General features: G+C 36.3%; 3 protein-coding genes and 1 pseudogene across 4 annotated transcripts; all 4 read right to left on the reverse strand.

Annotated features, from left to right (window-relative positions):
• Nucleotides 1-1,765: 1,765 nt before the first annotated feature.
• Nucleotides 1,766-4,814, reverse strand: LOC113318421 (beta-fructofuranosidase, insoluble isoenzyme CWINV1-like). The gene is made up of 6 exons (XM_026566590.1): nucleotides 4,569-4,814; nucleotides 4,127-4,135; nucleotides 3,137-4,002; nucleotides 2,615-3,012; nucleotides 2,435-2,528; nucleotides 1,766-2,250 (listed from the first exon to the last, which is right to left on the reverse strand). The coding sequence occupies exons 1-6, from the start codon at nucleotides 4,747-4,749 to the stop codon at nucleotides 2,041-2,043; spliced, it is 1,758 nt and encodes a 585-aa protein (XP_026422375.1). The 5' UTR covers nucleotides 4,750-4,814; the 3' UTR covers nucleotides 1,766-2,040.
• Nucleotides 4,815-29,474: 24,660 nt separating this feature from the next.
• Nucleotides 29,475-32,553, reverse strand: LOC113319391 (annotated as a pseudogene).
• Nucleotides 32,554-45,649: 13,096 nt separating this feature from the next.
• LOC113316687 (fructan 6-exohydrolase-like) lies at nucleotides 45,650-56,288 on the reverse strand. Its single transcript, XM_026564836.1, has 8 exons — nucleotides 56,159-56,288; nucleotides 55,682-55,690; nucleotides 54,938-55,571; nucleotides 48,725-48,953; nucleotides 48,358-48,617; nucleotides 46,363-46,503; nucleotides 46,173-46,263; nucleotides 45,650-45,949 (listed from the first exon to the last, which is right to left on the reverse strand). The coding sequence occupies exons 1-8, from the start codon at nucleotides 56,286-56,288 to the stop codon at nucleotides 45,650-45,652; spliced, it is 1,794 nt and encodes a 597-aa protein (XP_026420621.1).
• Nucleotides 56,289-56,900: 612 nt separating this feature from the next.
• On the reverse strand, nucleotides 56,901-59,844 carry LOC113319295 (beta-fructofuranosidase, insoluble isoenzyme CWINV1-like). 2 transcript variants are annotated; one of them, XM_026567564.1, is made up of 6 exons: nucleotides 59,683-59,844; nucleotides 59,217-59,225; nucleotides 58,246-59,111; nucleotides 57,726-58,126; nucleotides 57,551-57,641; nucleotides 56,901-57,404 (listed from the first exon to the last, which is right to left on the reverse strand). In XM_026567564.1, the coding sequence occupies exons 1-6, from the start codon at nucleotides 59,837-59,839 to the stop codon at nucleotides 57,195-57,197; spliced, it is 1,734 nt and encodes a 577-aa protein (XP_026423349.1). In that variant the 5' UTR covers nucleotides 59,840-59,844; the 3' UTR covers nucleotides 56,901-57,194. The 2 variants fall into 2 exon arrangements, with proteins under 2 accessions (XP_026423349.1, XP_026423350.1); XM_026567565.1 differs by having other exon boundaries at nucleotides 57,280-57,404; nucleotides 57,779-58,126.
• Between the last annotated feature and the right edge of the window lie 12,245 nt (nucleotides 59,845-72,089).

Genomic DNA, 72,089 nt, shown 5'->3' on the forward strand with positions numbered 1-72,089 from the left:
TCACCGTACCAATGTGGGGTTTGAGAGATCGAATAAAGCAACTGATCAAGTAATTCTCCGGAAAGTCTACAAAATTTAATAACTTCTCAAAAGCAGGTATGTGTTCTCTTACCATGCCTACCTGATTAATGGTATTAATAGCCAGACGAGCATCAACAAATTTTTCAGGCGCAAAACTTGCACGAATATGAGCACAGAATTCTAACCAGGTCACAATTGTGGTTTTAGTTTGCTTCCATTTATACCACACATTAGCATCACCTTTCAAACTAGAAGCAACAATAGTAATTTTCAGGGCATCATTAGCTTGATGTACACTGAAGTATTGATCAGCATTAAAAATCCATCCATCAGGATCCTCTCCATCAAAAGTAGGAAATTTAATATTTATTGCATTGGCTATGGCATTAGGTGGAGGTGGAGGTGGTGGTGGGGGTGGAGGAGGAGGTGGTGTCTGATGACCATTGCCACTGCCATTATTAGCGTTCAACTGAGGCAGATATTCAGCAAAAACAACACGAAGTGAAGCTGTTAGTTGGGTGTTGATAGCTGTTGTAGTTCGTGTGAGCTGAGCATTGAGAGCTGCCGTTAAAGCCGTAGTCATGCTAGTGGTTATAGCATCTGTTAAAGTTGTGTTGTTCGCAGTTATTTATTGCTGACGAGCAACCGTTCTTCTTCTCGTTGCTGACGTTTTTCAACAGGTTTGGTCTTGTTCTTCTCTTCTTCCTCAAGGTGTTGTTTTTCCAAAGCAGTAACTAGTGTATCAATGCTTTTAGACATATTAGTAAGGCCATCGTTTACTAGTTTCAGATTCTCTGTATGATTCTGACCCATTAGATTTATTTTTTTTGATAAATTTAGGGTTTGATCTAAACCTGCTCTGATCCAGGTGTTAGGGTCTTAAACCTTTACACTGGATTTAAACTGCAAAAGAACTCAAAAACAAGGATAAAGCCCTTTGATCTGGGGCGAGCATCCTCTGCCTTTGAGAATTAACGAAACAACTTCTTAATTGATGATAACTGTCCCGTACAAGCTTAAACTAGAGATATTTATAGCTTATTAGACTTGATAAGCAAGCAACTAACTAAGAAAACCTGAAAACTAGGAAACTAAACACTAATTACGTAAAGAACCCAAATACTAGGAGTTGGCACCGCAACAAAGAATATCAATTTGCTCTGCAATATATCAGAGGAGCTCTGTAGAAGTTAGTATGTGGGGATAAAAGAAAAACGAAAAACAAAATTTCAACAACTATGGGTCTCTGAATAATTTTTATTGAAAATATGGGGCGCGCCTTAAGTTTTACGGCCGTGGGTTTTATAGTCGAAAAGAAATTGAAAAATGGGTCTGGCAGTAGTTTCCACACCTTCTCTTCCACAAAACATATCCAAGAAACCCATTTGCCAAGTCTGGTTTTTTCCAAGCGGCCCAAGCCCCATACAAATTTCCTTTAGTGGGTCTTGCTTAAATGATTGAGTGATGTGAAGAAGCAAGGTTTATCGGCAAATCTATTCCAGAAGTTGAGAATATAGCCAAAGAAGTGTTGATGGTATTTGTACTTACTTCATGGAAGATCATATTGCTTGAATAAGCGTCTATGTAGGAACTCATCCCTTTAAACTGCTCCACTAATATTGAGGTTAATCAAGAAACTGACCAAAAAAAAAAACTGCTCTGGGCACGTGTTTGCTTACTATAAATCATGCAATTGCTATGGCCGGTTTGGGGAACCCAAATATGCAGGATCGGCCTTGGTCTATTTGTTAGACAAACCCGAGACAGGGTAGTTTTATCTATAAATGAAAATCAAAAACAGAAAGGAGGGAGACATAAAACCAAACCTCCAGGCTGTTAACAAAACAATAAGTCGGAAAAATATCATTTTCTCACTCATTACAGCATGAATAATAGAAGCTGGAGAACACCGCCAATGAGTCTCGGTAATAATATCCCCATATATACTTAACCAACACATCTTCAAATACATTCCTCGCTCTGTAAATGTGCGAAAATCTGCTCCAATATCTTCAGAAATTAGCTGTCTGAATGTTTCAAATCTTTTAGATACTTGATTTCAGCTTTCTTCATACTCCATGCCTTGAGACTAGACATCTTTACATTTTCAGTTCCGTTGTTGAATACGTAAAGGTGAGCTTCTTTGTCAGTAGCTAGTGTTGGATATACTCTAGCTAATATAACAGCTTTGCCGTCAACACCATAACTCTCCACTACTGAATGATCAATCTGCCAAAATACAAATAAATCAAATATTGAACATATACACAAAATTGTTAGCCTGTTGCTAAAATCATGTGTAAATTACGGGGACAAATTTATTAACATCCCACTTCTTAGTTCTTACATTACATGGTCACATACATAACAAAATTGGGGTTTGGGAAAAGAGGGCTAATAAGATTGAACATACCAAGCTCCTTAGAGATAGCGTCTGATCATGATGAGGATCAACATGAATAAAAGCTCCATATGTGGTTTTGTCGTTACTTTCTTCCAAAGATGACCTGTTATATATACGAAAGGTTTAGATCATGAAGCAATATTTTAAAGTTGATCTGAAATGCACATTGAAATGTGAAACGAAACTGACCTGCTCTGATCACTACACATGAGCACAACATATTTGTTTTGATGGTTAAATACTCTGAAGAAAATAGCTGTCTGTTCTTCTAAGTTCTTAGAAGCCAAAGCCAGCAAGCCAAATGGTCCTGATTTCCCTTGCACTGATGCTGGCTTTGAACTACAAAGCAGTTGTGGGTTAACCCAACTAGGGTCCATGATTTCTGCATCTTTCAGCTTCGGCAGTTTAAATTTAACATCTACATCTGCCTGTGAAGCTGTTAGACCAAGAACTTCTAATACTGAACCCCCTTTAAGAACTTGACTTCGTAAAGAAACTCGTTTGGTGCGGAGTTGCTCTATTTCTTCAACAGGCCATTGTTTCAATTGCTTACCATTTTCCTCAAGCCATACTGTTCGAGGAACTGCCTGCAAAAGAAAACAAATTGAATTGCATAGTTCAGTGCACAGATAATATTTTGATTGGGTAAAAGATTTTAATGTTTCCTGCAAGGTGATTCGGTAAAAGATTGAATTGCATAATTTACTGTACCTGCAATCCCGCCCAACCTTTCTTGACATCATCAGCTACACTACTAGATTCGTTTGCCCAACCCCACAGTACTCTCCTTTTCTTTTCATGATCAAAGAATGTTTTCGAAGCGTAAAACTTTCCGTAATCAAACCTCAAACCAGAATCATTATCGATGGATCCTTCGTCAGGAGTATACCTATCCGTTTTGGGGTTGTAAGTTCCAATAGTATAGTAGTCATGCTTGGTATCATCCAAGCTCACCTTAAAGACATGTTTAACACTATGACCGAGAACTGAAGTATCCAGACCCTCTTTTCCATCGACAGCTACTGGAAAGAAATCTGGGCATTCCCACATTCCTGTATCCTTCGCCCAATGAAGAGGTTCTTTTGCTTTGTTCCAATGAATAAAATCATTACTTCGAAATAAAAATGATACTCCATTGTTGCCTACTTTGCTTCCTATTGTCGTTCTCCAGATTCCGTCAGGACCCTTCCAACCAGTTGTCGGATCTCTGAATGCACTAGCATTGATACCGTCAGTGGGTTTAATTACTGGATTGTATTCAATTGGTTTATTCCACTCTACGAGGTAAGGATCAGATAAGTCCTTCGGCACTGCCATGTCCTGAACTTGGTAGTTCCATTGATTCGACTTAATAATTCCGGTGTATTGAATAATCGGCTTTCCTTGTATAAATGTTGCCGATCCTGACCAAACACCTTCGATATCAAATGGTTCCGATGGGACCATCGCGATTTTATGGTGATTCCAGTTAACGAGATCGGTAGATGTTGCATGAGCCCACACTATGTCACCCCAAACTGCTCCAGAAGTGCTCCATTGGTAGAATAGATGGTATATTCCATTGTAAATCATAGGCGCTGCATCAAAAATTAATTATATAGTTATATACTATTTTTTTATGCAAGTTGACTTCAGACATTAACACCAAACTTCAACCATGAAATCAAACCAGGAATATCAGATTGAAAAGAGAATACTAACCATTAGGATCTGTGATTTCAACCAGAGCCATATTTGTCAATTCATAGTTGCGACATGGAAACCAAACACAAAGAAGTTAGAAATGAACAAATAAAATTTTTAAAAATGAAAAAGAAATAGCCTAAATTTTGTTAGATGTTGCATTGTATTATTGAAACATTATTAAAGATTCAGCAGTTCAACAATCGGCTCTCTAGGAATTATGAACATCATCGAACCAATCTGTTGAACTTTAGTAATTTTCTCAACAATATTGCACGTATTATGACACATAATCGAATAGTATAATTCCAAAAAAGGAAAAAATGCTTTGTCATAAAAGACATGTCATTTATCCTATAATTCAAAAAAACCAGTTTATCCCCATATGAATTCGGCGACAAGACCACGAAAACATAGAAGCATAGTTATCAGAGATAAGTAGAAAGGTTAAGACAATTACCGTTCATCCAATTTTTAGCAGGTTGGAAATGATAACCAGTTCTGTAAGGCTGATATATGGGGGTACCATTAGATTGAAGAGATTGAAAGTTTCTGTATAAACGATGAGAAGCTTGAACTCCATTACTAAGGATAACTGAACAACACAATCCGATCAACCACGGGACAGTATTCATGGCCATTTGTGGATCTTGAAATTTTTGTGGTGAAACGAGAAACCAAGACGTGGGTATTTATCCATTTATTTTGGAAGCAAGCACATGATAAATAAATTATTGGCAGCTAAGAAAGGGTCCATTTGTAATGGGGGTGCAGTAATAGACAAACTAGAAGCTATCAATCTTCAAGTCGCTGTGATTGGTGTACTGAATGCCAACTACTCTAGATAAAATGTCCCAACTGCTCTGTATGAAATGAGGTAAATAGTAATACATTATCCAACTCATTTTACACACATTTACATTTTGATACCAAAGAGGAAATCATATGATGGTACAAGAAAAAGATTTTCATTAACTAGAGATAAACTTCCAGACATCATTTATAAGAGGGTGATACAGATATGCTTTAAAAAAAGGTTTTCCCTATTTCCTATCCATACTTTTCCTATTTCCCATCCACATACATTCCCATCCCCAATTCTCCTATGTACCATCCATTTAAAATATCATTTATCCTAAATACCATACCTTTGACTTTTTATTTTTACCCACCAATAAAATCACCCAACAATCAAACGATGAAAACCTAATTTATGGACAACTTGTTCTCCGTCTCCACCATCGACCAATACATCTTCCTCCCCACCTCCGCAATCCACCACCGCCTTGGGACTTGTCATTCCCTTTCTAAATTTCCAGAGCATGCATTCACATCGGAGTACACCATGTGTTATCGCAATATACACTGTAATTCAGACAATGAATTTTATTTATCATCTCCTTGCAACCTTCGTATTTATACCCAAACGATGATAAATAATCAACAACAGTGGAAGAGATCAGTGGTATACATGATAGAGTTCTTTGGGAACGAATGATAATCTCGCTAATATTACACTTTTTGCAACTGGTGCGGAAAACATAGAAATGTCCAACTGTCCAGGAAGAAGATTTCCAGTTCGTCGTCTACGGCATAATATTCATGTCTGATTCACATCATGGTGTCTAAAAACATCAAATAATGTTAATCTCAATTTTACACGTGAGAACAGCAAAAAAAAAAATTGAACTAGTACAAATGGTTTCCAAAATACATATCGAACTTGTGTATATGTATGGTTGATAGATCAGAGCCTACAAAAAGAGGTGTGGTGTAAAGAGTGTTGTTTGTATTTGAGTGTAGATTGGTTGAATTTAACTGCACATGTTAGATCATTTGGATTTAACCTCTATAACATACACAGTATTGTTTCTGATTAAACAAAATGAGTTACTTCAATGTTGACTACGGAAGCTGAATTTGTGTCCGACTACTGGAAAATCAAAATCAAAATGTTGTCAAGAGATTAAGAACAAAAATGAGAAAACGAAAAGGAAGAGATATATACTAAATTGATTAGGAATCCAATATAGTCTTGGGTTTTTAACTTGATGAATTTTTAGTTGTTTTGTTTAATGAAAATGGGACACCCACGAAGAAGAAGCAAAGAAAAAAGAAAATGAAAGCGTAAATAGTCATGGTCATGCATAATTGACTTTTATAGGTGGTAAATAGAAGAAATCCAAATTGAAAAGTAGAATTGTTATAAAAATTGTGAGAGGATGGGAAATAGGAAAATTGGATGTGGGAAATGGGAAAAACCTTAAAAGAAAGAAAAAAAAAAGAAATAATTAACGGTAATGCAAGAAACAGTTATCCTTTAACAGCTGTCACCGGATAGAGACACTCAGTGATGGACCAACTAGAATCAGACACGAGTACATAGAACTAGCTAATCTTTTTTTTGATGGAATAGAACTAGCTAATCGGAAATGATAGATTGACTCGTACGTTGGGTCGCACGATCAGTCCCATCGGCCACATGAAAGAGAGCCACCGGCCACGTTCCAAAAACCAAGAGGATAAATTATGAAGTCCAAACCACGATCAATCAGCGTTGCAAAACTAGTGAAACAGAAGTATAACCAAAAACTACATCTACCGCTCTTCTTCAATTAGTAAGTGTGTTACAGCGACACGGGCTTGGTAACTTGAAAAACAAAATATGGGCACACCGATAGGCGATAGCCTATATGTTTATGTAATTTAGAACTTTCAATGGCTTAGGTTTGCTATAGCTTTTTACTTGTTTGGCTAATACAATAAACCTTGTTTTAGGGCATATCAAAATTATTTAGGCTAATATAATGACAAAACCGAGTCATTAAATAGTGAATTGAAAAACCTTAACCAAATATTTTCTGTAACGATAAATCTACCATTTTACTATTAGTGTTAATAATAATGATTATTTTTTAATGATTTTGATTAGTAATTTATATTGATGAATAGTGATTAGGATAATTAAGTTATAAATATTTGTGTTGATAAAATTGGAAGAAGAGAAAAAAGTAAAGTTTTTTTTTTTGGAGAAGGAGAAGGGGAAGTGAGGAAAAAAAAAAGTATTTTGATTCATCTAGTCTCAGTGGGTGAGGAGGGGAAATCTTCATCTAGAAAAGCTCAGAAAATACACATCAAATATAACATTGATCCGAAAATGGCTGATTTTTTAGATTATAAGAATGATTTTACCAAACTCAAACTCAAACTCACATTGATGATTTTTACGAGCGAAATCCAGATGATGAATATATCGATGAGGAACCAAATGCTAGTAATACACATGTATATTTCTAGATTATGTTTAATTTAAATTTTGTAGGTCGAAATCATCAAAAAATTGATTTCATCCAAGTTGGGCGAACTAGAGATATGTTCGGCTGATAATTATGCTACATAAGATGAACAAGCTCACTCGAATGTTGAAAGTTATCGGCCGAACTTTCATTTTATAACTTTCCGCCTAATTGCTAGTTAAATATTTGGCTTATTCCTGAGAATTATAGGAAAAAGTGAAGTTAATATGGTTCAGATTATATGTTGAATATCTAATCAGCCGAACCATATATTTTTATGAATTCGACATATATACTGAATATTCTATCAGCGGAACACCTATTAGACTTTCCATAAAAAAGTTAATTAAGTTAATACATAATTTGGGGTTCGCCTTATACATTAAATATCGAATAAGCCGAGCCTTCATAGAATACCATGTTCGGCTTATATGTTATTTAGTGTGTAAGTCGAACCTTATTATTAATTTTCCCTTTTAGTTATTTAATTTTGGGATATTCTTGTAGATCCTTCTTGGTGAACCTGTACCAATGGATGATCAATCTGATTTTATAGGCGTAATTCACGACGATACGAAGGATCAGTTTCAAAATGATTCGGTATATATTCGAATTTGGTGTTTTCTCCTTTATGTTGTCACATAATATTTGTTTTTGAATGAACGTAGACATAGGAAAGTAAACCTAAGGCAAAGGCTTGGACTGAGGAAGACGCAATGAAAACAAATTGTGTACTAGTTTGTGGAAAACAAAGCTGATAAGATCAGTTTGATATGGTTTGTGAGAGAAGTGGAACCGGCAATAGCAAGGCTAAAAAAGGTTCTGTGTATATTGGCATACAGGGATAAAGAATAGGACAAATACGAGGAAAATAAATTTCCCTCTCAAGATCGTTTTCAACCTCAAGAAGTTCCTCAACAAAGATGAAGAACATTGAGTTATGAATAAAACTATGGATTGTCGTCATAACCAACCACGTCCACTTGACCTCCACGGACATGCAGAAGTCGCAAGGCTCAAACCCAATGAAATCCAAAAAGTACATAAAATGTCACGAGCACGTATGGCACCGTCTAAAATTCTTACTGAATTAAAGATGTTACCTCTATCTTCTTCCCCTTTTTAGATGTGTTGTTCCTAGAACAAGTATGAAACTTAATTAATACTTTGAACAACAAAGGAAAATGATGAATTAACTCGAGTCTAAAACTATAAGAGGTATGGATTGAAATGTAATAGCGTTAGTTAAGTGTCGTGCATTTTTTTCATGTTTTTCGTGCGATTTTAGTTTGGACTTTATCGACCTACAAAGATGAATAAAATGAACAATACTAAAGAAAAGTTATTATATGTCAAGCTCTAAAACCATTAGCCTAATTCTATAACTACAATTGCAAAAAAAATTTAAAGTAAATAAAAAGGTTCGGCTAAACCGAAATACTAGATATAAGCCGAACTCAATAACTATCATTTGATTGATAACAAAAAGAGTTGTTTGACTTCTAATTGAAAAATTGTTATCAGTCGAACTTCTACACTTAAACGATTTATGAATTGTAAACAATATATATTCGACTCAAATAGTATCGAATCAGTCGAACCTAATGCGCCCCCTACATGTAATTATGTTCGGCTGAAAATTGACATTAACTGTAAGACGAACTCTTCATACATATTCTCGGGGTGAAATTTCAAGAACAGTTCGGTTGAAAACTCAACTCAATTATCAGCATTACATGCTATTGTAACTATCAAAAAACCTAATTTTTCACGAATTAAACCTATTATACCAATCAAAAACAACAAATACGAGATGGGTTCGTAAAACTTACTTTCTTATCCTCATTTCAGGAGTGGTGCTTCACTCGGTTGAATTTCTAGTTCAATTTCGGGTTCAATTTCAGTTTCTACTCCTTCATCTTCAATGGGTTCTTCAAGTGATGGATTAGAAGAGGATTTAAAACACATACCCTTCTGCTTTTTTCTTTGTACGACCCATTATTTAGTTTTGTTTAGTCGACGATCAAATTTACACTAATCGATGATTAACTACGGCGATGAAAAAAATTTCGTTTGAGAGAGATTCGGCTGAAATATGAAAAAACGTTCAGATGGAAACTGATTTAGATTTTAGATTTTTAGTTCTTATATTAAGGGTAATGCTAAGTTGGTAATTTTCACGGTTTATGGGTATATAGGTAATTGAACTAACCAATAGGTACCCATTATAAGGTCACCTTGGACGGAAAAAATATTTTTTATGCCTTGAAAATTTTTAGTGTGCCATAAAATGGGATTCAATCAAATGACTAGTTTTAAAGATTCGCTGGGCTTAATATAGGTTAGGACATGCCCAATTATGAAGTATGAGTCTTTTATTTTATCAAAAAGAAAAAAAAAAAAAAAAAAAAAAAAAAACTCTTAATGTTTTATACTTACTCCGCTTCATGTAAGGTGAGATGTTACTTCTTTTTTTTCCCATGAGATTTGAGTTATTTTGTTTACGCATGCTGTTTTTTCCAAAACAATTCTTACCAAATAATTAGGTTTGTTAAAATTTCCTCTAAACAATATAAATAATTTGGTAGTCAATTGGATTGGTCTTTTATTAATATCAACATTTTAGCTAGTAAGATTGTAGATTCAAAATTTTAACACAAAAAGATAACTGAGAAAACAAATACTCTTAACATTGTTTATCTCATGTTTTCCGTAAAAATTGTGTACACTTAAAATATGTTAACTTTTATAAAATAGAGAAATTATCTTCGGCCTCCTTCTCTCAGCCATCTTTAACCTTCTAACCTTCCGATCTCAATGTGGTCATCTTCTTCTTCTTTCATTGCACCATCTTCTTCTTTCTCTTTACTTTTATCGTTTCTCCATTTTCTTTTTCTTTTTTCCTTCTTCCCTTATTTATTCTTCCATGTCTGTCTTTTCTTGTTTAAAATTAAACGCCAACAAAATAACATTGCCATGTCATATCGACATAACCAAATTCTTTCTTCTTATTTTTTTTTTGCCGTGTCATTGTAACGCATCTTTTTGATAGGACATCAAGTACAATGTTTCTCAAATATTGATTCTAGGTCGAATGTGGTTGGCCACAGTGACTTGTAGCGGGAGAGACAACCTTATGGGACCAGGGATATCCGCATTGAGCCCACTGGAGATGGTCTTGAAATTAGTTGACAACAATCGAAGGATAAGCAATTACCCAAGGAAAAAAAACATTTACAACAAGGAATCTAGTATTCCGTGCTCTCTTGCCATGCGACTCACATTACCAAAATCTTGACCTATAAATCCACCGGGGGAAAGAGGACCCACAGAGACGTCTCACACGGTACAAGCCATTAAGGCCAACCCATAGCGGGATTTAGCAGTTATGATTCGATAATTCTACGTCTACCGCGGGATTAAATCCCATGAGATCACCGCACCTCACAAAAATTGCGGGACCCACGGTGGGTCCCAGAAACCCACTCCTATTAGCTCCTGCGGGTCCCAAGGGCTGTGAGAGGCGGTCATTTTCGCGGTGAGGTGGGGCTGTAGCTGTAGAATCCCTCGTTTTGATTATTATGAATAAACTTGGCTGTAATTTTGTATTGTACTGTCGGTGCAGTAATCCATTTCTTTTTCCTTCTTAAGTAAAACACGTGAAGCACGCACATATAGCCAAAATACTATATGTATGTCGAGTCAGCGGCCCACGGATCATCTCTCTAATCATTTTGAAGTGTTTGTCTTATTCAACCAAAAACCGCGTTGTCACTGACTGTATATAGAGTAGATCTGATAATACAAAATCTAATTATATATTCAAATTTGGCATTGAATTGCTGTTACAATAAACTCTTGTCTAGCTATTTATCTTAGTTATCTACTAGCTAGGTTGGACTTTTGGCAGTTTGGAGAAATACAGCTAACCAAAGAACGTGCAAGTGGCAACACAAAAATCATACGACTTTTGGACTGATCATTTTGGCAAAGTCCATGAGCCAAAAAGTTGGGTTTTCTAGGATTTACTTGTAGATCAGTATTTGCGTTTCAAGTAGAATTGTTACATCTGCATGCAACGTGAGTTTTACTTTATCGTTACATGTGGTAATAGGTGCGTTGATCCTTAACAAATCTGAAAACAAATAGATAGCTGCTACTTAGAGGCTAATTGTCTGAATAAGATTTTGTTGTGTTTGCAATATAAGACACTTAAATTTTTGTGGATTACGTTGACCCACGCCAATTCCGCGCCAGTTCAGTAAAACATTGGTACTAATGGCCGGAGTACCAATTTGCTTGGAGGTGTGTACGTTACTGATCTAGCTGTTACACAAGCAATGGCCTCTCCACCGTACTTGATGACAACCCGTTTGAAAATTTAAATCCCTTTATTATTGAACTGGATTGTCAGTCACTTTCCATCCACTATTCTCACTTCCAGAAAATAACATGGTGGTTCTATCAACAGCTAGATCAGTTAATATGCGTATTCAAAGCGCTCTCGATCTTTTTTATTTTCTGACAAAATGAGTATATACAGTATAAATGAATCTGTTTTCAATTATTTTGTTAATACATTGAGAGAAAAAACAAAGCAAAAAATCCCAAGGATGAGGGAAAGCTTCAGAGATGTCGACGTAATTGGGTACAAAGAAATAATTAACGTTTAAATAATGCAAGATTTTTAACATAAGAAATCTAAAGGGTAATGGATCTAAAGCTAATATTTAAGAATGTGTACTTGATACAAAAATGATGGTGTTACAGGTCTTGAAATGTGCTCATTTCCGGTAAGAACATAGATCTCCTAAAATATTAGCCTCAAATCATTACCATTTTATTTTTATAGTATAAAATTGCCTTCGAAGTGTGAGTTGATCCTCTCTATAACTTGATGGACTATTAATGACATGAATCAGTGGTTTTAATGAAGCAATAATAACATATCCCCCACAAGAATTCCGGCGGTTGTTCCTGTAGGAATGAAATATCGCACATATCAATAATTATGCGAAGTAAGGATTATCTGATGTAAGCAAGGGTCATCGCACATAGCAAAGTTAAAATGACGTATTGGATGATGTCAGCAAAGTCACGAGTAAAGTGTGATGATCTATGCGAAGTATAAGCTGTGCGAGAATGAGTGAGTATACATGAGCGAATGTAACGCACAGTGATTCCGAAAATAATGGGTCTCTTAGATGTCATCCACTATGAGGAATCCTATAAAAAGGAAAGAAGTCATCACACAGAGAGGGAGATCTTTTAGTGAGAGTTAGACAAGAAACTAGGAGAGAGAAAGTTTGTTTGGAGAGCAAGTAAAGTCATTGTAATCCTTTGTATCGAATTGTAAACCTTGATGATTAATAAAAGAATTCATTATGATTACTTAGGTTATTATTTAGATACATTGGGGTGTGGTTGTAGGTTTTCCTGCAACTACATTTTTGGCTCCAGAAACAGCTTTGGGTGATAAATCTTGGTAGTAAATTCATAGAATCTTGGAAAAAGTAAGATCTGGAAATTGAAGATGGTGAGACTTGGATCTATCATTGAACAGGGAACAACAGCCAGAAGGAGCAATTGAATTGCTGAAAGAAGAAGAATTACAAATCTTGACCAACAAGAAGAAAGAGTAAGAGAAAATTAAGGAAACGAAAATCAAATTGAACCTCAGCATGAACAAGAACAGAATAATGATATTGATTATGATAGAGTGAGCGTTCATACTTCGCAAACAAGTTCAACTGAAGAGGGAACACAAAGAGCTGGGAATGCAGGAAGGATTGAAGGGAATGATGAGAATATGACAATTGCAGAACTTAGACAAATATTGATTGCAGAACGACAAAGAGAAGATGAAGAGCGTGCGAATTTGATACTTCAGAATGATGACTGAAGAGAAGAGAATCTTAGATTGCAAGAATAGAGATCAAGAAGCGCTACACGGTCAAGGTCGAGATCAAGCAGGAGTTCATCAAGACAAAGTCGATCTAATCAAGCAGATACTAGGCGAAGACAACGCATGGAAGCCATTGAAGAAAACATGCAAGTAGATGATAATCAACAAGACCAACAAAGGAGAAGGGATGTAGCTCAAGATTTTGGAACTAATCGATATGAGCATCCGCGGGAATTTCTACGTCGCACACATAATAATTTTGAAAGATAAGAAGAGGATCCGAGGCAAGGACAAATGATATTGCATGGAAGAGAAATGTTGAGAGAAGAGAACGAGCGCGAAAGGGAAGTTACACGCTCGAGGAATGAAAGAGACAGACAAAGAAGAAGGGCAGAAATTGAAGAGAGAGAATTGCAAGAAGCATTACGTCAAAATAATCATGATAATCGAGTAAGGAGGCGCGAACGTCATCGCATGGATGATATAGAACAAGGACGGGTTGCGCCCCAAGAAACATAAATGTCAAGACATCGACATGATCCCACAGGTGAAGAGTAACGACATGATAGAGCACAGATCGAGACGAACATTGAAAGGCGTAGGAGAAGAATGTAAGATCATAATCTCGCAACAGTTATGTCTCAGCGAAGTTAACAATGGTATTGCACAAAAGCGTCGCAGAACAATTTCAGAAACGACATCAGCAAGGATCATGAGAAAGATGTGATAATCTCGCGAAGATTAAAAAGCTTGCAAAGTCAACATTTGTAAGGTTGCGAGAATGTTGCAAACCATATCCGAAAATAAAGGACAGATTAGCTGTCATCCACTAGGTATTTCCCTTATAAATAGTCATTCGAGTTGTAAAGGAGAGAGAGAGATCTTTTTTGAGTGAGAGACAAGTAAATAGGAGAGAGAAAGTTGAGAGCAGAGATCATTCTTTATTTCTTCATTTTCCTTGTAAGAATATTCAGAAATTAATCAATAATGGCGCTAGAAACAAGGAGATTGAAGATCGAAAGTTGAAGATTGTTGATTGAGAAAATTTAAATCAAGAAAGTGATTAAACAAATCAGTGAATCAGTTAGAGGAAAGATGAATATAATTAATGAAAATGGCAAAAAATTGGAGTGTAATATGATAACAAAAAGCTTGGTTAATGAATTCCATGAAAACATCAAAGGAAGAATACATAAACGAAATTTTGAAGGAAAGAAAATTATGGCGGTAGAAAAAATTTCACCTTTGAAAGATTGGGAAAAGCAAAGAATTGTGTTCATGGCAGAAGAAATACCAAAAGAAAATTTGAATCATACATCTCCATTGGTCGTCACAGTGCCTATTACACGAAAAGAGAAGGATACAACAATAAAATCCACAGGAGAATGGATGTTGAACAGAACTTTAATTGATGCAGGAGTTCAGTTGATATAATATTTTATCATGCATTTCGGGGAATGGGATTTAAAGATGAAGAAATGTCCAATTCAACATATTTGGATCACGGCTTTGGGAAATCCACAACAAAACCTAAAGGAGAAATAGTGGTACGAATTCCACTTGGAGAAATCGAAACACATTTGACATTGTGCGTGGTGGGTATGGAATCGCCATATAATATGTTATTAGGAAGATCATGGATACATGCGATAAAAGTTGTGGTATCAACGTTGCACCAATTCATTAAATTCCCACTCCAAGTGGAATAGGTGAAATCAGAGGAGATGTTGATAATGAGAAATTATGTCATCAAATTGAAGTAAGGCGTTATGAAGAACAAGAAAAAAGGAAATAATTTCGCAGAAAATTAGTAAAGGAAGCAAAGAAGGAAGAAGAATTTAGAGTATATATGATAAGGGCGAAAGAAGGCAAAGGAATACCCAGCGAAATTTCGGAAGAAGGAGAAGGATCCATAAAAGCAATTAAAGAACCCACACCAATGGAGAACCTAAACCCAGTTACACTGCCGCAGAACCAACAAAAGAAATAAATGTTGGGACTGAAGAGGAGCCTATAGTGTTGAGAATTGGAACCAAAATGGATATATAAGAAGAAGAAAGAACTGTCAATTTACTGCGAGAATATAAAGATATTTTCGCAGGAAACATGGATGAGATACCAGGAATAGATCCAAAAATTGCTTGCCACAGACTGGAGATTAACAAAAATGTGAGACCATTTAAACAGAGAATAAGAAAAATCACAACAACTTACCATTCCCAAATAGAAGAAGAATTACAGAAAATGATGGAGGCATGAATTATAAGAGAAGCTAAATACCCAGAATGGATAGCGAATATGGTCATTGTCCCAAAGAAAAACAAGGGAATCAGGATTTGCATAAATTTCACTGATTTGAACAAAGCTTTCCCTAAAGATAGTTTTCCATTACCCGATATTCCTCAAATGGTGGAATCTGCAGCAGGAAATGATAGGGTATCATCTTTAGATGGGTACAAAGGGTATAACCAAATTCCTCTCGCTGAAGAAGATCAAGAACATACTGCTTTCTTTGCCCTAGAGGTTTATATTGTTATACGAAAATGCCGTTTGGTTTGCGAAATGCGGGGGAAACATATCAAAGAATGGTAGAGAAGGTGTTCGCAAAATGGATACACAAAACATTAGAAGTATACGTGGATGACATGTTGGTAAAGAGTAAGGAAGCTAAGACCATGTACAAGACTTGAGGGAGATTTTTGAACAAATGCGGCAGTATAACATTAAATTGAATCCCGAGAAGTGTACTATTGGAGTTGCATCGGGAAATTTTTAGGCTACATTGTATCAAAGGAAGGAATACAGGTTGATCCAGAAAAAGTGCAAGCAGTTCGTGACATGCCAACACCAGCAACAATAAAAGATGTACAGAAGTTGAATGGGCTTCTAGCTTCGCTGGGGAGATTCATTTCGCGATCATCAGACAAATGCAAATATTTTTTCGATATACTCAAGAAGGGTGCGAAATTTAAATGGAGTGATGAATGTGAAAAGGCTTTTCAAGGAATCAAAGAACATCTTATGAATACAACTATTACAAAAGGCAGAACCAGGAGAAGAATTATTGATTTACCTTGCGACAACGTCGCATGCATTAAGTGTTGTATTATTGCGAGTAGACGCAGGAGTGGAGAAACCCATTTATTACATTAGCAAAACTTTTAATACCGCAGAGAAGAATTACTCAAAATTGAAAAGTTGATCTTAGCATTAGTTTATGCATCATTTAAGCTCCGCATACTTTCAAGCACACAAGATAAGGTATTAACAAAAGTACCAATTGAATCAGTGATGAAGAATTCTAAAAGATCAGGAAGGGTAGAGAGATGGAATGCACAAGTAGGCCATTTTGATATTAAATATGAAGTTTTATCTTCACCAAAATCACAAGTTGTTGCGGATTTCTTGGCAGAATTTCCTTTAGAAGAAGATGAAGCAGTAGAAGAAATGATGGATGTAGAAGAGAACATGGAGATCCAAAAGATTTATTAACAGAACCAAATAGATGGGAAATACTGGTAGATGGATCATCAAATGGAGAAGGAAATGGAGTTGGAATTGTTTTAATTTCGCCAGAAGGAATAAAGATGGCTTTTTCATTCAGTTGGAATTTGAATCCACTAATAATGAAACAGAATATGAAGCTGTGATACATGCATTAAAATTCGCAATAGAAATGAAACTAGAAAATGCCAGGATCACTAGTGATTCGCAGCTAGTTATTCGCCAAATAAAAGGAGAGTATACTACAAATGAACCATCCCTGAAGAAATACAAGAATGGTTGAGAATTGTCAGCGAAAATCCCAAAATAAAATGGAGGCACATTTCAAGAAAGGATAATAGACTCGCAGACGCTTTTGCTTTCATCTCAAGTATGATGACAGATCCAACTGCGAGATGCATAAAAATACAAACACTTCTGTCACCATCATCAATAAAGAAGAGGAAGATGTGGATGTGATGGTCATAGATAATGAAAAAGAAGAACAAATAAATAATGTCGCAGACTGGAGAATGGACTTCACGCATATTTGGCGAAAGGAGAAACACCAAGAAATAGATTGGAAACACACAAGTTAAAAAGCCGAGCAACGAATTATGAATTAAGAGATGGGTTGTTATACCGAAAATCTTTAGTGGACCATCACTCAGATGTTTGACACGAGAGGAAGGAGAAAAGGTGCTGAAAATGTTACATAGTGGAGACGCTGGCAATCATAGTGGAGGAAGATCTTTGGCACATAGCAAAAATGCAAGGTTATTACTGGCCATACATGCATGAAGATGCAAAACAAATATCAAGACGTTGCGAAGATTGTCAGCGGCATGGAAAGAAGATACATGCACCAGGAGCACCATTGTCATCTTCAACCAGTGTGTGGCCCTTTGGAAAATGGGGCTTAGACATTGTGGGGCCATTTTTACCAGGAACTGGACAAAGAAGATACTTAATAGTCGCAACAGATTATTTCACAAAATGGACAGAAGTGAAGGCAGTACAACATATTCGCGACAAAGATATCTTTACATTCATATTCGAAAATATCATTTGCAGATTGGAATTCCTGCACAGTTGGTATCTGATAATGGGAAACAGTTTGAGGGGCAGAACATAGAAATGTTACTAATGCATTCAAGATAAAATGTGGAAAGTCCACTCCTTTATATCCACAAGCTAATGGGCAAGTAGAAGCAACAAATAAAACAATTGCAGATATATTAAAGAAGAAATTAGAAGGACATCACAGATCATGGTGCGAACAAGTACATAATGCAGTATGGGCTTATAATACAACTAGAAGAGAAGCTACTGGAATGTCACCTTTTTGTTTAACATATGGAGTTGAAGCGGTGTTACCAACAGAAGTTGTTATTCCGACAACAAAAAGAGAAGCTTGGGAGAAAAATCTTAGTGCGGGTTTAATTTAAACAAACTTGATGAATTAGAAGAAAAAAGAGAAAAAGCTTTACAACATATGGAGAATTATCAGCGAAGATTAGCTCGAGAATATAATAAACGTGTCAAAATACGTGAATTTCAACCAGGAGATTTAGTTCTGCGAGAAACACCAATATATCAGCGAGAAAATGGTGGAAAATTAGCGAAAAAATGGGATGGACCTTACATCATAAGGAGATAGTTGGAACAGGAGCTTATAGATTAATGGACCCAGAAGGAAGAGATGTTGGTCATAGATTAGATAGACCATGGAACAATTGTACTTGAAAAGATATTATCCGTAAGAAGCTTTGAGAAGTTATGAATTCTGAAAGAATAATTGCAGGATTATTCATGACAAAACAAGATCATGATGTGCGAAATTTTCGCAGAGAACAATGACATAAAAGAAAGGGGCGAACCTTTATGGCGTACACCCTAGTTCGCGAATAAAATTTCGCAAGAGGCAAATGTAAGACCTAAAGTACGTCATATTAGGGGGTACCTGTTACATGGCTCAGGGAAAGGCTACCGCCACCGGAACCTGAGTCATGGAGATTTGGGGTCAATAAACCCATCCGGGAGAGGCACCTTGGATTCTCAACTTAAGCATATGACTTAGGTTGGGCGACTAAGGTAATAAGGACTCTCCCAAGGAGTGCAGATCTGATCAAGGCGCCGAGGTACACGGTTGAGTCAAGAGTGCCGAGGGCGTTTGAAGCGTCCTTGCCATTCTTGACAAGTCTTGGCTTATACTGCACTCGGCCTGAAGAAAACCCCACTTAGGGTGCAGTCTCGTAACCATAAGCCCTATAGGTAAAAGGGATAAGAGGCTGCGAAAACAACTGGTTGTTGTTAAGACTGGATGGGAGGAGCTAACCTTGTATGGTAGAAGTACGCCTCCTTGAAGGGGCAACCAGGGGGAAGATAAGGGCGGCACCCTCCATTAGGGATGATAAGTGTCTTAAGACGCAAATGTCATGAGGCTTATTATTCGCAAGGATAATTAAGGCTTGTCATATTTGTGCAACATCCTGAAGAGGCAATAATACAAAAGAAAAAGATAAGATGAGATCAATGGGTTTTCGCATGAAAGTGCGAAGACGTCCTGCGATTTCATCGCAAGACGGCAATGTCATGGGGCTTTATTTTCGCAAGAATATTTAGGCCTGTCATATTGTCGCAACATTCCTGAAGAGGCCATAATACAAAAGAAAAAGTTAAGACAAGATCAATGGGTTTTTGTATGAAAGTGCAAGGACGTCCTGCGATTTTGTCGCAATGACAAGAGATGGCATAATAAGACCTTTAATTAGGAAGGCAAAATAAGACCATATAATAAAACAAACTAATTATAAGCATTATAACAGATTATTTTTGCAAGAAAGATAATGAGAGGCAAGTATGGGAATCGATATACAAGAAGCATTATCTTTCTTATCAACAAAATATTAAAAAAAGTTGACTCAAAGTCGATTGAAAAATGTAGCTCTCAAAAGTAATAAAAATAAGACAGCTCAAGAAAACAAAGCTAGAAAAGAAGCTCAAGCTTCAATATCAATATCAGTAGCAGGAGATGACAGAAGTTCTTCGCCAACATTCTCGCAAGCTTCTCCTTCATTTCGGCTTTGATCTTCGTCATGACTAGCATTTTGATTATCGCCCAATTACTTGATTAGCATCTTGATCCAGCAACTACTTCTTCAGGAGAAATTTCTTTCTCATTCTGATTAACACCAGCAGATACTTCTTTAGAAGGAACTTCTTCTTCATCTTCCAGGAAATTATCCTCTGCACCGCTTTCATAATCGTAATCACTATCAGCAGGACGAGGAACTTCATCATCATCTACTTCTAAAGGATCAATTGATGTAGGAGGAAGAGAGTTGGACAAAAAATGTCATTTACAAGGACTTCAGCCCGGAGATGAACTTGGCGAAGAAGTGCTCTTTGATGATTCCTATCTTGAATATCCTTAAAATAAGCAAGATAATCAAGTCTTCTTTCTGCCGGTCGCGAGAACCAGTAAGGGTAGAGACAAGTAATGCATTCTCTTTGCGAATTTTAGCATATTTAGCCTCCAATCAGAAATAGAAGAATGAAGATTCTTCTCAGACTCTGCGAAAAATAGAATACAAAATTTTATTAAGATAAGGAATTCAGAGAGATATGACAAAGGAAAGATAATTAAGGCAGTCAAACTATTATGACTACCTTCCTTTTGCGAAATAAGTGTTGAACCAAGGATAGACAACTATTCTCCCAATGATCCATTGCGTCATCAAATTTATCTCCAACTAAACCTTTAAGTCGAGACTGAAGATTTTTCTCTTTAGAAACAAGGAAGGCATTTTTCTTCGCAAGAGAAGAATAAGATTCTTCTAATTTGGAATATTGTTCTTTAAGCTGATTTGCCTTCACACTTAAAGCTATTCTACCTTGAATGAGTGAATCTCTTTCAGTGATAGATGATTCTGTTACTTCTTTAAGTTCATTTCTTAAAGAGCGAAGAGATTTTCTTGGTCAGCACATACTTTTTGGAGAATATTAAGTTGTTGCGAAGATATCGCCATCTTGTTTAAATAAACTCGCTTCTCTTGAGACAAGGTTTTATTCTCATCTGATAAAGTTTCCATCCCTAAATTAGCTTTGGTTAAAGAATAAGAAAGACGAGATACTTCATTACTTAATAGATCTTGTTTTCAACTAATTGGGTATTTTCATTGGTAAGTTATTTATTTGATCAAGAGAATATGAATAGAGTTATCTAATTGGTTATATTGATCCATTAAGACTTCTTTATCAACACGGGCTTCTTCAACAGCAGATTCAAATTGATATCTCTCCATTACTCGTTTCTGATTTAATGCTTAACATGCGAAAGAGGGATTTAAAGGATAATTAAACAGGGAAGGATAAAACCATCGAAAAGGCAAATTAAAGACATAGATGAGGAAATCATACCTCTTAATTCATCATTCTTCTTGCGAAGATTATCACGATCCAGCAAAACATTCTGAAGTTTCTGATTTTCAAGACGAAGAGCATTACATTCTTTTTCTAAAGTTGTCTGCGAAGCAGCTTTGTCAGAACCCAAATGCTTGCTCAGAATTTCGCAAACATTAGACTTGATGGGATCAGTAGAAGACTTCTTGCCATCATCAGAATCTCAGATAAAACCTTGAAAGCAATTTATCCCTTCCACGGTCTCTTTCGACAAAGGAGAGACTTAGGTAGAGAACTGGTAGAGATAGAAGGTTGAGAAACATTCTCAATGGGAAGAGAAGAGGTTTCATTCGCAGAAGGAACCACAAGGGGAATTTCATCATAGAAGATCAACTGGAGAAATGAAATCAGAAGCATTTCGCGAGTTGGAGATAAAGGTTTATCTTGCGAATATATCGCAGGAGATTTGGAAGAAATGAAGTCAGAGGCAGCGTCTTCATGAATTGGAGATAAAGGTTTATCTTGCGAAGATGTCGCAGGAGATTTGGAAGAAATGAGTAGTGGAAGGGAACAGTAGTTGGAACACCTTGAGGTGGCGAGATTTCTTGTGAGGTTATGAAGATCTTTATCACCCTGCGAATTACAATCTAGATAAGAAACAGAGGCAACAATATTGTTATTAGAAAAAGATAGTGTTTCTTACTACCTTCTCATTCGCAGACTTCTTTTATGAACGACAACTTTATGCTGTGATTTGGGATTGTTAGGTTCTGAACTGAAAATTTAGTGTTGGAGCCGCTTTTGCTGAAATAACAAGAGTATGGGAATCACATAAACAACATCACATAAGGCAATAAACAAGATTCAATTTCAAATATATCAATTTCAGCAAAACTTAAAAGGAAAAAAAGAAGACTAACCTTGATGAATCCATGAAAATGATAGCAGGGAAATTATCTTGAAGAAGATCACGAACTATGAAGATCTAATTTGAAGATGAAGAAGAATTTAAAAAGATTGAACAAGAAAGAAGAAAAGTTGCAATAATGGAGTTTGTAGAAGAACGATGAAGTTGCAGAGAGAATAAAAAGAAAGAAGAAGAGGATGAAAAGAAATATATATAGAGGGAATTTTTCCTCGAGAAAATAAACATGGTTAATACGGAAAGATTTAAGCGGTTTAAAAGTAACGGTTACAAAAGACGTGTCGAGAAATAAATGGAAAAAAGAATACGTGTGATAAATGCAGAATATGAGAAAATAAGCGGTTGCGGCATTTATCACATCATTCTCTACTTTGCAGATAAGATATGATAAGAGGCAATATGTAAGATCAGAATCTCGCAACAGTTATGTCTCAGCGAAGTTAACAATGGTATTGCACAAAAGCGTCGCAGAACAATTTCAGAAACGACATCAATAAATTAATCAGTAAAATTAAGAGTGTAAACCTAAAAATGAGCTGATCAATGATAAAATCATACGAGGGGTGTATTGTAGGATTTCCTGCAACTACAAAGAAGAGAAGAAGCTGAAGAATATGAGATACAAGAAGAAGTACGTCAGAATAATCATGAGAATAGACTGAGGCAAGCAAGGTTAAAAATACATATGCGAGAATATATAGATCAAAGATTCACTGAATAAATTCTTAAAGAAATGGCAGAATTAAGAGAAATGATGATTGCGAAAAGAAATGGTGGAAGGAGACAAATAGAAGAAGCAGTGGAGGAAGCTGGGAAAACTCCCTTTACAAGGAAGATTTAAAGGGCAGTGATACCGTCCAAGTGCAATTTACCAGTGTTCACTAGCATATTTGATGGAAGCGCCTGTGCAGTACAACACGTGAAAGCTTACACCTGGTCTTTATTGCAATGGGAAAATAATGATGCAGTAATGTGTAAATATTTTGCTGCGAGCCTGGCAGGGGAATCTCTGAAATGGTTTGAAGGACTACCATTAGAATATATTGGATCATTTAAACATTTACAGAACGTCTTTTTAGGACAATATATCAGCAATAATATGTCAAGACCAGGGATTGGGACGGCATTCAGACTTCGCAGAAGAACAAATGAGAATTTGCGTCATCTAACAACACGCTGGAGAACCATTTGTAATGAAATGGGAATACGAGTGGATGAGCAACACTTTATTCTTGCATTTATCAATGCTCTTTTCGCTACAGATTTATTATATACACAAATCTTCAAGATAAAGGATACAATAACAATGTCAGAGTTGTGCGAATTTCAAGAGGAGTACATAGCACTTGAGGAAAAGAAAAGAGATATGGAGTCATACCCAGTTGCAGTACCTGATGCGAAAGGTGGAAATGCAAGTTTACTCCCAAGAGTGACAAATGCTGTTGCGAGTACGTCGCATGGAAATCAAGGAAGGAACATTGCAGAAATGGAACAAAAGCTAATAGCCATAGGTAGTGCAGATCAAGCTGAATTTGACAAAGAGTATAGAGACAAATAATTTCAAAATCATGGAGGTAGTAATAAGATTCAAAGAATGGATAATCCACCAGAAAGTTCAGGAGGTCAACAACCATATTGTAATAAAAGACAAGGAACTAGAAGGATAGTATGGGAACAGATAAACCTACCGAAGATGGATACAACAATAGATAAAGTATGGGAAGCTGTCATTTTAATGGGAGAAATCCCAGAACCACATAATGTAGGAGATGAACCACCCCCAGGGAAGAGGAACAGAGAATTTTGTGTATATCATCGCTTTAACGGTCACACGACAAGTAATTGCAGAAATGTGAGGAAAATCATATTGTGAATGATTGAACAAGGAAAATTGGATCATTTCTTAGCACAACCACCAAAGAATTTACCACCACCACCGGAGGAAATGTATATGCAAAGGAGAAAGGAAAAAATACATTTGTAATTGAAGTAGGCGCGAAAGCGAAGAATCTATATTGTAATTCAATTGTACATTCATTCAGAAACATGGAAGACTTCCATGACAATGTCATAAGTAGGGTGTATGCGAGAGATACTGATGGAAGAGAAATTCTCAATCTTGCGAAAGTATCACTATTGGGGGATTTGCAAAAACAGACTATCTCATTTAGTGCGGAAGAAACACCAGGAGGAGGGGAATCGCGTGAATGTCCATTAGTAGTGAGATTAGGAATTAATTCGAAAACAAAGGTAGAAGATGATGAGGAAGATGAAGCAAACACTTGGGGAATAAATAGAATACTTATAGATCCCGGAAGCTCTGTCGACATTCTCTTTTATCCTACATACAAAACCATGGGTGGAAGGGACGACAAATTGATTCCTTCAACGTATAAAATTTATGGCTTCAATGGAACTGCGAACAAACCAAAAGGAGAGGTTACAATGAGGATTCTTCTTCAGAATATGGCAACAAAAATTGTATTCTGTGTTGTGGATGTCGAATCACCCTATAACGCTCTGATTGGAAGACCATGGCTGCATAGTATCTTGGGTGTGGCTTCGACATTTCACCAGTGCATAAAATTTCATTTACCCCAGGGTGTTGGTATTATAAGAGGGGATACAATTGAAAGTAGAAATTTTCAAGAAATTGACATTGATAAATGCGAAGAAAGAGAGAGTAAACAAAGGAAATGGAAAAAGCATGATGCAGATAGTCAAAGAGATGAGAGATTAATGGTGGACGCAGTATATCAAGTTGGACAAACAAATAAGCATAATACTGAAGTAGGATTTTATGTGAATAACGATATTAAGCGAACCAGAAATATTACTTCTACAGAAGGAGGAAGAATGCAGAGGCAGAAGTTGTGTTCTCAAGACAAAAATGAAGGGTGTGATGGTGATCTCACAGAGGATATTGAAAGGGTTATGCGAAATAATATTCTGAAAAGCATCTGCGATCTTAAAGAGATACAAAAATTGAAGGGGATAAGTGAGTAATATGGGGAATGCACATGTCTTTCTTTATGAGAAACAAGTTGATAATAAATCTATATACTAGAGTTGTATAAACTCAGAAATTGAAAATTGAATGATAAATTCTAATTTCTTGAAGTGATACCGTGTCAAGAAAAGAAAAATTAAAATTTTTATAATAAAACCTTAATAAAAGGCACCAGATATGATAATTTTTATCAAGATAGACTAGGAATCCGAATGTGGCGTGCAACCTTGTTCGCATACATGCAAGAGGCAAAAAGTAAGACCTATCGCACATCATAGTCGGAAAAACCTAGAAATCATGACTCAAGGGAAAGCTATACCGACCCTGGAACTTGAGTCATGGAGATTTGGGGTGAGAATAAACGAAAATGCCCATCCGGGAGAGGTACCTTAAATTTTTAGTCTAAGATAATGATCTTAGATTAAGAGACTAAGGTGAGAAAGTCTCTCCTAAGGAGTGCAGAAACTCGATCAGTGCGCCGAGGTACACGGTTGAGTCAAGAGTGCCCGGGGCGTATGGATCATACCTTGCCACTCTTGACAAGTCCTGACTATGATGCACTCGGTCCGAAGATACCCCACTTAGGGTGCGGTCTCGCAACCATAAACCTTATCGGTAGTGGGATGTGAGACTGCGAAATCAACTGGTTGTTGAATTAACCGGATGGGAAGATCCATAACCTTAACCCGGTAGAGGTAAGCTTCCTTGAAGGGGCAATCAAGGGGAAGATAAAGACGGCACCCTCCATTAGGGAGCTGAATTGTGTCAAAAGACGTAAATGTCATAAGACTTTTTACTCAAGGGAGTATCAAGACTTATCATATTTATGCGATAAAACCTGAAAAGGAAATAATACAAGAAAAAGATAAGACGAGATTAATGGGACGATACACTACAGTGTAAAGACCTCCTGCGATCTCGTCGCACAGAATTAAGGCAAGATAAGACCTTTACATAGGAAGGAAAAATAAGACCTTGTGAGAAACATAAAATTTTAAACTAATTTTGTTTTACAGGAACTAACAGAGAAAAAAGAGTGATGCGAACGCATTCGCACCAAATGCATGGAGAACTATAAAATAACATTAATCATGCTAAGTCTATCAAGATGTGTCAATTAACAGAGGCAAGAATGGGAATGAAAATGAAATGTGATTTGCCCCATTTAATAAACTTATATACATGCGAAAGAATGATATTTTGGATGCGAATGCGAACAAAGGAAATTTATATTAAAGGAGTGAAAACTAATGCTCAAAAAGTGCATGTTTCTAAGATTACATGAAAAAGATTTTACAACAAATGAAAATGATTAATCTTCATTTTCTTCGTCTCACTCAGCCTCATAACCGCTTATTTCTTCTTCAAATTCTTCATCTTCTCCCTCACTATCCGAAATATCATAAATATGTTCATTGTCAGGGATTTATGGAAATTTATACTTTGTAAGAAGAATGTTATTGTCAGCGCAGACTTTCTTAACAGCAACTTCGCGAGCATGATTAGCATCATTACTATTGTTTGAAACCATGATGGTGAAATTATTCTTCAATTGCCGGTACTTGGAGTTGCGAGCAGATAAATCTTTCTCTTTAGAAACTAAGCGAGTTTCAAATTCTTCAATCTTCTGAAGATGATCCTTCTCCTTGTCTGCGAAATATGAATAAGCGGGTTAGGACGCATAAAAAAAAAGAAGAAGAAGATGTTATTTTCAAAGAAAAGACAAGTATTAATAGAGCAACATTTAACCTTTATAGTTGGAAACAATGTCTTTAAACAGTGCGGAATGTTCAGCTTGAAGGCTCACGTTTATAACTAAATCCTTTCTAGCATCATTCAGAATCCTAGCAGCCCAACTAAATTCCGCTTCGCTTTCTATGAGAAGCTGAGAGCGAATTAAATTTCTTTCTTCGACAAGTATGTTATTTTCACTCAAACCTAAATCACGTTCTTTTTGAACCTCAATAATGGATTCTTGGAATTTTTCTAGTGCTTTCGCACCCTTAAGAGCAATCTCATCTTTCTCATTAATAAGCTTATTCTTCTTCGTTTCTAAAAATTGAATTTTTTCTTGGCTCTCATGAAGACGACGTTTAAAATTATTAAATGAAGTCAATAAATATCTATGGATTTTTCTAAGAGAAGCATATTTCAGTCTTAATTCTTCCGAACTCAGATTTTCAAATCCTTGGTTGGGATAGTTATTTAAAGAAGAGTTAAGATGTTCTAAAAGGATTTCATCATCAGGGAGATTGTCAGCCTCATCCCAAAGATTATACAGGTCTGCGAATATAACAAAATAAGAAATGCGAATTAACGCATAAAACAGAAAAACAAGGAAAGTAAAGGCTACATACCAATGAGTTCATTATTTCTTTCTCGGGCTCTACGAATCAACTTAGAATTTGTCGAATTCTCAATTTTAAGCTTAGCATTTTCTTTCTCAAGCTTAATAAGTCTTCTTTGGTAGTCTGAGGAGATTACATAAGATAAACGGGCTCCCTGCGAGAACGAAAGGAAGTATTACAGCTAGGAATAAAGCAAGACTAAAGAAAAACAAAAGGTAAAGTTTCAAATATTACCAAAGAGCCGTTTGTAAATTGGAGGTTTGGATTTATCGCAGAGGCATCTCCACGAAGAGATGGATCATCTAAAGTAGGAGCATTGCATATCTTAGAGACCATTCCAAAGGCACGATTCAATTCTTCATTGTCAATAGTAGTCAAAAGATCTCCAACAAAAAGATTGGATAACTCTTTCAAAGAAGAGTAAACTGATGAATCCTCAGGGCAAGAATGTCTTCCTCACTAGACTCCGAACTTGAAGAATAATCGTATGTTTTACGCTTCCTGGAGAGATCATCCATTGAAGATGTCATTTTTGACGAAGACTTAGACGTAGGCCTTTTAGGAATATTCTTACCTTTACCTGAAGTCTTATCACACAAAGGTTTCACCTACACGAATAAGCAAGATAAGAAACAGAGGAAACAATATTGTTAAAGTTAAACATAATGTTTCTTACTTTATTATTCTGCGAAGCTGATACATTATGTGAAGTCTTGGTCCTAGCAACCTGCAATTAAAAAAATGGGAAAATAAGAAATTGGAAGGAAATTATGCGAGATTGAGAACATTTATGCGAAGCCCCCATACCACTTTCTTTGTTTCAGCTTCGGAAAGTACAAATTTCCAAGGTTGGTAAGAAGAAAACTTTTCGGGAAGAGGAATATCAGAGCCATCCTCAGCTTTACCATAAATATAAGGACACTCTAGAATGACAGGGCAATTATGCCAGCTTGAGTCATTAGATCTGCGGGCAGAACTGTTAGATTTATCATTCCAATCAACATCTCGCATGATCTTATTATCTTCAGCGATATCATCTTTTCTTCTTAGGCGAACGGCCCATTTAGTTGAATTGCTTTTCATAATTGCAACATAGTAATTTTTGAAGAAGTTATCAAGAGTATATTCGGTAGAATCGATGACCTTATCACGATGCGATTCATTTTGCACCTCATAAGGATAAGAGATCTCTAAACCAGCTGCACGACGAGAATATTCCAAAGCTATTCTGATCGCGTCACCATTTAGTTGGAATATTCCCCGTGTGAATCGATCATCAACAAGAATTTCATAGAATAGGGGAATTTCAGGGTTGAACAAGGGAATTGGAAAGAAGTCATCACATAAAGAGAGATCTTTTAGTGAGAGTTAGACAAGAAACTAGGAGAGAGAAAGTTTGTTTGGAAAGCAAGTAAAGTCATTGTAATCCTTTGTATCCAATTATAAACCTTGATAATTAATAAAAGAATTCATTATGATTACTTAGGTTATCGTTTAGATACATTGGGGTGTGATTGTAGGTTTTCCTGCAACTACATTTCCACCACAGAAAATCAAACTACTGACGTGAAATATGAGAGCCAACTGTCGGGCAACATGTTAGACTATTCCTACATGGTGCCAAAAAAACAAAAAATTTGAAAATTTGTTCAGTGCAAAAACTGGTCCTTTTTGCATATGTTGCTTCATTACCCAATTGATATACAAACTGAAAACAATCGTACATTTCCCTTTTTATTAGCTGTAAGAGGGTTCACCATCTAATCTATTCCAGAAGTTGAGATGTCTCTGTACAGGGCCAAAGAAGATTTGATGGTATTTGTACTTATTTCTTGGATGATCATATTGCATATTTTTCTCCAGAGGTGCCGACATTTAAACCTTGGATAAGCAGTTAAGCACATATATAGGAACACAAAAATATCGAGGTTAATTATACAAGGGTCTTAGTTTCGGAATGTCATTTCGGCGAGGATTGAACTTGGACTTATTTTTAGACAATCCCGAGAGAGGGTAATTTTTATTTATACAGGAAAATGAAAATCAGAGTGGGATATTACACCAAACCTCCGAACTTCTAACGAAACGATAAGTGGGAAGAACATCTATTCTCCCTCATTACAACATATATAATCGAAGGTGAAAAAGACCACCAACAGATCTCGGTAGTAATATTACAATAGCATATCTTCACATGCATTACCCTCTCAGTAAATGTGTGAAAATCTGAGCACCAATGTCTTCAGAAATTAGATATCTGAGTGTTTCAAATCTTTTAGATACTTGATTTCAGCTTTCTTCATGCTCCATGCCTTAAGACTTGACATCTCCACATATTCAGTTCCATTATTAAATACGTAAAGGTGAGCTTGGCTGTCAATAGCCAATGTTGGATATACTCTAGCTGTTATAACAGCTTTTCCATGAACACCATAACTCTCCACTATTGAGTGATCAATCTGCCAAAAAATTAATAATTCAAATTCTAGTTCAAAATTGAACACATACACAAAATCGTTATAATCATACTTCAAAGACTCGAACATACCAAGCTAATAAGATTCGAACTCAAGCTAATACACATAATAAAATTTGGAGAACTCAAGCTAATAAGATTCGAACATACCAAGCTCCTTAGAGATAGCATGTGATCACAATGAGGATCAACATCAATAAAAGCTCCATATGGGGTTTTGTCGGTACTTTTTTCCAACGAGGACCTGTTAAACATACATTTAGCCTCATGGAGTAAGAGTTTAAAGTTAATCTGAAGTGCACATTGAAATGTGAAACGAAACTGACCTGCTCTGATGGCCAAACGAATTTGAAAAAAATAGCTGTCTGTTCTTCTAAGTTCTTAGAAGCCAAAGCCAGCAAACCAAATGGTCCTGATTTTCCTTGCACTGATGCTGGCTTTGAACTACAAAGCAGTTGTGGGTTAACCCAACTAGGGTCCATGATTTCTGCATCTTTCAGCTTCGGCAGTTTAAATTTAACATCTGCATCTGCCTGCGAAGCTGTTAGACCAGGAACTTCTAATATTGAATGCCTTTTAAGAACATGACTTTGTAAAGAAACTCGTTTGGTACGGAGTTGTTGTATTTCTTTAACAGGCCATTGCTTCAATTGCTTGCAATTTTCCGCAAGCCATACTGTTCGAGGAACTGCCTGCAAAAGAAAACCGATTGGTATGCATAGTTTAGTACACAAGATTTCAATATCCCCTGCAACGAAATTCTAGCACATGGTTTAAAACGTATACGTACTTGTAATCCAGCCCAACCTTTCTTGATATCATCTGCTACACTACTAGATTCGTTTACCCAATCCCACAGTACTCTCCGATTCTTTTCACTATCAAAGAATGTTTTCGAAGCATAAAACTTTCCGTAATCATACCTCAAACCAGAATCATTATCGATGGATCCTTCGTCAGGAGTATACTTATCCTTTTCAGGGTTGTAAGTCCCAATAGTATAATAGTCATGTTTGGTATCATCCAAACTCACCTTGAACACATGTTTAACATTAGGACCGAGAACTGAAGTATCCAAACCCTCTTTTCCATCAACGGATACTGGAAAGAAATCGGGGCATTCCCACATTCCAGTGTCCTTCGCCCAGTGAAGAGCATGTTCAGCTTTAGTCCAATGAATAAAATCATCACTTCGATATTCCATTGTTGCCTAGTTTCCACCCTATTGTCACTCTCCACACTCCATCAGGACCTTGGCAACCAGTAGTCGGATCCCTGAATGCACTACCATTAATAATGCCAGTTGGTTTAATTACCGGATTATATTGAACAGGTTTAACCCATTCTACAAGGTAAGGATCAGATAAGTTCTTAGGCACTGCCATGTCCTGAACTTGGTAGTTCCATTGGCTCGACTTAATAATTCCTGTGTATTGAATAATCGGCTTTCCTTGTACAAATGTTGCTGAACCTGACCAAACACCTTCGATATCAAACGGTTCGGATGGAACGATCGCATATTTATGGTGAATCCAGTTTACGAGTTCAGTGGATGTTGTATGAGCCCACACTACGTCACCCCAAACTGCACCCTTAGTGCTCCATTGATAGAATAGATGATTTATGCCATTGTAAATCATAGGCGCTGCATTAGAATGCAAGTACTTAGTTCATATTTAAATGGGAAATTAATAAAAAGCCCACGTGGGGAAATGCATTTAAGAAAATACCCATGTTTTCATATGTTGACCTTTTCCATCCCGTTAGAGGACAGGTGGCCTCCAATAGGTCATGCCAAAAGACATTACATACCCTGAATCGGTGAGTCGGTACGAGTTAACACATTGAGTCAATACGAAGTGAACTCCTGACTCGGTACCAATTATGAATTAACTACTGGACTCGGTACCAACTAAGAATTTTTATCGAACAGGTCAAGTGCAGTTTCAGGTGCTCGCCAAGGTATCCTTCTCATATGACCTAACTCCTTACTCCAGTTCTAATTCAACTAAAACTCGTAAGCTTTAATAACCCATTGTGAATACCCGTCTTCAGTTCTAAATACCCATCTCCGCGACCAACTTCCACTGCAACAACAACAGATCTTCTTCCCTGTTTATCAGTTGAAATCTCCTCCCAAAACCACCAAAATCCAATTTCATTTCTCAATCTTATCAATTGATTGTAACAGCTACAATCAATGGAAGCAGCAGTTCTGGTTAATTCATGTCCTAAGGAAGCAATTCTAATTTCTTTTCCCCCCTTTCCTCACTTACAAATCACCATAATTAAACTCACGATGAACCCTAATTTCAAAAATTATAAACATTGCATCAGTTGAAAATTATGTATAATCATTAAAATTTCAACCACCAAATTTAATTAAAATTATTTCCCAGCAGAAACCAGAATCCCCATTTAAATTAGAATCATTACCTAAAAAAAATTAGATCGCGTTCCATTTGTTTCGTTACTTCTTCCATTTTCACATCTTTGTTATCTTCAATTTTTAATGTTTCTAAATCAGTAACCTCAAAATGAGTTAATGTTGTCGGAAAAAACTGAACGTTTGTTGGCCATGAAGATGTAAAGTATGACAAATGTTGTTGGAGGGGGAAAGGAGAGAATGAACCAGAAGACATAATGAGTTATTCATGGTTTCTTTATCGACCCGTCGATTCCCTAATTTAAACGGTAAGATGCATTTTTGTTAAACACGTCTACAAATCAGGTCGTCTTAATCTTTGACCGTCAATTAATTAAATTCGTGGACGGTGGAAGATTATTTTTACATCTCTAGAATAATGGGTAGATTTGTAATTGGACCCAGCAATTTATCATCTCATCCGGTGAGAACTTGACTAAGTAAACGATTTTTTACTAAAACGGTGGGTCCGAACGGAATTCTTAACAGCATGGGCATTAAATAAAAGAAAATTTCTTGTTTGGTCCTAAGCCCATAAGGTTATTTATAGTAGGGTCCAACCAGAATTTTCTTTTATCTGAAGGTCCACAATTAATTAAAACATGAAAATGACCACAATACCCTGACTACCAAACGTGTGTGTCTACATGTTCATTATATCGAGTACATATCTGCTACACAGTTTATGAAATTCGAGTACATATCCGCTACACTGCTTACATAATTTGAGTACATATCTGCTACACTACTTACAGGTTAAAAAAAACAAACAGGATCTCTCTAGTGCTCCACTCCCATTGGACCACTTCCTCCAAAAAGCGCCAACACTCTTAACATCAAACATATTGAACCTGTAAATGTGATTAAAATGTAACAATTAAAATACAACAACAATCAATATATGAATAACAAAACAAAAATGAATAGTACAAGTAATATGACAACATCAAGATTAATACTACCTAACGATGGTTCAGTTTTATTTCGGTATTCCATATATGTGTTGAAAAAATCATAAGAATTAACTGACTAAAATCTATGTATAAAACAGATTCGAAGGGCAACTTTTTCAGTATTCATTATATGTATTGTTAATTCACCGTCTAAAACAACTCCATGAAGAAAAATAACTAAATCGAGAGTCTTATTTCAGTATCGCATATATGTACTTATGGATGAAATTACAACAAGTGATAAAACTAAGAATAAAACATAATCAAAAAGCAGTTTGTATCAGTATGCCACATATGTACTGCTGATTCATGAACTAAAAAACAACTGCATGGAATGAATCTATAAAAAAACAGAATCGAAAGAGTATTATTTCAGTATGGAAGATATGTACTTATGGATCAAACAACAACAAGTGATAAAACTAAGAATAAAACAGAATCAAAAGTAATTTGTATTAGTACGCGACATATGTACTGCTAGATAATACCCCTGAAACAATAAACAAGCATGATTTTCTTAGAAAATAAAGAACGAAAATAACAAGAAAATCAAATTGAGAATTCAAATAAGCTAAAAACATCATAATCTAATCAAAAAATCGAATAATTATGATTAAGATTTATATAAACAGTACGTCATATACGTACTGATGGTTAATACACAAGCAAAACATATAGTTGCATAGTAAACACAGAAAATCAGTACGTCATATACGTACTGATGGTTAATACACAAAACCAAACAAAAACAAAACAAAAGCCAACAAAATGAAACTAAAAATATCAGATCTCCAAATGAAACGAACGTAAAACATGATTTTATAACTAGATCTGGACTATTTTCAACCAAAGACCAACAAAATGAAACTAAAAAATCAGATATACTAATGAAATGAACCTAAAACATGATTATGTATTTAGATCTGAAGTATTTTTATAAAAATTGAAGTAAAAAAATTAACGAATCAAGAATAAAAATCGTAAACACAAAAAACCGAGTTCAATTCCTATTTCCGTAACCCAAAAATCTTAAGTCTTAATTTCTCTCCAAGGAATCAAGAGATATATGTACTGCTGAATCATACAAATTAAGTAAAAACAAAATCAAAGCCGATCTAAAACCTAATAAATTAATAAAAAACTATAAATCATCAAAATCAGTTTATAAAGCTAGGTTTTTATCATTACTGCAGATATGTACTGTTGGTTCATACACAAAAATGAACTGAAAAAAATCTAGAACCAATAAAATGAAACTGATATAATCAAATCTACTGACGAAATGAACAAAAAAGGTGATCATCCGTCTAGATCTGAACTATTTTATAAAAAAATAAACAATCAAGCATAGAGATCAAAACATAATCAAACATCCATAAAACTATTAGATACTAGAAACCCTAAGATAAACATTACTAGAAGAAAATGGATTAAAAAGAAACCTAGACTAACATCAACAGTAAGAAAATCAACTTACCAAAAACTTCATATAAATAATCGAGCTTGGATTCGCGGATCGATCTATATCTTGGAAAAATCTTCATGGGATTATCTCTTCTCTGATAGACAAAACGGGAGAGAACGAAAAAAAGAAGAAGATTTTCTCTACTAGCAGCGAGAGGAAAGAGAAAAAAAAAACGGATCTGGAAAAAAATGGTTCATCTAAAGTTTATATTCTATTACACTAGAGGGTATTTTGGAGATATCAAAAAAAGTACATGACTTTCTCACACGTATATGGACCTGGAGTTAAACTTTTTGGTCCAATTTCTTTTTTTATTTAAATCTTTGGACCTCTGGTTACTGGGCTTTAGTGGGTGGACATGCCACTAACTAAGACTACTATATTAGTACATATTGGTAATTCCTACTTAAATAAATTACCAAAAAAAACGTGAGCATTTTCTTAAATGCATTTCTTCACATGGGCATTTTTTTAATTTTTCCTATTTAAATCACTTAATTTTTATGGAAATCGAAATACAAACATTACCATGAAATCAAACTAGGATTATCAGATTAAACTGAGAATACTAACCATATAGGATCTGTGTATTCGACAAAAGCCGTATTCATCCATTCATAGTTGCAACATGGAATCAAAAATGAAGAAGTTAGAACACCAAAAAAGGAAGAGGAAAAAAGGAAAATAAGAAAGCAGTAGCATAATTGCCTATCTAGAAAATAGGAACGTCATTCATTTAGAAATTTTCTCAGCAGTATGTTTATTAGCAGCATACAACCTTTTATTTATTTATTGTTATACGACAAGAAAAAGACATGCTACTTGTGGCATAATTCATGCAACCGTTTACCGTCATAATAACTAATAATCTAGCATAGTTCTCTTAAATACGTGGGGTATGATTAGGGGTTGAGGCCCGCCGTATGAATTCGGCGACATGACAAAGAACACAAAGAAAAGATGTAATGTTTTGGAGAGAGGTTTAGACAATCACCATTCATATAATTCTTGGAAGGTTGGAAATGATGGCCAGTTCTGTAGGTCTGATAAACGGGGATACTACTAGAGTGAAGAGCTTCAAAGTTTGTGTAATATTATTAACACATGCAGATATATAATAATATCAACACATATTAAGTACATGTAATGAAGAATATGAAAATAAGATTGGTACATGCAAAGAGTAATATGTGATTGAATGCATCCAATGGAGAATATGGAAACAAGATTAGTACATGCAAAGAATAATATGTGATTGAATGCATGCAATGAAGAATATGGAAACAAGATTAGTACATGCAAAGAATACTACTGATGTAATTAGTTTTAATTTCCTTGATTAATTTATAGGAATAAATTTAATTCTTTTGATGTAATTATAGTATGAAGATCCTCACTCATTCAATGTATCTGTACAAGTAGTATATATACAAAATAATGAAATCAATCTCATTACAGTTGTATGAGATTTAAAACCAAAACCAATATTCTACATGGTAATCTAGAGCTAGGTTAGATAATATTTTTTTCTCAATTCTCTACAACTGCATCAACAATGGCTGTTGAGGATGAAACTCTACCTCCTCCACCTCCCAACAATAATCCTCCACCGAATAGGGAATCAGGTTTATCCCCATCAATCCCAATCGATTGATTGGCTTGAGATCGTGAGAGTTCTCCGATAGGCAATATAAAGAAGTCACAAACATCTTCGTCTCACTGTTTGTGATTCCTCGACAATCCGCTTGTGTAGTCAGGAAGGATTGTAGAGAGGTGATTGATTAATCTAGGCTGTTCTTCGGGAATATAAGACCGGATTATCAATTGGTTCCTGTTCACCTTGATTTTATATCAAAATACGGAACAAAACCTAGGGTTTATCTGTGGGAGACAAATTTATCCTTTGATAGAGTTTTCTGTGTGAGACAGATTTGTTTATTATCAAGTCTGCGATTTTGGGTTGCAGCAACTCTTGGTTGTGGGTGAGGGCAGCTAAGGGAATCAAGTACGTAGTATCCTGCTGGGATCAGAGGCGTAGGCGGTGGGAGACTGATTGGGGTTCAACTAAAGTCTAGTCCGAAGTTATCTTGGAGTAGGCTAGTGTCTGTAGCGGCTTAATACAGTGTGTATTCAATCTGGACTAGGTCCCGGGGTTTTCTGCATTTGCGGTTTCCTCGTTAACAAAATTTATGGTGTTTGTGTTATTTCTTTTCCGCATTATATTTTATATAATTGAAATAATACAAGTTGAGCGTTCGTGATCATCAATTGGAAATCCACCTTTGGATGTTTATTGATATTGATTGATCCTTGGACATTGGTCTTTGGTACCGTACAAGTTATTCCTTGTATTTGATAAAAACTCGCTATTGTTTTTAGCTTGAGTAAAAATCAAATCAAGAGAGAGATATTAACTCCTTGAGATACTTTTATCTAGATTGAGTCTGACTGTCTAGTTGATTCTATAGTAAGGTATTTCGTAGTTAGTCCATACAGATTGCTAATCGAATTATTGGGTGGTGTTGTTGGACCCCATCTTTTTCAATTGGTATCAAAGCGGGCAAACACGTTTAAGACCTAATAAGTCCGTGTTTGTAGCAATCTGAGTCTGTGGACAAAATCTCATACGCATACCAAAATGCCTCCTAAAGCTGTCAACTTTGTCAAGTGTCTCGGAAATACCTCAAAGGGTGACTCCTTAGATGATTCTTCAGAATCCCGAGGTAAGAAGAATGTGTCATCTTGTGTTGATCATTCGTCCTCCAATGAGACATTGGACATAATAGCCAAAGCTGAAATGGAGGTCACCATAATTTCAAAAAATTCTATAGAGTTTGTTGATCTCAAGGATCATGTACAGCTCATTGATGAATTTACAAAGTCTATTGATCGTGAACAGGTACTCTATAACATTATAGGGACACTCTCCGAGGAAATTGAGAAACTTCTTCAAGAAAAGAATATACAGCGTGAAAACATTGGTGATCTTGAAAAGCTGGTTAAAAAAGGATCAATTAGAGAAAATTGTTTGTTCAAGACGCATTCATCCGATCTAGACAGACTTCCTGTTGAGAAGGAGAAACTTGAAGCATCGCTGGTCTTAGCCCATGAACAGTACAAATCCTTGGAAATGGAAAACTCTGTTTTAAAAAAATATTCTTCTACACAAACTAATTCTCATGAGTTACTGTACAGAATGAAAGTGTCTCCAGATGAAGATTGTGTCAAGAAAAGTTTTCATAACTTACAATCTTCTCTGGTGGCTATGAAGTTTAAACAAGTGCCTGTTGTTTCTTCACCTCCACGAACCTGTACCTTCTCTGGAAAAGGAAATCACTATGCTACCCATTGTTTTGAAAGAAAGAAACAAATTTCTAAACTCCGTAATTTGCTTCTATCAACTATCAAATGAACAAATAGTCAATCGACTACCGCGGTGAACCAAATACCCACAGAAAACCAAAAGTTTTATAAACATGGATCTCTTCCTAGAAGTCGTCACAGATCACAGGTACATTCTAACCATTTAAACTCTTATGTTTTTAATGAATGTATTCACCATGTTTATGTTTCTAGTAAATCTAAATCTAGAAAATGGATTCCCATATATTCAGATCCACTTGAACAAATTTCAAGAGGTCCTAGATTTAGTCTTCAGAAAAAGCCTTCAGAAGGATATGCAGAACAAGCTATGACGTATTCTTCTAAACTGAGGGATAATCAAAGAAGGAAGACTAAACAAAAGCAATGGTCATTTAATGAGCTAGATGCTCATACTTGTGCAAATTAATCACAATGTTGATATCTCACTCACCAAAAATCCTAACCGTGTGAGAATTGAGTAGGTATAACCTGTGCAAAGTAATTGTGATTATCTAGCTATTTTCTTATCGTTCTTAGATGGATAATCAGTCACATACTTTTACATGAGTATTTTATCATCTTTTTGTATTGCTTTTGTTAGTTTTGTCTTGGCTCTCAAAAGCTTCATGTTTTGTGTTGGGTTCTCATAAGGGTACATATACGGTTTTGGATTTAGTCTCTTATACCTACCGTTAAACCCTAATTCCCTCAAATACGTTTATATACCCTTCTTATTGTGTTAAAACTTTCACTCTAGGCTTCTCATCAATGGTTTTTTCTTCATGGGACTTGCCTGAAGACTTTGTTGATAATGGTATATACTTTGAGTTTGATAAAGAGAAGGGAACCCTTGTTGAATTTAAAGGATTTTTTCCTCAATCTCCTGTTTCTTACTCAGATATTGGGGAGAAGATTCAATCTAAAGTGATCAATGATTCTCAACAACTTGTTGGAACTATTAAGTGTCTTGATGCTGTAAGAGCTGAGTTGAAAAAAGTTAACTGTGATCTTGCTATGATGAAGAACCGCGTGAAAGAACCTCTCAAAAAGGATGTTTTCTCAAGGGTTGATGAGGTTGATGTATCTCATAAGCTGGATGATCAAAAGACTCATGCATTTCCAGAATAGTCCTTTTGATCCTTAGTGTCTGGGTTTTGGTCTAAGAGTCTGTTCTTGAGTTTAAATGCCTAGTATGTCTTCTTTTTGGATTAGTTGGAAGAATAACTAGTGCTTTGAATAGGAAATGATTGTGACTACACATAGCTATTTTTTTTTCATCTTCTTGTGTTATTTTTTAGGTTTATTGGCATTAAATTCTAAAAAAATTTGGAGGATGATGTTTATTGCAGTATTTTAATGGTTTGTGATATTGCAATATTTTTATGGGATATGTATTGTTTGCATCCGTGAACTTGAAGATCCCATATTGCGGTCAAAAGTAAAGTCGTTTATGAATGCATTCGTATTGATGAAAGGACAAATGGACTTTTGACATATACAAAAATTATGCCTATGCAATCGTATATTTAATGGAAAATAGGATAAAATCTTTTGTTCGACAAGGATAAAGTCTATTATATTGTTATGATGGAAAATAGAATAGATCCTTGTATGTTATCCACGGTATTGATCTTCATTGATCCATTTTATTATGTTTTATCGTGAAGGCTCCATCGTGTGCCTTATGTTGAGCACCTTACAACTAAGTCGATTTACCTTGGCTTTGTTGGTTGTTCCATAAGATGCTATATGTCGAGCATTAGGAACTAAATTAATCAACCAGTTTGGTTATTTAGTTTGTACTCCATAAGTTTTCTTTCTTATGTCGAGTACATGTACGGTTAAGTTTGTCATATTCTATAATGAACTTAGTCGGGGTTCCGTAAGTTCTCTTATGTTGAGCCCAAAATAATTAAATTGATTACTTCGGTGATTAGTTTGGTTGTTTGTATTCCAATTAGATTAATTATAGGTTCTCTTGTAATTAATCTAGTTGAGTTTTCATATATTCCACAAATTCTTGTGTTGAGTATATGAACGGCTATACTAATCATGTTCTATTGGTTAATGTAGTCGTATATTCCGTAAGGTTTTCCTTATGTTGAGTATGTGAACGATTAAGTTAGTCATCTCCATATGATTACCTTAGTCGTAGCTCCGTAAGTTTACTTATGTTGAGCACTTTCAATTAAATTGATCACTTTTGTGGTTTGATTTAGTTGAGTTTTCAATTGAATTAATCATGGGTTTATTTGTGATTAATTTGGTTGTGCTTTGGATATAGAAAATCTTTCCTATGGTTTTTGGTGTCCAATTAAAAATCCTTCTTTTCTTTCGAAATTAAGGTCGCTCTTGTTGTTCTTTCGGGAACGACATCAAATGGGGGAGAGTTCTTTTGAAGTTGTGCTTAATGGTAATATCTTGTGGGGTGTGCGGCTGTGGAATTTCATAGGGGTTATCTTGTATCTTAAAACTCCTTGATGAATGCATTTAGTTTCGGCTTTATGATTGCATCTAAATTAAGTTGGTATGTATTTTTCTTTTAGTCTATGAAATGTCTCTTGTGGAAATTTCATTATGATCCCGTTCTTGTACCTTTGCCAATTTTATTGACAAAAAGGGTGAGAAATAATGTAGTTCACACTACAAATACATATGGTTTTCGGATCATTGTGTAAGGGGGAGTGGTTTCCATGATCGGGATGGAGTATTGACTAAGGGGGAGTGATACATATCACCGTAGTATTATTGTTAAAGTCGTGATACAATTGGACTTTGATATTACATAATAATAATATGACACTGTATAATAATGATCGAGAATCTCGATTTCTCTCATTGTTATAGCTACGTATCTTCAACAATGGTGATGCTAAACTTACAACCTTTGGGATCATTGGAGTACTTGGAAGGACAAAGATTTCAAGGAACGTTGAAGATTAGACTATGAAATAGGAGCCACTAAAGTTTATCTTTTTTTTATTCCATATGTATTAATAGTTTTGTCACTAAAATTGACAAAGGGGGAGATTGTTAGAGCATAGCTCGGTCAACCTCGCATGCGTTGCTATCTCAAGCATGTTTGTCAATGTTAGTGATCAAAACTATGAGTCTTGATTTCTAGCCTACATAGCTAAGTCTCGGACTAGGATACAAAAGTGTAGTTGATCTCAAGGACTTCATGGCGATTCACCATACAACGACGAAGATCTATACAAAGAATCGTGGAACTTCATCAACAAAAAAGTATGTGGAGACTTGAACTTATCTATCACTCAAAAGTCTATCTATTCTATCTTCTACTTCTTATGAGACAAAAATCGTATGCTATATAGACTAGATCATGCACATTTGACATTTCGAGATGAGCATTCATAGCTTATCTGTTATCTCGAAATCATGTGTTGGTAAAGCGTTTCTCTTTGATCAAGTTTATCTTCACCTAGTGACGAAAGTCATGAAAAGTTTCAATCACTTTGAGAATTTCTCTGACGTTAATCGGTCTGTGAATAACCTACATAGCGTCCTCTGAGAATGTCTCAATGATTGAAATGAGAGTTTATATTACATAACCATGTATTCCTTGAACCGAAGTTTTTGAACTTTGTTGATCAAGAGAAATCGGTAGGATTGTGGAATTGGCTTGCCAAGGCCGCGAACCCAGTCCGCATGCTCAGTACGAGAACTTACGGAAGTTCTCGACCGAGAATTTATGCTGGATTTTTCAAAACTCGTTTGTGTGATAAGTCCGCAAACTCAGTCCGCGAACCCAGTCCGCGAACCCAGTCCGCGAACTGGCGGAAGTTCTCTTTCCGAGAATTTCTGCTGAGTTTGGAAAACTCAACCGATTAACTTAAGTCCGCGAACTTGTTTGTGAACTTAAAAGTTTATGATCTAAAGATGTGTTCTGAACATGAAACTTAAATTACTAACAAATGATTTATGCAAACCGTGGCTATAATGTTCATGAGCCGATCCAATCGAATCAAATCATCTTTGTTTCAATGGTATCTTGTTTAGTTACATAAGATCTCATAGCAATTGAACAACTCTTTAACTAGTTCATTTGAGTCAATTGAACTAGTTATTGTGAATAAGAACAAGGTTAATATGAAATGCTCATATGGTTAATATTTTGGGTTACTATGTTGAACCAACATACACGTACACGTTTGGGCATGGTTTTAACAAACCCAGTAAACGTCTACCCAAGTGTGTGTGACAAGCTAAGTTTTCGATCTAACAATTGAGAAATATTAGCTTGAATCTAAATCAGGCTTTCATCTAACGGTGAATAAGGATTGCTTTGTACCTAAGGCAAAACCCTGATTTGAAGGCTATATAAAGGAGACATCTAGCATTGTGCAAAACTAATCCCCACACGTCTGTGTGCTACTAGTGCGCCCGCTAGAGTCGATCTCTATTAACCTTTGATTTTCTTCTCTAAAAGCAGGTTAACGACTTAAAGACTTCATTGGGATTGTGAAGCCAGACCGATACTACTTTTATCGTAGTTGTGTGATCTGATCTTTCATATTGTATCGTACGAGTACAATCGATTGATTGGCTTGAGATCGCGAGAGTTCTCCGATAGGCAATATAAAGAAGTGACAAACATCTTCGTCTCACTGTTTGTGATTCCTCGACAATCCGCTTGTGTAGTTAGGAAGGATTGTAGAGGGGTGATTGATTAATCTAGGCTGTTCTCCGGGAATATAAGACCGGATTATCAATTGGTTCTTGTTCACCTTGATTTTATATCAAAATACGGAACAAAACCTAGGGTTTATCTGTGGCAGAGAGATTTATCCTTTGATAGACTTTTCTGTGTGAGACATATTTTTGTATTATCAAGTCTGCGACTTTGGGTTGCATCAACTCTTGGTTGTGGGTGAGATCAGCTAAGGAAATCAAGTGCGTAGTATCCAGCTGGGATCAGAGGCGTAGGAGTACTACTGTACCTTGGATCGGTGGGAGACTAATTGGGGTTCAACTATAGTCAAGTACGAAGTTAGCTTGGAATAGGCTAGTGTCTGTAGCGGCTTAATACAGTGTGTATTCAATCTGGACTAGGTCCCGGGGTTTTCTGCATTTGCGGTTTCCTCGTTAACAAAATTTATGGTGTTTGTGTTATTTCTTTTCCGCATTATATTTTATATAATTGAAATAATACAGGTTGTGCGTTCGTGATCACCAATTGGAAATCCACCTTTAGTTGTTGATTGATATTGATTGATCCTTGGACATTGGTCTTTGGTACCGTCCAAGTTATTCCTTGTATTTGATAAAGACTCGCTATTGTTTTTAGCTTGAGTAAAAATCAAATCAAGAGAGAGATATTAACTCCTTGAGATACTTTTATCTAGATTGAGTCTGTCTGTCTAGTTGATTCTCTAGTAAAGTAATTCGGAGTTAGTCCATACAGATTTCTAATCGAATTATTGGGTGGTGTTGTTAGACCCCCGCTTTTTCAATTGGTATCAAAGCGGGCAAACACGTTTAAGACCTAATAAGTCTGTGTTTGTAGCAATCTGAGTCTGTGGACAGAATATCATACACATACCAAAATGCCTCCTAAAGTTGTCAACTTTGTCAAGTGTCTCGGAAATACCTCAAAGGGTGACTCCTAAGATGATTCTTCAGAATCCCAAGGTAAGAAGAATGTGTCATCTTGTGTTGATCATTCGTCCTCCAATGAGACATTGGACATAATAGCCAAAGCTGAAATGGAGCTCACCAGAATTTCAAAAAATTCTATAGAGTTTGTTGATCTCAAGGATCATGTACAACTCATTGATGAATTTACTAAGTCTATTGATCGTGAACAGGTACTCTATAACATTATAGGGACACTCTCCGAGGAAATTGAGAAACTTCTTCAAGAAAACAATATACAGCGTGAAAAGATTGGTGATCTTGAAAAGCTATTTAAAAAAGGATCAATTAGAGAAAATTGTTTGATCAAGACGCATTCATCCGATCTAGACAGACTTCATGTTGAGAAGGAGAAACTTGAAGCATCGCTGGTCTTAGCCCATGGACAGTACAAATCCTTGGAAAAGGAAAACTCTATTTTAAATAAATATTCTTCTACACAAACTAATTCTCATGAGTTGCTGTACAGAATGAAAGTTTCTCCAGATGAAGATTGTGTCAAGAAAAGTTTTCATAACTTACAATCTTCTCCGGTGGCTATGAAGTTTAAACAAGTGCATGTTGTTTCTTCACCTCCACGAACCTGTACCTTCCGTGGAAAAGGAAATCACTGTGCTATCCATTGTTTTGAAAGAAAGAAACAAATTTCTAAACTCCGTAATTTGCTTCTATCAACTGTCAATGGAACAAATAGTCAATCGACTACCGCGGTGAACCAAATACCCACAGAAAAAAGATGACATGGCTAAGATGGGGTACAGGGTTCATAACCTTGGGTCTTAAGTCCACATCATCTTTTTGTCTCTAAATTTAAAAAAAAATGTTAGATAATACCTTGAGGATTGGAAATGAACTTTAGCTAAAAACTTTTACCTTCATCGTTTTTTATCATTTAGTAATGACCCAGAAGTAAAAAGGTGCATATAAGACCTCCACATAGGATGACCTTGACCCCTTACATTGGAGATGCTCTTAGTTGGTGAAAAATAATCTCACTTAAACACTACGTACATATAAAAATGAAAATAAACAACACATGGAAAAGGTCGTCGTTCCAGAGTATCGGTTTCAACTAGATCTGCTGCAACCTATATTGTAAAAGGAGAGCGCCTTTGGCGCTTAAGGCCCACTAGGCGGAAGACCAACACGTGGCAGAAAAAGGCCCCCAGGCGCCAAATTACGAACAATTTTTTTTTTCCTGGGCTCCTAGGACGGAGCGCTTAAGCCCTTGACGAGGTGAGACGCTGCGCTTAACACCTCGCCTCGCCCAGCGCCTTTTACGACATAGGCTGCAGCAGTGCGGGACGACCGAAATGGAGAACATCATCCGTTACTAACTGCTTATATTTGGCTACGGAAAATAATTTTAGCAACATATATATATATATATTTGTAACTAACTTTGTACGACGGTTGTATTTTATGCAACACTGTTCCAATTTTGGTTTAATTAGAAGCAATTGAAGGTGAAATTGGTCGAATGGATTCGATTTGATGGAGTTTAAATATAATTAGGGACCCTAATTGTTCGATTATCAAATCCATTTTGAAAAACTATGATCAATTCCGAGTGAATTTGATCAAATTGAACAAAACTGTTGCGAATTCTAAGGCTTTTCTTTTATGATTTTTAGGCCATAATAACCGATAATCATTTTATATTTAATTGATTTTATGGCTCTTAACAATAGTTGGAGTTCCAAGGAAAAAAGTAGAAAAAAATAATAGATGGGGACGATAACTCTTTAATTATCCCATCAATTTTTGAAAAAAAATGACTAATTCTTATTCAATTGATTTGATTAAAAATTAAAAAAAAAGTGTTGCGTGCAACTACATTATAGCCCCCATAGTAAACGTAAAAGGACTCCCTCCCTTCCGTTGGTCGTCCAATAACTCAAACACTGAAATCCGGCGTTGGACTTGACTTTTAGAAATTTTCAAATCTTCAAGATACTTGATTTCAGCTTTCTTCATACTCCAAGCCTCGAGACTTGACATCTTCAAATTTTCGGTTCCATTATTGAATACATAAAGCAGAGCTTCATTATCAACAGCCAATTTTGGATATACTCTAGCTGTTATAACAGCTTTTCCTTCAACGCCAAAGCTCTGCACTGCTGAGTGATCAATCTGCAACAAAAACTCCCATCAAATCCAGTTCATAGATACATTGAACATACATAAGTGACAAATTCACTGGAGTGGAGCGATTAAATCACTGGGTGATGATAGTCATGACCTGGTCTGGATACTCGACATAAGCATAGAGTACTAACATCAGCATATACAATAGAAACTTAACGCATATATATTATATACTCACATATCACAAAATTTATATAATTGTACATACCAAGCTCCTGAGGGATAGCTTATCATGCTTTGGGTCAAAATCAATAAAAGCTCCATAAGTAGTTTTGTCGTTGCTTTGTTCCAGAGAAGACCTGTTCATACCAAAGTTTGGATTAGATTTTGACACAATGAAGTAATTAAGATTTTGAAGTTATTGTGAGGTGCTCATTGAAATACGAAACTAAACTGACCGGCTCTGATCACTGCACATGAACACAACGTAGTTGTTCTGGTGATTGAATACCCTAAAGAAAATGGCTGTCTGTTCTTCAAAGTTTTTAGAAGCCGAAGCCAACAAACCAAATGGGCCTGATTTCCCTGGTACTGATGCTGGCATTAAACTACATCATGGTTTTTTTTGAGGGGACCATGGTTTGATTAGGCCACCTTCCCTATAGTGATAAGGGGTGTTCTAAAACATTGAAATGACTAACCTAACCTTAACCTAATTTAATTTAAAACCAACATAATAACCACCTATATATATATATATATATAACCACCACCTCCTCCCACCACCACCGCCCACCACCGCCGATTACCACCACCACCACCTCCGATTATCACCACCACCAACCACCGATTACCACCACCACCGCCCACCACCACCACCTCCGATTATCACCACCACGAACCATCGATTACCACCACCACCTCCTCCCACCACCACCACCACCGCCTATTTAAGAAATGTAACAACATCAATGCAATCACAATTAAGTTCTGTTACATGATAATTTTATCGAGTATAAAAGACGCCAGCCGCAGCCTGATTCTGCCATGGGACCACTCCGGAGGTATTTTCCAACAAACCCTTCACTTTAATTTGATTTTGATTGCTTCAATCGAATAGAAATCATCAAAATAGGGTTTTAATAGGAGTTACAGAGGCATGTTCGGTTAGGCCGAGTTTTCAAAAAACCCTAGTTTACTAACCAAACTTCTTGAAAATGAAGAACACGAAGAACATGGTCGGTTCTATTGGATTTAAAACTAAGTCACCGAACTCTCTGTTCGGTTGTTTCGCAAAAAAATTTAAAACTACAAAGTAACCGAACTCCACCCTTAGAACCGAAAAAAAAACAAATCCAGTCTAACCGAACTGTGTTGTTTTGGCCACTATCTTGAGTTCCAAATCACCGAACTTAGCCAATAGAGTTCGGTTTTTTCGCAAAAAAAAATACTTTTAACCGAACTCCTTGTATTAGAACAACAGAAGTCCATAAGTTCGATTCCTTCGCAAAATAAGGATATCACCGAACTTTAGTTTACGAAAATAATAAGAAGTCCACAAGTTCGGTTCGTTCGCAAAAATGTTAAGTTTTCTTTGTAACCGAACTCTACCTTTGAAACTTCGTAACCGAACTCTACCTAATTCGCGAATAAATAAATTTCGTAGTAACCGAACGTTTGCCTAACTGCATATATGCATATATAAGCCCAGTTCGGTTGATTCGCAAAATTGTTGAAGTTTGCGAACCAACCAAACTTCTAACACTAGGTTACTTTTAACCTGCGGTTCGGTTGGGAACTTGGTTGCGTTGAAGTTTGCGAACTAACCGAACACACAAGATGTACCCAAATAAATTGTTAAGTTCAAAGTTCGGTTACCTACCATTTTATCCTAGGTAACCGAACATTACACTGTACGACCAAAACCTCCATTAACGAGCGAGTTTGGTAACCTGCGTGTTTGGAAAACGTAACCGAACTACATTTTCAGGTGTGTTCGGTTACATGTTCTTGACATATGGTAACCGAACTGACCCAAATCTACATAAAAGTTTTCATTTTCTTTGAAAGTTTGGAACAATTCAACCAACATTATCTAAGTTTGAAGCACACCTGGGTACCCAAATACCCTTCCTCTGGTTGTGGTTGGTAAAATCCATCGCTTTTCATGTGTTCCTTCTTCATCTTCTCTAACTTTACTCTCTCAATGATTCTACTTCTTTAAAAAAAAACCATCTAATTTTTTAATCTCACTAATTATCTTTTACTTAATCATCTAACTATTCATTACACTAACTATTATTAACACTAACTAATCATCATCCAAAATTAATCAGGAGGATAATTTAGGTATTAATATAAATATCTAGATAAGGGGTGACCTAGATTTACTTTTAATGTCTTTACCCAAAATAAAATCATGGTCCCCAAAAAAATCAGGATCCCAAAAAAATCGTTCTAAACTACAAAGTAGTTGCGGTTTAGCGACCCAATTAGGGTCCATTATATCACAATCTTCCAACTTTGGAAGTTCAAATATCACATCTACATCTGCCTGGGAAGCTGTGACACCAGGAACTTCCATTACTGACCCCCCTGCAAGAACTTGGCTAGGTAAAGAAACTCGTTCCGTGCGAAGTTGTTTTATCTCTTCAACAGGCCATTGCTTCAATTGCTTGCTATTTTCCGAGAGCCACAGAGTTCGAGGAAGTGCCTGGAAAGGAAAACCGATAGATTAACCATTTCACCAAAACGTCATTAAATTTTGTATAGGATTTTAAAATCGTCCCCGCAACACTCAGCGTTAAAACGTACACGTACCTGTAGTCCGGACCAACCTTTCTTCACATCATCTGCTACACTACTAGATTCATTTACCCAACCCCACAATACTCTCCTGTTCTTTTCATTATCGAAGAATGTTTTTGAAGCGTAAAACTTCCCATAATCAAACCTCAAACCAGAATCATTATCGATGGATCCTTCATCAGGAGTATATGTATCTGTTTCAGGGTTGTAAGATCCAATAGTATAGTATTCATGACTGGTATCTGTAGGAAAAAATACAATTTTATGTGAATAAAAATTACCAATAAAAAGGTTTTTCCAATAATAAAAAACACCTTCCAAATTTATCTCTTAGTTTTTTACGGGATAAGTTTACCATATATTTTTTGGATTTGGGTTAGGGTTTTATATATGAAGAACCTCTTTTTATTGCCGAGATATATAGAAAAACTTCTTCTTCTTCTATGTTTTTGAAACGAGGGTTTAAATACGTTTCATGTGTTTTCCGCTGCCAAGTTCTAGATAGAATAAGGTTTGAGTATGCTCTTCAAACTTTATTGAGATTGTTGTATCTTGGAGGCAGATGTCAGTAGGGCTATAGCATCATCCTTTTTGGAGTGTAGCAGGGCATTCTTGTCTTAAGGACTGCATGTTGAACATGCGCCTCAATCCACCATTACAAGTATCTTTTTTCTATGGTGTTTATTAGGATGTTCAAGACATCAACAGATGACTAAGGAAAGACACAAAAATCAGATAAGTGCCTCTTATATTATTTAGTTGTTTGGTCAATTTTAATTGTTATTCCCAATAATCTTAACACAAGAATAATCTTAGAATAACAATTAAGAAAAATCAAATTTGGGTATAAGTAACTCTCGCAAAATTGGGTTATGTCAATTTCTTACGGTGACTATTTTTTCACTTTACTACTGTGACCGTGATGAAACAGTAGCCGGTTAATATGTGCTTTATTAATGGCTTAGTGGGGTGTCTTTTATATCCTGAAATATACGGGACATGGTGTGTTAATGTGTTATAGATATTGATTATTAACTCCTTACAAATTAGCTTCTTCCTCTTGTAAGTTGGTGTCATACTTTTGCGTGTGCTTATCTTAATTTACTGTGTACAACTTAAACCACTTGTATCTTATAAACTATTGGTCAGTGATCCAGCCGCGGAAATCTGGACGTGTGTCACCTGACTTCGAAAGTGATGAGCGAATTAGGAGACTCTTTAGACTTCCTGAAGACTTATTCAACGTTGCATATCCAGACTCCATTGTTCAGTTGATCTATGACAGGGACAAAATATTCGGGAATATATCGGCAGCTATTCCAGCCGTTCCCGTCTCTGAATATCCTGCTCCTCCCAGCTTAGGACCATCTGTCCAAGATCAAACCAACTCTAAGAAACGTCGTTCTTCGTTTTCGTCGTCTTCTGGCTTTCCACGGATTCCTAGAAAGCCTTGCCGTCCCGCGGTGGACAGAAATGAAACTGAGACTTCAATCCCTAGAACAAATGATGTAAGGGGGTTCAGGAGACTTGAGATTGAGGAGTTGTGCTAGGTGGCACGGAAGAATGCCCATAAGAATTGTGTAAGATCCAAGGCCAAGATGTATGATTATTAACTCCTTTGAGAAACTGGGACTCTTGGAGTATCACATGTAGAATGTGTCACGCTAGTTAAAAGGTAGTGGACTAAGGAACTATATGTAATCTCTGTCACGGACTCATCGGAGTTGATGGAGCAGATAGGAGAAGATCTGTTTGGAGAGTCTCAGTTTATAAACGATGGTGACTCGGAGCATCAGTAGGTGTTGGCAGTCATTAGAAGTGGCAGTTGATGGAGTTGCGATGGGATGATTAATGGCAATGAAGGTATGGTAGTATAGGTTCGAGCTAAAGGGCTTGTTTGCTGTTAGCAGCGAAGAAAGGAGGAAACTGTTGTTTGGAAGTGACGGGAAGCTGTGCTATGAATCAGTTGGTTGCTGAAGGTCGTAGATCATTCCCACGTGCACGGTTATGCATTAGATGAAGCTTCCGAAACAGATAGAAATCCTAGAGCTCCCCGTCACTTGTCGGAGGTAACTGGTGATTATGATAGTCATCATAACAGTTTAGTATGTCCTCAGTGGTACCAAGGGATACCCTTTTAGGGTATTCTCATTCCCTTCATCCAGAACCCCCACAGTTCCGTAACAAGTATCCATGCGATTCGAACTCCCATCCAGGGATCCCTGTGAAGCGGATTGTTCCTTATATGAATTCTAATGGTGTTACTCCATGAGGCCCCCAGTTCTTATCCGATAAATCTTCCATAACATCAGGTACAGAACCTAGAGTCGTTCAAATGCAATAAGGAACGAAGGAATAGTTGATAGAAGAGGTGATTATTTCTCTGAAACTGAATTGGAAGAGTTTACATGTCTGTATAAAGCCTTGCCAGACAGAAGTATTAAGAGTTCTGATTGGATATAGCATAATGTTTTGGAGTCTTACATCCAAGACAATCAGAGGTCAAATGGAGCCCTAGTGTTCCTCATTGTGGAAAGGCAACGATGAGCCAAAACAAAGAAGAAGAAGAAAGACAATGAAATCAGTGGAACCAAAACAAAGAAAGAATCAAAAGTTTTTGCTTCTGCTAATCTTCTTGCTTCTCAGCAACTTAGCTTCTTTCTCAATTGAAAACAATCCTCTAATGGTTCGTGCATTGTGAAGTCACCTGAAGACCTAAAGCGAGATGCTGATTCTCTACAATATGAAGGTGGCTTTTGGAAAGTCATGGAAAGCAGAGCTCTGTGAAGGGAAGATTTCAGAGGGAAAAATTGATGCAGGAAATCCTGCAGTTCTTGTTATTAGTACATCTGCACTAAGAGCATTGGAGCTTCTCAGGGGCTTACGGCCTTTGACAAAAGGGTGTCGTGCTGCAAAACTGTTCGCAAAACATATGAAGGTTGAGGAGCAGGTGGCGATGGTAAAGACCCGTGTAAATATTTCTAGTGGTACGCCGAGCAGGATTAAGAAGCTGATCGACATGGATGCATTGGGGATATCACGGTTAGCCGTGATTGTGCTTGACATGCACACAGATACCAAGGGTTATTCTTTGTTAACTCTTCCACAAGTCAGCAATGAATTCTGGGACTTGTATAAAACCCACTTTGAACAGCCACTGATACGAGGTGATTTACGTATCTGTCTATATGGCTCTATATCCTGCGGAAGTGAGCTAGTTAAAGTCAGGTGAAAAATCTATATGAAAAGATGAGGCGATGCATGAGGAACTGGAACATTGGATTATGCGGATCAAAGTATTGTCCATCAACAAAAGCATGCGTGATGGCACTAGTAAGTACTATGCAATTTGGTTCAGTAATCATGCAGAGGTAAGGTGGAATTCACTTCAGGTACCAACCCCATCTAGAAAGATGCTTTTGGTTGCACTTTTTATTTTGAAGTTGTGTAATTCTCATCTTGGGATAAGAATGATGAATTATGGTAGACAGTCCTAAGATAGTTCGTCTATGTGATTGTCATTGAGAAGCTATTTAGGTTGTACCCTTTATCATGATATTTTAGGAGATGAGGGTCGGTTTATCTCGTTGATTTACTGGATTAGTTGCCATTTTGAACTTACTGATGTCAAGAGCTAAGATTAAATAATAATCCTAAGTAATTTTAAGGCAATTACTAAAATGTGAGGGACCTTCGGCCATAGTCATACATATACGGGTAAGGCGTTTTGGCCAGTTGGGGTTGTTTATGCATCTGTAGGCTAGTGCACCTTTTTGTTCCCAAAAGGAACACTTGACTTAGGCTAGTGCACCTTTTTGTTCCCAAAAGGAACACTTGACTTAGGTAATGATACATAAGTAGATGTTGAGAAAGTATCCTTAATAATTAATAAGATATGGGAAAAACTGCAAGGTTTGGAAATTATGAAATGTATCTGATATAACCATACTATACATATATGTATAAACCTAGATACTTATCGTACCACATGTCTCTATTATGATATTTTGTGATGTGATGAAATCTTGCGATGTGATAAACATATAACTGTTTTATATCTACTAACAAATCGGTGTTGTTTAAGATTTGACAGGAAACTATTATGCGGTTGAAGTGGTCTAAAGGATCAGTAGGTAACCAAAAGAAATGTTGAGGATATAGTTTCTGTCTAACGCGTTTAGTATGTGTTGTAAAACAGATTTGCATGTCCGCGTTTAACCTGGGAAATCACAGGGATGCTCTGACTAAAGGATCAGAGATTGGAATGCATGAGGTACATATTTAATTTCAAATATGTGATATATATTGCACTAACCTTAATCTTGAGGAAGATGTAAAAAATGTACTACTGAATAGTACATGTATTTTTTTTAATATGCTTTACAACCACCTATCAAATATGTGATATTTACGACTTGACTGAAAGACCAATTGGTTGATTTGATCTAAAGGATCGAAGGGAACCAGAAGTTATTCCGAAGGAAATGGTCTTTGTCAAACTCGAGGCATTTAATGTATGTTGTAAATGTGCAGTATATCAGGTGTATACAAATACCCTTGTACCTCAAGAGAATTACTGGGATGATCTGATTAGAGATTTGTGATACTTGAGGTACATCTTAAATTGTGTATGTAATACATATTGTACTGATCTTAAGAGACTTTGTTTTTTCAGGCTATGGATAAATCTTAACCTATGTGTGTATCCTCTTAAGGAGTGTCTGTCTAAGGAAGTCCTTAAGACAGACAAGATGAACTTGTATTTTGAAGAAATAAATTCGTGTGCTTTAATTCAAGCATAAGAGGAAGATGAATGATTACTAAGATGCTTCTTATAAGATATTCCTTTGTGATCGAAGCCTGGCCATCATTGCAGAAACTCAATTGACTATGTGAGTCTATAGTAAATGAGCAATGACAAAAGTCTAGACATACTCGGAGAATGCTCATTCGATAAGACAACTATACTCTTTAATGAAGTAATTTTAGTTGATTGGTGAAGTCAAAAAGAGGTCTGAGTAGACATGTAAAGGCAAAAGAGAACCTCATAGACTTAGGGAAGTCAAAAGAAAAATTAGTGGTCCTTTGACGAAAGGATTTTCTAAAGAGATAGTTCGTAATTATACATCGAGGGGGAATGGGACTTAAGCTCATAAACTAATAACTTGCCATGAAGGATACTCAACCTTGTTGACTGGAGATCCCAAGATCAAGGTTTCGGATCAGACAACTAATTTGTGGTGGGTAAAGGTAAACACTATCAGAGAATTAATTCTCTGTCCCTTCCCTATGGTGTAGATGTGATAGTGTGACTGCATGTGAAGGATGACTTTTAATAAGTCTTGATGAGTTCTATAGTTTCAATTTAAGATTGAAGTGGGGTGTAGCAGTGAACACTCTTGATGGAACTCACCTATCTGAATGAGGAAGTGGGTCGCTTCCTATGAGAATATGAGCTGATTCTCTAGAGCATTCTGAGAAACAAGACGTCCAGGGCCAAAATGGACACAACGGCGGAGCTTGGCAGCAACCTTGGAGATATCATGGGTGGTTGTTATCGCGAGTTACACCAAATGTTAGATAGTTCAAGACCTTATGGACACCTATGCCTATTCGTGATATTTCTTGTTTTTCGTGTTTTATCGTATTTTTGTTCATGTAGGGGATTGTTGGAAAAAATACAGTTTTATGTGAATAAAAATTACCAATAAAAAGGTTTTTCCAAAAATAAAAACACCTTCCAAATTTATCTCTTAGTTTTTTACGGGATAAGTTTACCATATATTTTTTGGATTTGGGTTAGGGTTTTATATATGAAGAACCTCTTTTTATTGCCGAGATATATAGAAAAACTTCTTCTTCTTCTATGTTTTTGAAACGAGGGTTTAAATACGTTTCATGTGTTTTCCGCTGCCAAGTTCTAGATAGAATAAGGTTTGAGTATGCTCTTCAAACTTTATTGAGATTGTTGTATCTTGGAGGCAGATGTCCACTGGGCTATAGCATCATCCTTTTTGGAGTGTAGCAGGACATTCTTGTCTTAAGGACTGCATGTTGAACATGCGCCTCAATCCACCATTACGAGTATCTTCTTTCTATGGTGTTTATTAGGATGTTCAAGACATCAACAGATGACTAAGGAGAAGACACAAAAATAAGATAAGTGCCTCTTATATTATTTAGTTGTTTGGTCAATTTTAATTGTTATTCCCAACAGTATCCTCCAAGCTCACCTTGAACACATGTTTAACACTAGGACAAAGAACTGAAGTATCCACACCCTCTTTTCCTTCAATTGCTACTGGAAAGAAATCCGGGCACTCCCACATTCCAGATTCCTTGGCCGAATGAAGAGGTTGTTCTGCTTTAATCCAATGAATAAAATCAGCACTTCGATATAAAAACGCTACTCCATCGTTCCCTACTTTGCTTCCTATTGTAATTCTCCAGATCCCATCAGGACCTTGCCAACCAGTAGTAGGATCCCTAAATGCATTAGAATTTATGTCATCAGTGGGCTTAATAACAGGATTGTGTTCCACTGGTTTAATCCATTCTATAAGGTAAGGATCAGATAAGTCCTTAGGCACTGCCATATTCTGAACTTGGTATTTCCATGGAACAGTTTTAATGATTCCTGTGTACTGAATAATCGGCTTTCCTTGTACAAATGTTGTTGAACCTGACCAAACACTTTCGATATCAAATGGTTCCGATGAGACAATCGCATGTTTATGGTGAATCCAGTTTACGAGATCGGTGGATGTCGCATGAGCCCATACTTTTTTACTCCAAACTAAACCAGTAAGAGTTCTCCATTGATAGAATAGATGGTATATTCCATTGTAAATCATAGGCCCTGCATTAAAATGTAAGCCAATTTTTGGGAGATTGAATTAAAACACTAGCACCATCTATAAACCATGGAAATTAAACTAGGAATATCAATTGGAGATGAAGATTACTAACCATTAGGATCTGTGGATTCAATGGAATCCATATTTTTGTTCATTCATTCCATGGATACAAAAATAGAAAAGAAAAGGTTAGAACCCGGAAAAAAAAAAGAGGCTCAAAGTTTCTAGATGTTCCATTGCACATTAATAAAGACACAGTTGTACCACCATTGGCTATCTAAGAAATATGAAATTATGAATGACATCCAACCAATTTGATTAACCTTGGTAATTTTCTCCATCTTACATACTGCACATAACATCACTGTCAAAGGGAAAATTTCCGGAAAAAGCATGCTACTTTTCTTTAAAATCAATCTATATATGATATCCATCCTAAATACGTAGGGATGTAAGGGTTGTGACTATATGAATTCAGTGTCAAGAGTATTTTCGAAATGAATAGCGATAAATTAAACACAAAGAAAACATAGTTACCAGAGAAACAAATAAAAGATGTAGTTCTTCGGAGAAAGGTTTAGACAAATACCATTCATCCAATTGTTTGAAGGTTGGAAATGATAACCAGTTCGATATGGTTGGTAATTTTGAGTAAGGTTCCCAGGAAAAGTTTGAGAAGCTTCAACTCCATGATGATTAACAGTATTATTCAAGGCCATGGATCTTAAATTTTTTGTTTTTTGAGGAAGAGAAACTAAGATGTACAGGTAGCAAGCACATAATATAATATTGTATGTTTTCATGGAGGCAAAGGAAAGGTCCACGAAAAACGGAGTACAAACGTAGACAGCTAGATGTATTCTAAGTCGACTTGGATGGTTTAACGAATGAAAAATGATTAATGTACTAGGATTTCAAACATTACAAGAACCCATTCTGGCAGAAAGTTTAATGGCTTTCGTGTAGGATTCATCGTTACAAAAAACAGATTTTGTTGTCTAAATCACGCAACAAAATCATTTTACTACCAAATGCATTTTACTCATTTTACTAAAATTACTGCAACTCTATTTTCTTCAATTCGTATCAAACTTTGTATCATTAATATTATTTTGGACCTCTCTGAACAAGCCAAGAGAGAAAGGATTAAAAGAACTACCCTTTACGGTAGAGACTATCTACGTTGATATGCATGTCGAGTCAGCAAAGTATCATCTCTCTAATAAAATAAACAATGTAGATGCGATCTGAAGTCTTTGCTCTGTTCCACAAAACTCTATGTTTCATTGGATAAAGAGTAGATCTGACATTAAAAAATCCGAATATTTAATTAACATTGTGTTATTGAATTTGACAGAACTCAACCAAAACGCTTACAAATCAGAGGAAGCAGCCACAAAGACCCCGAAATAAATTTTGTTTTGAACATGTAGTGACCTCAAATATGAAGTCAGTCTAGCCAACGAGGCACACTATCCCTAGTTGGTGCCAGAAAAGAAAATTTATTTAACAATACGTACATTGAGAATGTAAAATCGAAATAAATAGTATATATGGAAAAGGCCCAGGGGCTCATTGCGGATTGCCGGTTTCGGGAACTCAAACACTGAAGTTCCGTCTTGGACTTAGCTATCAGAAGTTTTCAATTCTTCAAGATACTTGATTTCAGCTTTCTTCATACTCCATGCCTCCAGACTTGACATCTTAACATTTGCAGTTCCATTATTGAATACATAAAGCTGAGCTTCGTTATCAATAGCCAATTTTGGATACACTCTAGCAGTTATAACAACTTTTCCTTCGACGCCAAAGCTCTCCACTATTGAGTGGTCAATCTGCAACAAAATACACATCAAAAATTCTAGTTCATTCTGATAAAGCAACTGAGCGGTGATATCCATGACCTGGGTTCGAAACACGTTATCTGCATACTAACTTCATACATAGTTACCACATAGACAAGTTATAAAATTGTACATACCAAGCTCCTTAGAGATAGCTTATCATGCTCAGGGTCAAAATCAATAAAAGCTCCATAAGTGGTTTTTTCGTTGCTTTCTTCCAAAGATGACCTGTTGATACCAAAGTTTTGGTTAGATTTTGAAGTTAACTTGTAAGTATTGTGAGTGCTCATTGAAATATGAAACTAAACTGACCGGCTCTGGTCACTGCACATGAACACAAAATATTTGTTTTGATGATTGAATACCCTGAAGAAAATGGCTGTCTGTTCTTCAAAGTTCTTAGAAGCCAAGGCCAACAAACCAAACGGCCCAGACTTCCCTTTCACTGATGCTGGCATTGAACTACAAAGTAGTTGTGGGTTATCGACCCAACTAGGGTCCATAATATCAACATCTTCCAACTTTGGAAGTTCAAATATTACATCCACATCTGCCTGTGATGCTGTTAGACCAGGAACTTCCGTCACGGAACCCCCTGCAAGAACTTTGCTAGGTAAAGAAACTCGTCCAGTGCGTAGTTGTTTTATCTCTTCAACAGGCCATTGCTTCACTTGTTTGCCATTTTCTGCTAGCCATAGTGTTCGAGGAACTGCCTGCAAAGGAGAACCGACAGATTAATCAGTGCACGCAACAACTTTAATATGGTTCAAGATTTCAAATTTGTTTAATGCAAGAAGGAGATTCAGACACTTAAGGTAAAACATACGCGTACCTGTAGTCCGGCCCAACCTTTCTTCACATCATTTTCTACACTACTAGATTCTGTTACCCAACCCCACAATACTCTCCTGTTCTTTTCATTGTCAAAGAATGTTTTCGAAGCGTAAAACTTACCGTAATCAAACTTCAAACCGGAATCCTTATCGATGGATCCCTCATCTGGAGTATACTTATCCTTTTCATGGTCGTAAGTCCCAATTGTATAGTAATCATGTTTGGTATCATCCAAGCTCACCTTGAACACATGTTTGACACTAGGACCCATAACTGAAGTATCCACACCCTCCATTCCGTCAACCGCTACTGGAAAGAAATCTGGGCACTCCCACATTCCAGTTTCTTTAGCCGAATGTAGTGGTTGTTCTGCTTTCGTCCATGTAATAAAATCATCACTTCGGAATAAAAACGCGACTCCATCGTTTTCTACTTTGCTTCCTATTGTCACTCTCCAGATTCCATCAGGACCTTGCCAAGCAGTGGTTGGATCCCTAAATGCACTAGCATTGATACCTTCAATGTGTGCAATTACAGGATTGTGTTCCACTGGTTTAACCCATTCAATAAGGTAAGGATCCGACAAGTCCTTCGGCACTGCCATATCCTGAACTTGGTAGTTCCATTGATTCGACTTGATAATACCCGTGTATTGAATAATCGGCTTCCGTTCTACGAATGTTACTGAACCTGACCAAACACCTTCGATATCAAATGCTTCGGATGGGACAATCGCGTGTTTATGGTGAATCCAGTTGACGAGATCGGTTGATGTCGCATGAGCCCACACTATATCACCCCAAACTGAACCAGAAGTGCTCCATTGATAGAATAGATGGTATATTCCATTGTAAATCATAGGCCCTGCATCAAAATACAAGTCAATTTTAGGAGATTGCATTTATTCAATAGCAACAACTTAAAACCTTTGAATCAAACTAGGAATTAGGTGGAGATGAGATTACTAACCATTAGGATCTGTCAATTAAAGATAAGCCATTTTTGTCCGTTCATAGTGGCAACATGGACCCAAAAAAAAAAAAAGGTTAGAACCCAAAAAATAACACCAAAGAGGCTCACAGTTTCTTGGATGTTGTATTGCAAGTTTGCAACATTAATTATTAAGATGCAGCAGTACCACAACTGGCTATCTAGGAAATATGAAAGACATCGAACCAATCTGTTTAACCTTTGTAATGTCCCTATGGAATGATGAATTTTCAGATAAAGCATGCCACTTTTTTTTTGGCATGGAAAACAAAAAAGCATGCTACTGAAGTCAATCCAGGGTATCTATTCTAAATATGTAGCTATAAGAGGAATCAAAGAAATTTGGTGCAAACAGTCAAAATAATTTAGAAAAAGACAACATAGTTATAAGAGGAATCAAAGAAATGGTGTACTACTTTTTTGGAGAAAGGTTTAAGATATGTACCATTCATCCAATTCCTGGAAGGTTGGAAATGATAACCAGTTCTATATGGTTGATCGTTTTGCAGGCTCTTACAAATTGGTTGAGAAGCTTCAACTCCACGACCAATCAAAAAATAAGAACAAAATGTAGTAAACCATGAAACAGCATTCTTAGCCATGGATCTTGATGATTTTTTTTTTTTTTTGTGATGAAATGAGAAACTACGACTAGGGTATTTATCATTTATTTTTTAGGAAGCAAGCAAGCAACATAATAAAATAACAATGTATTGACAGCTAAGAAAAGGTCCATGAAAAATGGAGTACAAAAGTAAACAAACTAGCTAGAAGCTATCAATAGTCAGTCAACTTTGATTGATTTATTGAATTCCCAACTGCCCTATATATAAAATGTCCTCATGGATCATAACGCAGAATATTATCTAATGTAAATTGCACATTTTGCTAACTAACTGCTCAATAATCAATATGAAATGATGATTGTTTTAAATACTATCAGATTCAAATGCATTTTGCACGTTATGCTAATCTTTACCGAACGTCCCCTTATGGCAGTTGGACAAAAGGCTTGAATCTTTTAGAATCAGAATAAGAGATCATTGTACTTTTCAAAAGAAATAAACGCGTCTGGATATCACATGAGAATTTGTTTTCCGACTTAATTAAAATGTAATGGTTTCTAGAAGATTATTTCTACTTCTACGAAAACCGAAATAATTTTTTTTCGGAGTTGTAGTTGCTTAATTGCAGAATAGAGTTTTATAAATTCAGGCTTAATTAACCTCGATAACTAGTTTTTAAATGAACAAAATTGTCATTCGACAATGAACGATTCGATCCCACAATAACTCATTTTTTCTCTTGTATGTGAAGTAGAATTGCATGGCCGGTGCAGTAAAAAAAAAAAAGATATGAATAGTAGATATGTACGTCGAGTCAGCAACAGATCATCTTTGAGAAAAATAAACTTTGGAGATGTAATAAGTCTTTGTGATTGTGATCACCAAAAACCGCGTTGTCATTGGATATAGAGTAGATTTGATTCGAAAATCTGATTATATAATCAAACTTGACATGACGTTGTTGTCACTACACGTTCTTGCACAATTATTTAAGTAATAATAATATAGTAGTAGTTTGGACTTTGGAAAAATATTAACTAGTAAAGAACGTGCAAATTGCAACACAATAAGCACACCAGCTGTTGGGAAATTTAATCCAGATACTCATTTTCCCAAACAGGGTTTAAATTATTGCAACAGGATAGGATTTTGTTTAATATACAAGAACAGACACAAAGCACTACTGCAGAGGTATATGTAAATCTACCAACTTGGTTTACTCTACAGTTCTTGTCAAATCACAATCAAGGTGTACTAGGTAAAAAACTTTTCTAAGAACCAAAAGAAGAAAAAGAAAAACTGGGCAATCAAGCTTACATAACGTTCCAAGAAAATGCAGTGGTGTGCGGCTATATGCGCGCAACTAATACAAATTAAGCATAATAGAAATAATCGATTATTAGGAATGGGGTTGGGAATTGAATATTGAAAACAACTTTTTATTTGGCCTTTAGGCTATTGAATGGACCAGACGTCCTTTGGTTAGTCAATCAATTACAAAGAGTTTAAAGTTACATCGTGTTGAAGGAGGTTGAAAATGTCCAGCGTTATTACAGAAAAAAAGAACAACCTGCGGGCACCTCTTGGACTGACTTCGAACAATCACCGTGAAACTGCTTCCTCGTAGATCCCTTCCGAGTGTATCAAAAGCAACACAAGCATCTTGTGAATAAGCGAAGAAAGCTTCTAATTTTTCCAGCACCCGCATGATCATTAGTTGTCGTCTCTGAATCAAATCTGCTATCTGTTTCCCATACTTTAGCATCATCTTCAGATTCATCATCGGAACAAGTGCCAAATCCACCGTTAAAGTAACTCTCCATGGAGGTGGATACAGGCAAATAATGATTAGTCTCATCATAATCAACTACATGACCCAGACTATTGCACGCCATCGCAACGAACAATTAAAATTATCTCAACAAGCAGTTGTATCTAAAGAAATTAACACAAAACTCGAAATACAAATCAAAGTTAACAGTTAATATATTTATAGTCATAGACGTTATCAATAGCTTACAGTATTCCTAGTCATTCTCTCTTATTAATCTCGATTCCTATTCTAAGTTGGAATCGGTAGCAAAGAATGCTTAGTTCCTGTTAACCTTAGCAGGGTCTTAACCTTTACAGACAGCTGAATAGAACGATTTTTTAGGGACCATGGTTTTTTTGAGGGGACCATGGTTTTATTAGGCCATCTTCCCTATAGTTATAAGGGGTATCTTAAAGCGTTGAAATGACTAACCTACACTTAACCTAATTTAATTTAAAATCAACCTAATAACCACCTATATTTATATTATAAAAAAAAGTGGTGTTTGTGTAGCCTTACAAATCCAACCATCGATTTCGTCATCCGACGGCGCGGATCGATTCGTTATATGTTGTATATAGACGGCCGTCGGATCGTTGGGTTTCCTGGTTTGTCACGGTCCCGTTAGTAATTTGGTTTCCTACTGCGAACCTTGATTCTTAATTTATGAGTACCAACGAAAAACTATATGGTTGCCTTGCACAAAAACTATTTCCTTAGGAGTCAAAAGTATATGGTCGTCCCTCGGATCGATGGGTTTCCTTAATCCTTCCCAATCGTGGGTTTCCTTTATCAATCCGAACTATTTGATATTAATAGGGTTTCAGTTCTTATACTTTTATTTACTCTTCTCCCTGAACGTTTCTGATTTCATGTTTGCAAGCTCAATTGCGACGGAAGAAAATCTAAAACATCAATCTCCTATAGACGGAAGAAAATCATTCATATAACAAGGTTAATATTTTCAATTTATTGAATTCTACTCTCCTCCCTGTACGTTTTTGTACGCCATCATCTATCAATCTTCTACAACATCAATCTCCTACAACTTCAGAAAATATGAAAAAGCAACAGGCTTCTTCAAATTCATGCACGCCGGAAAATTAAAAAAAAAAACTGCGAGTTCAGATTCTACGTCAAACAAAAGACACTGTTCAAAAAGGGTGCCATCACAGGTAATAATTATAATCATCAAATAAAGAAAATCAAAGTTACATATGCAAACCAAAGTTATACTGACAATTCTTTTCTTCTGCAACATTGTAAACGTTTCAAAACCTCTAAAGACGATACAAGTTGGTTGGTTCTTCTCCAATTCTTTGTTTCTGCAACAATGGCAGTAGCTAAAGAAGAAAGTTGTGTGTAGCATGAATATTTGATAGCTTGGTAAAGTCGTTATGGGTTTGTTTTCGTTGGACTTCTTTGTAGGGAAACGACTTGGAGCAAGAATCGAGCTGTAAGAAATCTAGGTTATTGCTTGACGGTGAGGACAGGGAAGAAACGTGATCTTGCTGCCGTCTTTTTAGGTCATTAATGGGTGAGTTATCGAGTATTCAGAGTCCGTATATGATCTAGAGATTTGCTTTGGATTCCAATTCTTTGCAGGGAAATCGATTTGGAGTGGCCAATCAAGCCATAAAGAGAAAAACAGGACCGCCAATTGAAAGACACACGAAGTGTTCAACAGAAAGTATGAACCATTACCAGCTTAGTTCCACTGGCTCGCTTCCATGGATTCGTTTGCTGTTTACAAAGAGTTAGATAAGAATTTGAAGTGGAGATGGAACTTAAGATTGGGTAGTATTCACAGATCTGGGTTAGTGTTCAGGGGAGAAATCAGATGATGGGAATGATTTTCTGTCACCGTTCCACAAAGATGGATGGAAGAGATTAAGAATGGTTGGAAGAGTTGAAATTGGATTAGAACATCGAATTGCTAATGAATTTGGATAGCGATTTTGTTGTGTTATTTTGGTTAAAGCTTGCCGATATATCGGGTTAAACTGCTGTTGCAGTGGCGTTCTGCCATTGATTATGATATTCATTAATGTCTACTCATGTCTCATTGATTTTTATAGCAGATAGTGGGAGGTAGAAATCATTCGATTAACCAACAACAAGTATGGATTGTTTAACAATCAGATAGGAATTTGAGTGATCTTTAATAAAAAAGAATAGTAAATTATTTATGTGCTTCAGTCCAGTGAAATACGACAATTGTAAAGAAGGTGAAAAAGAATAGTGTTTCCCTTATAACATTGTTGATTTTGGTGGAGAACTAAATGAGAAGCCTGAAAAACGTGAAGCTTTCCTTGCTTCTGTACGTAATAGTGATAGTAGTAACATCGTTCGTGTTTCTGTCGGTCCTATTGCTCTCCCTGAAGTCCTCATTGGTAACTCTCATCGTTCGTGTTTCGTTTAAACAGTTGTTTCGTTTTTAGGTTGCAACACATCCATACTCACTGGGCAAACGGAAGGAGATGAGAGTGGTTTTCTAGCAGCAGTGGCATCTGGTGATGGTGGTTATGATACGGTTAGCCTTTTTTTTAATATCAAGATCTACCATTATTTTCCACAACCTGTACTCTGCTGGTTTTGCGTGTAGGGAGTAAATTCCTTCCTATACAAGCATCCAGTCTTATGCAACACATAACAAAAATCAAATGAGTATACTGGCTTAAAACATGTGAGTTGAATGTGTGTTGCCTATATTGGGATTTAATCGATTAGAGATTACACTCTGGTGGATTTTTCTCTGTTTCTATATTGCTAATTGTGCGTTCATCCAGCATTGGGACCTTCCAGGGGCAGAAAATTTGGTGTGTCATGATTTTGTATCTTTTTTCTTGGTACTTGATAACTACACTGGAATTGTGTGAGACATTGGCATGAGGTTTCAATGCATTGTAGCTAATTAATTTATATTGAATCTCTCAATTGGTGGAAGTAGTGGCCACAATTGTCAATAAACAATAACCTTTGAGGGATAACAATGTTTACATGCATTATAGCGATCATAACAAGCAATTACAACAAATATGTTAATTGGCATATATAGGCGCAATACTATCAAAATCGTATTGGCGGGATTTAAGGTAGACAGGTATATAGGCGAAAAAGGTAAAAAATATGCAAGAAAGAACAAGAACAAAGATATAGAACACAACAAAACAAGGTTGGAGGGAAGAACTGAAGCAAATAAATTATAAAGATAAATTTGTATTTGGGATGAAGATATCAGGAAGACAAAAAAATTAAAGTAGCTGAAAACAAGAATAACAGTCAAAAAATTTTCTTATATAAGCACAGAAATTAGGAATGAGATAAGATACGTCAATTTTTTGCTGGTTCTCCTATAAATTAAAGTATTTGCATACTGCTTATTTTATGAAAAGTGTGTTATGATTTATTTTGGGTTCCTGTTTCTCGATATTTATGTTTATTCTTTGTTTAAAAGGCTGGCTGGACTCTAATTTGTTAGTGTGGCTTAATGAGAACATGTCTTTTTGGTAGGCCTGGACTGCGAGCCCAGGTTAATTTGATATGACCAACAAAACACCAGAGTATGCTTAAGAGGAAACGGTCGGGGTTGGAAGTCCCGGCTAATTTCACACGACCAACAAAATAATAGGGCATACAGCCCCGGCTAATTTGACACTACCAACAAAACACTAGGACTTGCTTTAGAGGACACGTCCGGGGATGTAAGCCCCGGCTAATTTAACACGACCAATAAAACACTAGGGCATGCTTAAGAGGCCACCCCGGGCTGTAAGCCCCGACTAATTTGACAGGATTAATAAAACACTAGGTCATTCTTAAGAGGCCACGGTCGGGACTGTAAGTCCCGACTAATTTTACACGGCTAACAAAATAATGGGGCATACAAACCCGGCTAATTTGACACTACCAACAAAACACTAGGGCATGCATAAAAGGACATGGTCGGGGCTGTAAGCCTCAGCTAATTTGACCCGACCAACAAAACACTCGGGCACGCTTATGAGGCCACGGGCGGGGCTGTAAGCCCCAAATAATTTGAACCGACCAACAAAACACTGGGGTCGCAGGCCCTAACTAACTTATAAGATCGATGTTTGATAGTTCTAATCTAATTAGTTTTGTTAATGATTAAAATTTTATGGGAAAATACTGACCGACTGACCAAACAACAACAACAAAATCGAAAAAGGTTGAGCCCGGGCCTTAGGCCCGGGTCATACCTAGTATATATATAACCACCACCTCCTCCCACCACCACCGCCCACCATCGGTGATTATCACCTCCGATTACCATCACCACCAACCACCCATTACCACCACCACCTCCTCCTCCCACCACCGTCCAGCACCGCCGATTACCACCACCACCATTTCCAATTATCACCACCACCAACCACGGATTACCATCACCACCAACCACCACCACCTCTATATATAACTTAATTTAAATCATTAACAAAGACATTCTCACAAACCAATTACTTGTCATTTGTTTTGGTTGAAAAAATGAGAAGTAATCATCAAAATGAGTTGAAAATGGAAATTGCAGAGAGTCTAATGGAGTTTTTTTTTTCCAGAGAAAAGTTCGGTTACGTCGCAAAAAACAAGTCTCGGCCGAACTTTTAGTTCGGTTACATCGCAAAACGTTCGGTTTCTTCGCAAAAAGTTCGGTTATCACGAATTAATTTTTTCTTAACCGAACTCAGAGTTCGGTTGATTCGCAAAAAATACTTTTAACCGAACTCCTTATATTAGAACAACACAAGTCCATAAGTTCGGTTCCTCCGCAAAATAAAGATATCACCAAACTTTAGTTTACGAAAATAATGAGAAGTCCAAAAGTTCGGTTCGTTCGCAAAAATGTTAAGTTTTTACTTTACCCGAACTTCACTCAGATATCGAGTTCGGTTCGATATGATGTTGCGTAAAAGTTTGTGAACCAACCGAACTTCTTACACTTGGTATAATTTTTTTTTTACGTAAAGTTCAGTTAGATAGTTGGTTGGTATGAAGTTTTCGAACCAGTCGAACAATGTACACTTTGTAAAATCTTATGTTCACGTAAAGTTCGGTTAGATATTGTTTGCGAACCAAACGAACTTCTAGACCCTAAAGTTCAGTAACATTGCGAACCAACCGAACATTACTCTGTAAATCCTATAAACAAAGTTCGGTAACATGTCTGTTAACCGAACAACTAAAAACCTCCATTAACGAGCGAGTTCGGTAACCTGCGTGTTTGGAAAAAGTAACCGAACTACACTTTCATATGTGTTCGGTTACATGTTCTTCACATAAGGTAACCGAACAAGACCAAATCTACTTCAAAAATTTAATTTTTTTTGAAAATTTGGAGCAATTCAACCAACATTATCTAAGTTTGAAGCATACCTGGGTACCAAAATACTCTTCCTCCGATCTTGTTCGGTTACATGATTCAGATGAGCCATCAATTGAATCACTTGAATACTCAAGCTTAGTGAACTCAATTTTTTTTTCCATGTTTTTCTTCTTCATCTTCTCTAACTTTACTCAATAATTCTACTTCTTTTTAAGAAAACCCATTTGATTTTTTAATCTAGCTAATTATCTTTAACTTAATCATTTCACTAATGATTATACTAACTAATATTAACTAACTAATCATTACCCAAAATTAATCAGGAGGGTAGTTTAGGTATTAATATAAATATCTAGATAAGGGATGACCTAGATTTACTTCTAAATGTCTTACTAAAAATAGAACCATGGTCCCAAAAAAATCATGATCCCAAAAAATCGTTATGTGAATAAAATTCATCTGGGCTTTCTTTATAACAATGTTAAGCTGGCCCGTAATAGAATTTCAGTAAGTACACTATTCAAAGCCTTTTTTTTGTTTTTCTAGTTTTAGTAAGTCTAATATATATATATATATTTTGTCAGACAGCTGGGGTTAAGAGGATCCAAACAGAACTAAAGTTAGACCTGACATAGTCTTATTTCAAACAGAACTAAGGTTAGATCTGACATAGTCTTATTTCAAACAGAACTAAGGTTCATATAGAAGTTCTTCTCGTCGATGAAAAAAGATAAGGACAATGGTTTTATTACCATTAAAATTCATTTATAACCATCGAAATTTAAAACCTTCTAAATAATTTTCTTAAATTAAAAAATAAATAAGACATTCGTGACTATTTACTGACAGTCGAGAGACACCTTGAGCTAGATTAGTTTGATGAAAAATTAAGGACATGTCCCAACTCCGCACCACTTTCCTCCTCTCTTATCATGAACATGAAAGGATGATCTGCCACAAAGTCAACAGGAGGAGGTGGAGGAGGAGGAGCACATCAAAAAGAAACACCGCCTATAATAGCAGTAGCAGCAGCATCTTCAGTTCCTTCTTCATCAATTTCAACAAAACACTTGTGAAAAGCCCCTGTAACACGAAGTTTACTTCCAGTATTCAGCATCTGATTAGTCAGCTCTTCTTTCTATTCTTTAGCTTTCAGCATCTAAGTCAAATCTTCCTTCGATTCATCGGTATTCAGCACCTCAGTCAGCTCTGTCCTTGAGTCATCACCGAACGAATATGAGTATCTGGATGGGAAAAGAACAGTGCACGTTCCCTTTATGTCGTCCAAAGAAAAACAATTTATCAAGTGTTCTGATAGATTTAAAGCACTGAAACTCTTGAATAAAAGGGATTGGGAAGCCCCTCCACAATTCACTGGCTTGAACCCAACGTACATTCTATCCATTTAAGAAATAGTTCCAGATTTGCATTGAAAATTTACAGTGTAATAGCAAATGGCTTACTGATTCATGTACTTGAGAGTAAATACAAAGCAATTTCTGGTATTTATGTTGCAGCCTCTTCTCACCAAATTGTTCGTAGTTGGGATGGCATTTGAGCCGCTTACCATAGAAAGACTTGAACTCTTGGACGTACATATGCATGAAAATGAGACTTGAGAGGAAGGACCAGCTCCAACCCTTTTATCTCTAGCTTAGATTCGATCATAACTAGTTTTGTCTTTGTGATATGAATCAGGTATGCAAAAACTGCTACGAATGTCTTTAGTTTCGTAACTGCTCGGAACTGTTGTGTCTTTCAAAAGTTCTGCATCTCCAACGAGACATAACAGTTAGATTCACATCCTCTAACTAACCCTCTTTTTTCATAGGTTCCCTCGGAGGATGTAGAAAACGTAGTCATCGTTATCTATGGCTATAATTAGATAATGTAATAACTAATTTTAAATCCAGTGGTTTTAAGTCCAGATGATTTCTACTCACCTCCTTAAATTAAGGAGATTTTAATTTCACATCGGTAAAAAAGTAACTTTTAAATTGGTTTCACAGCGAATTATCATTGGAAATGCTCTAATAAGATGGTGCATATTACAAAGGGTAATCAATGACGTGGCTTCTTGATTTTTCAGCACTGCTGAGGCTGAATATAGTGTTGCCACGTCAACAAAATCATTCTCCTACATACAATATTAAGAAGAAGTGAACGTGTAAAGTGCAACACGAAATTCATTCAAACTGTCTGGGAATTTAATCTGGGTACCCATTTTCCCAAATAGAGTTTAAATTATTACAATATGATAAGATTTTGTTTAATATAGAATTAGAAAAAACACTACTGCACAGGTATATGCAAATCCATCAATTTGGGTTACTCTTTGGTTCTTGTCAAATCACAATTGAATTTACTATGTCAAAAGCTCTTACAGCAACCAAAAAGAAAAGAGAAGAAAAAGTGGCTAATCAAGCTTATATAACCGAAGGAAATGTAGTATGCAAAAGTAGAGTTACATTTTTGTGATCGAGTAGTGATTAAATTTGACAACTAAATTCAAAGAACCTGCTATTAAGTCGTCCGTCAAAATTAGATTTAGGAACCAATTTTTACAACCAAAGATCAATTGAACACACGACAGAACCTTTCCACTCTCTTATTAAATAGCAAGACAACGTACGAACAAAAGTGGTGAATGTTGTCATATATTTTTTATTATTATTATATTTTTTTAAGCAATATATGGGTTTAACGGATTGGGAATTGAATATTCTAACAGCTTTTTGTTTGGCCTTTAGGCTATTGGATGGACCAGACGTTAGTCAATCAATTACAAAGAGTTTAGAATTACATCGCGCCGAAGGAGATTGAAAATGTCCAACGTTTTCAAAGAAAAAAAAAGAATAACCTCCGCCGCTCCGCGCACGGCACCTCTTGGACAGACTTCAAACGATCACCGTGAAACTGCTTCCTCATAAATCCCTTCCGACAGTATTAAAAGCATCTTGTGAATAAGCGAAGAAAGCTGCTAATTACTCCTATCCCCATAGAACCCGAACCCTCTTGATCACTAGTTGTCGTCTCTGGATCACGTCTGCTATCTATCTCTCGAACGTTAGCATCATCTTCAGATTCATCGTCGGAACAAGTGACAAATCCACCGTTGAAGTAACTCTCCATGGAGGTGGATACAGGCAAATAATGATCAGTCTCACCGTAATCAACAACATGACCCAGACTATTGCATGCCATAACAATAAATTTAAATCCAAGTAAAAATCAACTCAAGACAGAATTTTTTTTGAATGATTTTTGTTCTTAATAAATTGAATGAAACGCAGATGAATATCTCCTAGTATAAAAATTAGCGTTTAGTATACGTAATGTAATAATATATTTATAGCTTACAGTATTCCTAGTCATTCTCGATTACTAATCCCATTCCCATTCTAAGAAGGAATCCTAGCAAAGAATGTCTAGTTGCTAATTAGTAGCAACTCCCTTAGCAGGGGCAAAACTTTTACAAACAGCTGAATAAGGTCTATCCTAATTTCAGACCTATGTACATGATCTTCCTGTATATTATCTCTATCTATCGACACTATCCAGGATCCCAATTTTATTATTTTGTATTGATGCCGAAACTTTTTCTTCTTCGTTTTAATACAAGAACTTGTTGCTGGCCCAGCAAAGAAAGCCCAAGTCCATCGTTTGAGTGATGGGAAGTACATAATGCTAGCTAATTTATACGCTTCCTGTGGTAAATTTGAGGATGCAGATAGATGGAGAAGGATTAGTAAAACTGCTGGTTATAGTTAGCTGGAGATAGATAGCGAATGCGTCTGAGTAACCAGTGATTGTACTCATTTTGAATCATAAGCTGAATTTTCTGCCATCCATAATATTTTCTGCAACAACATTGGATTACATTTTACAACGAAATAAATCACGAAAGATAAGTAATGCGAAAATCATTACAAGAAGCTAATTAAGTGAACCATAAAATGCCGTACCTATGTCCAAAGTATTGTCTGCTTGCAATATTCTTATAACAATCCTTCATAGTTTATTTATTCATACAGAGTAAGAATAAGAAGCCATACATATATGAATAAAGGAAGCAACATACCAGCAGTGCCATACTGCCATATTAGGGAATATTAACAGATTGCTGTCCCATAGGCCATAGATTGAATTCGTTCATTCGTCAAACCAGAACCAGCCGGTAAGATCAAACGTGGGACGTCATATGTTTTAGTGTTTTAGGTTTTAGTGTTGTGACTGGCATTTGCAATCCGTTTCATTATCATATTCTCAATGTGCAACCCATCGATGTAGTCCAAGCTCATCCCTGTTGATGGTTCTTGTTCTGTCCAGTTGGTACTGTAGAAAGTAAGGTTTACATTCATTAACTCGACATTTTGCAGGCGTCTTGAACCACCAGACAAGATGACTCCCTTTTCAGAGTGAGAAGTGATGTTGATGAACTTCAGGTTAGTGATTGATGATTCATGATAAGTGGTGATGTAGATTGGGTGAGATCTTCTCCACTCAACTTCTTCTCCATTATATTCAAGGTTTACGTTTATGTTTGTGAAGACTATGTCCTCTCCCTTTCAAACATCATGTCGCTCACTTAGTATAAACTATAAAATGGTCTTTAACACTAGATATATATATATGTAGTACAGAAACTTTACCTCCTCCATTTAATTGCATCATGATTCCTCGATGAGAGTCGGTAATATCAATGTTGTCAAACACAATACCTTTGATCTCGTAGCTACTATCGCTGCCGAATTTGATAGCTGATAATTTGGTTCTAAGTTCAGAGTATGCCACTGTTAAGTTTGAAGTCGTACCCTTGATTGTTTTCAAAGAGGGTATTTTTGATAAAAGTATTTTTTGAATCTTCAATAACTATCCCATGGTTGAGGAATGTAAAAATAACTTCCAATGAAGGAATCACTAATCAAAGTGGTGTCGCACCTAACTATGTGCAAGCTGCATAGACCAAGAAAAATGATCTTTTAACACTTGAGTTGTACTAAGAAATACGGCACGCGACAGACAGGTGAACTGACAAAGAGAGCAAGAGAATGAGAGACCTACTTTGACAGCGCAGGAATTCGCAGTTCAACGCCATATACTGTTACATTCTTGCTGTCGAAGAAGCC

The sequence above is a fragment of the Papaver somniferum genome, chromosome 10 (assembly GCF_003573695.1).
Source record: "Papaver somniferum cultivar HN1 chromosome 10, ASM357369v1, whole genome shotgun sequence".
Lineage (NCBI taxonomy): Eukaryota > Viridiplantae > Streptophyta > Magnoliopsida > Ranunculales > Papaveraceae > Papaver > Papaver somniferum.

Coding starts and splice junctions, on each gene's coding strand:
- LOC113319295 (XM_026567564.1), bottom strand. CDS start 59,839: ATGGCTAAGAATGCTGTTTCATGGTTTACTACATTTTGTTCTTATTTT. Junction 58,127..58,245: donor AAGGTTGGGCCGGACTACAG/GTACGCGTATGT, acceptor TCTCCTTTGCAG/GCAGTTCCTCGAACACTATG. Junction 57,405..57,550: donor AGCTATCTCTAAGGAGCTTG/GTATGTACAATT, acceptor ATTTTGTTGCAG/ATTGACCACTCAATAGTGGA.
- LOC113316687 (XM_026564836.1), bottom strand. CDS start 56,288: ATGGCCTTGAATAATACTGTTAATCATCATGGAGTTGAAGCTTCTCAA. Junction 46,264..46,362: donor ATGTGCAGTGATCAGAGCCG/GTCAGTTTAGTT, acceptor TGGTATGAACAG/GTCTTCTCTGGAACAAAGCA. Junction 45,950..46,172: donor AGCTATCCCTCAGGAGCTTG/GTATGTACAATT, acceptor TTTTTGTTGCAG/ATTGATCACTCAGCAGTGCA.
- LOC113318421 (XM_026566590.1), bottom strand. CDS start 4,749: ATGGCCATGAATACTGTCCCGTGGTTGATCGGATTGTGTTGTTCAGTT. Junction 2,529..2,614: donor ATGTGTAGTGATCAGAGCAG/GTCAGTTTCGTT, acceptor TATATATAACAG/GTCATCTTTGGAAGAAAGTA. Junction 2,251..2,434: donor CGCTATCTCTAAGGAGCTTG/GTATGTTCAATC, acceptor GTATTTTGGCAG/ATTGATCATTCAGTAGTGGA.